Raw genomic sequence first — 72,089 nt, 5'->3', positions numbered from 1 at the left:
AACCCCAGAGCCTTGCGTCCATGGATACATGTTGACATCTCAGTACACAGTTTGTAAGTCACTTTGGAGAATGTGTGTTCTCTTTCTCTCCTTGATTCACCTGTACTGTCCAGCCATACACAAATGCCATCAAACACACGCATATAATGCGTTGGATGGCATTTATGTATGGCTGGACAGTACAGATATAGCTGCCACCAAAACAGTACTAATTCCACAAATGATGCACATGGGACATGGCACAAAGGTGATAACTCAGTTTGGAGACTATTGTGTGTGTGTGTGTGTGTTTCTGCAGGCCGACCTACCCGCCAGCTTCCTGGACCCTTGCTTCATCTGCCAGAGCCGGCCCAAGAACGGATGCATCGTGCACGGGCCCACCATCCACCTCATTTCCTGCTATCAATGCGCTCGCAAGCTGCAGAGGGGCAACAAACAGTGTCCAGTGTGCAGGGAGCCCATGGAGGCTGTGCTGCTCCTGATTGTCTCGTAGTGCCATGTTAGTGTTTGAATAAATATATACATATGTGTGAACCTTCTCCTATGTGTATGTTACTTCTTGTACATCACTTACCTTGTGTATTACTTACCTGCGTTGGCGTTCATAGTTTCAGGACATCCCAACAGGTAACAACGATGACGAGGGCTCCTGGTCCTTTTTTAAAATGTGGTTCCCGTTGATTTTCTTCTGCATTCCAACCTAGAGAACCAAAGATGTGATTAGATTCAACTTTATTGTCATTACACAAGTACAGGTACAAGGCAACCAAATGTAGTTTAGGTCTGGCCAGAAGTAAGTGCAGGTGTTGTGCAATAAAGTATGGACAGAAGCTATCCTTAAAAAAAAAAAAAAAGTGTCAAAGTGCAGTGGAAATTGATTGCATATTACAGTTAAAAGTACGGTGCTGAATGCAAACAGTTGGCACTGCATATGACAGTCGTCAGTGCAAAGGAGCACAATCCAGTTAAGGTGGCGCAGTGCAAGATTCGCAAGTAAACAGCTGTTACTGTAAACAGCTGTGACTGCAATAAACAGACAGTGGTTGCAAATTGACATTCCAGTAGTGCAAGTGACAAAGTGAAGGCAGACGTGTGTCGGCTGGGCGAGGGGAGTCCTGGAGGATGCTGCGAGCTCGATGCAGACAGCGTTTCCTCTGGATGTGCTCGATGGCAGGTAGTGGAGTCCCTACAAGAACGGAAAATTCATCACAAACCCCCACAGTCACACATCAGCTCCGGTTCCGGGCAGTCTCACTTCACAAACCTCCAATGTGGTTTACGTCATCACCTGCACCCTCTGCCACAAACACTACGTTGGAGAAACCGGGGCATCGATAGACACCAGGCTGAAACAACACCAGAACAACAAACCGCCTGGCACAGCTACAAACAACACTGGTCACACACTTCCAGGAGCACCCCCTCACTCACCTACACACTAAAAAACGTTGCAACAACACTTACCTTGATCTCCAAATATGTGGCACCTACCTTTCCCTGCAGACACGTGATTTACACACTCGTCCATCGCCACAGAGCACCTGCAAAAGAAAAGCAAACACACAATTTCACAACGCATCCATTTGCATTCCTGCCTTTTTCACTTGCCTTCCTATTTTTGTTGACCTGGTACGCTGCTGCCACTGCCAAGGACAAGAGCAGGCTGCAGCGTGTCATCCGCACTGCAGAGAAGGTGATTGGCTGCAATCTGCCTTCCCTCGAGAACCTGCACACATATCTCCCGTCTCTCAGTTTCCCGCACATGCACACGCGCACACACACACAAACACTGTCTAGACAGTACCCATTTATCGGTAACTTTGTATACGTTTATGCTGGTGCGCAGCGCGGGAAAGGGGAATCCACTTGTTTCTCACCTAACATATCAAAGGGTTACTGTTTTGAGCATCTCTCTCTGTGTGTGTGTGTGTGTGTGTGTGTGTGTGTGTCTCTGTGTGTCTGTGTGTGTCTGTGTGTGTCTGTGTGTGTGTCTGTGTGTGTCTGTGTGTGTCTGTGTGTGTCTGTGTGTGTGTGTGTGTGTGTGTGTGTGTTTAGCATTGATTTAGCAGCTCAAACAATGGTAACGATGTCCAAAAATGGCACTCACCTACACACTAAAAAACGTTGCAACACCACTTACCTTGATCTCCAAATATTTGGCACCCACCTACCTACCTACCTACCTGCAGACACTGTTAGTGTTTGAATAAATATATATATATATATATATATATATGTGTGTGTGTGTGAACCTTTTCCTATGTGTATGTTACTTCTTGTACATCACTTACCTTGTGTATTACTTACCTGCGTTGGCGTTCATAGTTTCAGGACATCCCAACAGGTAACAACGATGACGAGGGCTCCTGGTCCTTTTTTTCAATGTGGTTCCCGTTGATTTTCTCCTGCATTCCACCCTGGAGAACCAAAGATGAGATTAGATTCAACTTTATTGTCATTACACAAGTACAGGTACAAGGCAACCAAATGTAGTTTAGGTCTGGCCAGAAGTAAGTGCAGGTGTTGTGCAATAAAGTATGGACAGAAGCTATCCTTAAAAAAAAAAAAAAAGTGTCAAAGTGCAGTGGAAATTGATTGCATATTACAGTTAGAAGTACGGTGCTGAATGCAAACAGTTGGCACTGTATATGACAGTCGTCAGTGCAAAGGAGCACAACCCAGTTAAGGTGGCGCAGTGCAAGATTCGCAAGAAAACAGCTGTTACCTGCCTTTTTCACTTGCCTTCTTATTTTTGTTGACCTGGTACGCTGCTGCTGCTGCTGCTGCTGCCACTGCCAAGGACAAGAGCAGGCTGCAGCGTGTCATCCGCACTGCAGAGAAGGTGATTGGCTGCAATCTGCCTTCCCTCGAGAACCTGCACACATATCTCCCGTCTCTCAGTTTCCCGCACATGCACACGCGCACACACACACAAACACTGTCTAGACAGTACCCATTTATCGGTAACTTTGTATACGTTTATGCTGGTGCGCAGCGCGGGAAAGGGGAATCCACTTGTTTCTCACCTAACATATCAAAGGGTTACTGTTTTGAGCATCTCTCTGTGTGTGTGTGTGTCTGTGTGTGTCTGTGTGTGTCTGTGTCTGTGTGTGTCTGTGTGTGTGTGTGTGTGTGTGTGTGTGTGTGTCTGTCTGTCTGTCTGTCTGTCTGTCTGTCTGTCTGTCTGTCTGTCTGTCTGTCTGTCTGTCTGTCTGTCTGCTGTTCAGTAAAATATCTGCATTGCTCTAAACCCTACATAGGCCTACATGCACTAATGATGAGGGATAGTGTTTATACAATCGAGCCTTTATTCTATTGTGGGCCAATGGGCTCGCGATGTGTAAACGAGTGCCATTCAAAGGAGTGCCATGCTCGTGGGCTATCCCTTACCCCAAGCCCCAAGCCCCAAGCCCCAAGCCCCAAGCCCCAAGCCCCAAGCCCCAAGCCCCAAGCCCCAAGCCCCAAGCCCCAAGCCCCGTCCTCAAGCTCCCATGAAAGACCGCCATGTATATTCCACTTCAGAGGGGCTTTGGGAGTCTGACAAAGAGTGGCCGTACAGGTGTGCCCCTCGGGTATTATCACGGTGAGATGAACAGTGACCAGTGCAAAAACATCACGCCACGCCTAGCGCCTTGGCCTGTCCGAGGGGGGCCAATCGGGGGACAAACGCCCACACAACGCATGCCCACGGAAAGCTGGAGGCCTGCTGAATGCAGGGAGATCGCCCGCGCGCGCCTCTCAGACTCGTAGCAAGCACGAGGGCTTCACCAGACGCCCGAGGCCACAACCGTTGACCTAGTGCTCGACTTTGACTGTCGCAGTGGCTTTTTTTGTCCACAGGGTGGCGCAAAGTTTCAAAACCCTGTAACGTCCGTGCACTGTCTTGACATTTTCTGGGCGGTGTCAAAGTGCCTCGACCAATGGGCTAGCGGTATGTAAACGAGTGCCATGCAAATGAGTGCCATGCTCGTGGGCTCTCCCTTACCTACCTACCCTACCTACCTACCTACGTATGCCCACTACCCACAGGCTGGCTAGGAGGGCTAGGCTATCCCCCCAAACCCCAATGAAACCCCAATGAAACCCCACAGCTGACCGCACTGACGTCATTTGGAGCAGAAGCTTGGATTGATTGATTGATTGATTGATTGATGAATTTATGGATCGACGATTGCTTCTCTTTATCACTGATCGTTTTCTTTATCATTTTTTCTCACATGTTCACACATTAGGATAAAATGAAACGGGGGTTTTGGTCTGGCTCGCCACTTGCGAACGAAATCAATGACGACCACAGAGAGTGAACGACGCGTTCGTCTTCTTCATTTGAAGCAATGCATTTTGACCAGCCGGCCGGCCGTGCGGCGCCCCCTGCGGGACTGCAGCATATTTGTTGCAATAACACAAATCCGTAACTGGAGCGCTGGCTTTTGACTGGGGGAGACGCGCAGCACGGACTCTGGACTGTGGCGCGCTGTGGGCGCAACACGACAGCGTGCAATAGCCACTCGGCAATATGTGTATATACACTTTGCTCAACAAATCCACACTCTCACGAACAGCTAAACACGACTCACACACAAATGACTGCGGGCATTCTCCACTGTACACATTGTATGTGGGTGCATGAGCTGTGTTGCGCGCACAACGTCTTCCCATGCCGCCCTCGCCCCGCTACGGAGCTATGCACAATACATCGACTTTGCTCAGTAATGACAGCCTTTTATCAACAGCTAAACGCCAACAAAAAGACACACCCGTCACAACGGGGATGAGAAGCGCATTGCCGCAGCACAGCAATAACCCCACATTAATAACAGCAATAACCCCACATTAATAACGGTGGACCCCAAATGAATAGGGATGAACGGAGCAGCTGTCAGAAGCGGGCTGCAAAATTTACTCTGAAAATTTAGCCCGCCCACACGCCCATGCGCCCTCTGCTCCATTTATAGAGCTCAATTGGAGGGAGGGGTTTGGCGTTTGGGGGGCTCAAAAACGTCACGACGTCACTCTGCCAAGTCATGTGACTATTTTTACACTCAACCATCGTCGCCACACAGCACCTGCTGTATCAGAACGGACACGTTACTTCAGCCCGACCCATTGTCTACCTCTACGTTCTCACCCCAGGCCAACGCCAACAGCCAAACCCTGAGCCATAACCCCAAGCTCCCCAAACCACCGACCCAATTCTAACACCAACACTGCGGGAAGGTGATGGTGTGTACCACCCCGCCCACGCAAACTCTCTGGGTGACAACTATTTTCAAGGAAGGAAGGGACAAGGGAAAGTGAAAGAGTTTTTAATTTTTTTATTTTATTTTGACTTATGTGGCACAGCACAGTATACGCTCAACCATCAGCAATCACCTATAGGGCCCAAACCCAGCACTAACCCCAAGTCCTCTACCTGTCTAACCCTAACCCCCCGCGTGCTCCCCCTCGTCCCCGATCCTGAACGCAACAAACCCCACCCCTGGCCTAACCCCAAGTCCTCTACCTGTCTAACCCTAACCCCCCGCGTGCTCCCCCTCGTCCCCGATCCTGAACGCAACAAACCCCACCCCTGGCCTAACCCCAAGTCCTCTACCTGTCTAACCCTGTGTTCTCCCCTCCTCTGGCCTAACCCCAAGTCCTCTACCTGTCTAACCCTAACCCCCCGCGTGCTCCCCCTCGTCCCCGATCCTGAACGCAACAAACCCCACCCCTGGCCTAACCCCAAGTCCTCTACCTGTCTAACCCTAACCCCCCGCGTGCTCCCCCTCGTCCCCGATCCTGAACGCAACAAACCCCACCCCTGGCCTAACCCCAAGTCCTCTACCTGTCTAACCCTGTGTTCTCCCCTCCTCTGGCCTAACCCCAAGTCCTCTTCCCTCTCTAACCCTAAACCCCCGCGTGCTCCCCCTCGTCCGCGATCCTGAACGCAACAAACCCCACCCCTGGCCTAACCCCAAGTCCTCTACCTGTCTAACCCTGTGTCCTCCCCTCCTCTGGTTCTGCAGCAATGAAACACAAAGGTGCTTCTGATAGCAAACCTTTGTGGACCGGCAGCTGCGATTTATCAGACCCCGCTTCTCCAATTCCAGCCACAGCAGGATACCTCGGGTCTCACTCTTGCGCTTGGACACAAAGTTCAAGATGGCGAAGTCTTCCTCTGACGTGTTGCCAAAGCGCCGCGCACTCCTGCTCCACCCCGGCTTCTGTCCCGACTGGCCATCCCGTCTACAAGACATTGTCGGGGTTAGACCTGAGGACGCTAGGTTAAAGGATTGGAACAGAACACAAGCCATTAGTTTACAGGGGAATGCAAAATCCTTTTACAACAGTTATGACAACGCCTTGCAACAATATCTGCATTGCCCCAAACCCTATGTAGGCCTACATGCACGCTCATGATGCACCTGCAAAAAAAACACACAATCACCGTCTACACAGTACCCATTTATCTGTAACTTTGTATACGTTTATGCTGGTGCGCAGCGCGGGAAAGGGGAATACACTTGTTTCTCACCTAACATATCAAAGGGTTACTGTTTTGAGCATCTCTCTCTGTGTGTGTGTGTCTGTGTGTGTCTGTGTGTGTCTGTGTGTGTGTGTGTGTGTGTGTGTGTGTTTAGCATTGATTTAGCAGCTCAAACAATGGTAAAGATGTCCAAAAATGGCACTCACCTACACACTAAAAAACGTTGCAACAACACTTACCTTGATCTCCAAATATTTGGCACCCACCTACCTACCTACCTGCAGACACTGTTAGTGTTTGAATAAATATATATATATATATATATATATATATATATGTGTGTGTGTGTGTGAACCTTCTCCTATGTGTATGTTACTTCTTGTACATCACTTACCTTGTGTATTACTTACCTGCGTTGGCGTTCATAGTTTCAGGACATCCCAACAGGTAACAACGATGACGAGGGCTCCTGGTCCTTTTTTAAAATGTGGTTCCCGTTGATTTTCTTCTGCATTCCAACCTAGAGAACCAAAGATGTGATTAGATTCAACTTTATTGTCATTACACAAGTACAGGTACAAGGCAACCAAATGTAGTTTAGGTCTGGCCAGAAGTAAGTGCAGGTGTTGTGCAATAAAGTATGGACAGAAGCTATCCTTAAAAAAAAAAAAAAAGTGTCAAAGTGCAGTGGAAATTGATTGCATATTACAGTTAAAAGTACGGTGCTGAATGCAAACAGTTGGCACTGCATATGACAGTCGTCAGTGCAAAGGAGCACAATCCAGTTAAGGTGGCGCAGTGCAAGATTCGCAAGTAAACAGCTGTTACTGTAAACAGCTGTGACTGCAATAAACAGACAGTGGTTGCAAATTGACATTCCAGTAGTGCAAGTGACAAAGTGAAGGCAGACGTGTGTCGGCTGGGCGAGGGGAGTCCTGGAGGATGCTGCGAGCTCGATGCAGACAGCGTTTCCTCTGGATGTGCTCGATGGCAGGTAGTGGAGTCCCTACAAGAACGGAAAATTCATCACAAACCCCCACAGTCACACATCAGCTCCGGTTCCGGGCAGTCTCACTTCACAAACCTCCAATGTGGTTTACGTCATCACCTGCACCCTCTGCCACAAACACTACGTTGGAGAAACCGGGGCATCGATAGACACCAGGCTGAAACAACACCAGAACAACAAACCGCCTGGCACAGCTACAAACAACACTGGTCACACACTTCCAGGAGCACCCCCTCACTCACCTACACACTAAAAAACGTTGCAACAACACTTACCTTGATCTCCAAATATGTGGCACCTACCTTTCCCTGCAGACACGTGATTTACACACTCGTCCATCGCCACAGAGCACCTGCAAAAGAAAAGCAAACACACAATTTCACAACGCATCCATTTGCATTCCTGCCTTTTTCACTTGCCTTCCTATTTTTGTTGACCTGGTACGCTGCTGCCACTGCCAAGGACAAGAGCAGGCTGCAGCGTGTCATCCGCACTGCAGAGAAGGTGATTGGCTGCAATCTGCCTTCCCTCGAGAACCTGCACACATATCTCCCGTCTCTCAGTTTCCCGCACATGCACACGCGCACACACACACAAACACTGTCTAGACAGTACCCATTTATCGGTAACTTTGTATACGTTTATGCTGGTGCGCAGCGCGGGAAAGGGGAATCCACTTGTTTCTCACCTAACATATCAAAGGGTTACTGTTTTGAGCATCTCTCTCTCTCTGTGTGTGTGTGTGTGTGTGTGTGTCTCTGTGTGTCTGTGTGTGTCTGTGTGTGTCTGTGTGTGTGTCTGTGTGTGTCTGTGTGTGTCTGTGTGTGTCTGTGTGTGTGTGTGTGTGTGTGTGTGTGTTTAGCATTGATTTAGCAGCTCAAACAATGGTAACGATGTCCAAAAATGGCACTCACCTACACACTAAAAAACGTTGCAACACCACTTACCTTGATCTCCAAATATTTGGCACCCACCTACCTACCTACCTACCTGCAGACACTGTTAGTGTTTGAATAAATATATATATATATATATATATATGTGTGTGTGTGTGAACCTTTTCCTATGTGTATGTTACTTCTTGTACATCACTTACCTTGTGTATTACTTACCTGCGTTGGCGTTCATAGTTTCAGGACATCCCAACAGGTAACAACGATGACGAGGGCTCCTGGTCCTTTTTTTCAATGTGGTTCCCGTTGATTTTCTCCTGCATTCCACCCTGGAGAACCAAAGATGAGATTAGATTCAACTTTATTGTCATTACACAAGTACAGGTACAAGGCAACCAAATGTAGTTTAGGTCTGGCCAGAAGTAAGTGCAGGTGTTGTGCAATAAAGTATGGACAGAAGCTATCCTTAAAAAAAAAAAAAAGTGTCAAAGTGCAGTGGAAATTGATTGCATATTACAGTTAGAAGTACGGTGCTGAATGCAAACAGTTGGCACTGTATATGACAGTCGTCAGTGCAAAGGAGCACAACCCAGTTAAGGTGGCGCAGTGCAAGATTCGCAAGAAAACAGCTGTTACCTGCCTTTTTCACTTGCCTTCTTATTTTTGTTGACCTGGTACGCTGCTGCTGCTGCTGCTGCCACTGCCAAGGACAAGAGCAGGCTGCAGCGTGTCATCCGCACTGCAGAGAAGGTGATTGGCTGCAATCTGCCTTCCCTCGAGAACCTGCACACATATCTCCCGTCTCTCAGTTTCCCGCACATGCACACGCGCACACACACACAAACACTGTCTAGACAGTACCCATTTATCGGTAACTTTGTATACGTTTATGCTGGTGCGCAGCGCGGGAAAGGGGAATCCACTTGTTTCTCACCTAACATATCAAAGGGTTACTGTTTTGAGCATCTCTCTGTGTGTGTGTGTGTCTGTGTGTGTCTGTGTGTGTCTGTGTCTGTGTGTGTCTGTGTGTGTGTGTGTGTGTGTGTGTGTGTGTGTCTGTCTGTCTGTCTGTCTGTCTGTCTGTCTGTCTGTCTGTCTGTCTGTCTGTCTGTCTGTCTGTCTGTCTGCTGTTCAGTAAAATATCTGCATTGCTCTAAACCCTACATAGGCCTACATGCACTAATGATGAGGGATAGTGTTTATACAATCGAGCCTTTATTCTATTGTGGGCCAATGGGCTCGCGATGTGTAAACGAGTGCCATTCAAAGGAGTGCCATGCTCGTGGGCTATCCCTTACCCCAAGCCCCAAGCCCCAAGCCCCAAGCCCCAAGCCCCAAGCCCCAAGCCCCAAGCCCCAAGCCCCAAGCCCCAAGCCCCAAGCCCCGTCCTCAAGCTCCCATGAAAGACCGCCATGTATATTCCACTTCAGAGGGGCTTTGGGAGTCTGACAAAGAGTGGCCGTACAGGTGTGCCCCTCGGGTATTATCACGGTGAGATGAACAGTGACCAGTGCAAAAACATCACGCCACGCCTAGCGCCTTGGCCTGTCCGAGGGGGGCCAATCGGGGGACAAACGCCCACACAACGCATGCCCACGGAAAGCTGGAGGCCTGCTGAATGCAGGGAGATCGCCCGCGCGCGCCTCTCAGACTCGTAGCAAGCACGAGGGCTTCACCAGACGCCCGAGGCCACAACCGTTGACCTAGTGCTCGACTTTGACTGTCGCAGTGGCTTTTTTTGTCCACAGGGTGGCGCAAAGTTTCAAAACCCTGTAACGTCCGTGCACTGTCTTGACATTTTCTGGGCGGTGTCAAAGTGCCTCGACCAATGGGCTAGCGGTATGTAAACGAGTGCCATGCAAATGAGTGCCATGCTCGTGGGCTCTCCCTTACCTACCTACCCTACCTACCTACCTACCTACGTATGCCCACTACCCACAGGCTGGCTAGGAGGGCTAGGCTATCCCCCCAAACCCCAATGAAACCCCAATGAAACCCCACAGCTGACCGCACTGACGTCATTTGGAGCAGAAGCTTGGATTGATTGATTGATTGATTGATTGATGAATTTATGGATCGACGATTGCTTCTCTTTATCACTGATCGTTTTCTTTATCATTTTTTCTCACATGTTCACACATTAGGATAAAATGAAACGGGGGTTTTGGTCTGGCTCGCCACTTGCGAACGAAATCAATGACGACCACAGAGAGTGAACGACGCGTTCGTCTTCTTCATTTGAAGCAATGCATTTTGACCAGCCGGCCGGCCGTGCGGCGCCCCCTGCGGGACTGCAGCATATTTGTTGCAATAACACAAATCCGTAACTGGAGCGCTGGCTTTTGACTGGGGGAGACGCGCAGCACGGACTCTGGACTGTGGCGCGCTGTGGGCGCAACACGACAGCGTGCAATAGCCACTCGGCAATATGTGTATATACACTTTGCTCAACAAATCCACACTCTCACGAACAGCTAAACACGACTCACACACAAATGACTGCGGGCATTCTCCACTGTACACATTGTATGTGGGTGCATGAGCTGTGTTGCGCGCACAACGTCTTCCCATGCCGCCCTCGCCCCGCTACGGAGCTATGCACAATACATCGACTTTGCTCAGTAATGACAGCCTTTTATCAACAGCTAAACGCCAACAAAAAGACACACCCGTCACAACGGGGATGAGAAGCGCATTGCCGCAGCACAGCAATAACCCCACATTAATAACAGCAATAACCCCACATTAATAACGGTGGACCCCAAATGAATAGGGATGAACGGAGCAGCTGTCAGAAGCGGGCTGCAAAATTTACTCTGAAAATTTAGCCCGCCCACCCGCCCATGCGCCCTCTGCTCCATTTATAGAGCTCAATTGGAGGGAGGGGTTTGGCGTTTGGGGGGCTCAAAAACGTCACGACGTCACTCTGCCAAGTCATGTGACTATTTTTACACTCAACCATCGTCGCCACACAGCACCTGCTGTATCAGAACGGACACGTTACTTCAGCCCGACCCATTGTCTACCTCTACGTTCTCACCCCAGGCCAACGCCAACAGCCAAACCCTGAGCCATAACCCCAAGCTCCCCAAACCACCGACCCAATTCTAACACCAACACTGCGGGAAGGTGATGGTGTGTACCACCCCGCCCACGCAAACTCTCTGGGTGACAACTATTTTCAAGGAAGGAAGGGACAAGGGAAAGTGAAAGAGTTTTTAATTTTTTTATTTTATTTTGACTTATGTGGCACAGCACAGTATACGCTCAACCATCAGCAATCACCTATAGGGCCCAAACCCAGCACTAACCCCAAGTCCTCTACCTGTCTAACCCTAACCCCCCGCGTGCTCCCCCTCGTCCCCGATCCTGAACGCAACAAACCCCACCCCTGGCCTAACCCCAAGTCCTCTACCTGTCTAACCCTAACCCCCCGCGTGCTCCCCCTCGTCCCCGATCCTGAACGCAACAAACCCCACCCCTGGCCTAACCCCAAGTCCTCTACCTGTCTAACCCTGTGTTCTCCCCTCCTCTGGCCTAACCCCAAGTCCTCTACCTGTCTAACCCTAACCCCCCGCGTGCTCCCCCTCGTCCCCGATCCTGAACGCAACAAACCCCACCCCTGGCCTAACCCCAAGTCCTCTACCTGTCTAACCCTGTGTTCTCCCCTCCTCTGGCCTAACCCCAAGTCCTCTACCTGTCTAACCCTAACCCCCCGCGTGCTCCCCCTCGTCCCCGATCCTGAACGCAACAAACCCCACCCCTGGCCTAACCCCAAGTCCTCTACCTGTCTAACCCTAACCCCCCGCGTGCTCCCCCTCGTCCCCGATCCTGAACGCAACAAACCCCACCCCTGGCCTAACCCCAAGTCCTCTACCTGTCTAACCCTGTGTTCTCCCCTCCTCTGGCCTAACCCCAAGTCCTCTTCCCTCTCTAACCCTAAACCCCCGCGTGCTCCCCCTCGTCCGCGATCCTGAACGCAACAAACCCCACCCCTGGCCTAACCCCAAGTCCTCTACCTGTCTAACCCTGTGTCCTCCCCTCCTCTGGTTCTGCAGCAATGAAACACAAAGGTGCTTCTGATAGCAAACCTTTGTGGACCGGCAGCTGCGATTTATCAGACCCCGCTTCTCCAATTCCAGCCACAGCAGGATACCTCGGGTCTCACTCTTGCGCTTGGACACAAAGTTCAAGATGGCGAAGTCTTCCTCTGACGTGTTGCCAAAGCGCCGCGCACTCCTGCTCCACCCCGGCTTCTGTCCCGACTGGCCATCCCGTCTACAAGACATTGTCGGGGTTAGACCTGAGGACGCTAGGTTAAAGGATTGGAACAGAACACAAGCCATTAGTTTACAGGGGAATGCAAAATCCTTTTACAACAGTTATGACAACGCCTTGCAACAATATCTGCATTGCCCCAAACCCTATGTAGGCCTACATGCACGCTCATGATGCACCTGCAAAAAAAACACACAATCACCGTCTACACAGTACCCATTTATCTGTAACTTTGTATACGTTTATGCTGGTGCGCAGCGCGGGAAAGGGGAATACACTTGTTTCTCACCTAACATATCAAAGGGTTACTGTTTTGAGCATCTCTCTCTGTGTGTGTGTGTCTGTGTGTGTCTGTGTGTGTCTGTGTGTGTGTGTGTGTGTGTGTGTGTGTTTAGCATTGATTTAGCAGCTCAAACAATGGTAAAGATGTCCAAAAATGGCACTCACCTACACACTAAAAAACGTTGCAACAACACTTACCTTGATCTCCAAATATTTGGCACCCACCTACCTACCTACCTGCAGACACTGTTAGTGTTTGAATAAATATATATATATATATATATGTGTGTGTGTGTGTGAACCTTCTCCTATGTGTATGTTACTTCTTGTACATCACTTACCTTGTGTATTACTTACCTGCGTTGGCGTTCATAGTTTCAGGACATCCCAACAGGTAACAACGATGACGAGGGCTCCTGGTCCTTTTTTAAAATGTGGTTCCCGTTGATTTTCTTCTGCATTCCAACCTAGAGAACCAAAGATGTGATTAGATTCAACTTTATTGTCATTACACAAGTACAGGTACAAGGCAACCAAATGTAGTTTAGGTCTGGCCAGAAGTAAGTGCAGGTGTTGTGCAATAAAGTATGGACAGAAGCTATCCTTAAAAAAAAAAAAAAAGTGTCAAAGTGCAGTGGAAATTGATTGCATATTACAGTTAAAAGTACGGTGCTGAATGCAAACAGTTGGCACTGCATATGACAGTCGTCAGTGCAAAGGAGCACAATCCAGTTAAGGTGGCGCAGTGCAAGATTCGCAAGTAAACAGCTGTTACTGTAAACAGCTGTGACTGCAATAAACAGACAGTGGTTGCAAATTGACATTCCAGTAGTGCAAGTGACAAAGTGAAGGCAGACGTGTGTCGGCTGGGCGAGGGGAGTCCTGGAGGATGCTGCGAGCTCGATGCAGACAGCGTTTCCTCTGGATGTGCTCGATGGCAGGTAGTGGAGTCCCTACAAGAACGGAAAATTCATCACAAACCCCCACAGTCACACATCAGCTCCGGTTCCGGGCAGTCTCACTTCACAAACCTCCAATGTGGTTTACGTCATCACCTGCACCCTCTGCCACAAACACTACGTTGGAGAAACCGGGGCATCGATAGACACCAGGCTGAAACAACACCAGAACAACAAACCGCCTGGCACAGCTACAAACAACACTGGTCACACACTTCCAGGAGCACCCCCTCACTCACCTACACACTAAAAAACGTTGCAACAACACTTACCTTGATCTCCAAATATGTGGCACCTACCTTTCCCTGCAGACACGTGATTTACACACTCGTCCATCGCCACAGAGCACCTGCAAAAGAAAAGCAAACACACAATTTCACAACGCATCCATTTGCATTCCTGCCTTTTTCACTTGCCTTCCTATTTTTGTTGACCTGGTACGCTGCTGCCACTGCCAAGGACAAGAGCAGGCTGCAGCGTGTCATCCGCACTGCAGAGAAGGTGATTGGCTGCAATCTGCCTTCCCTCGAGAACCTGCACACATATCTCCCGTCTCTCAGTTTCCCGCACATGCACACGCGCACACACACACAAACACTGTCTAGACAGTACCCATTTATCGGTAACTTTGTATACGTTTATGCTGGTGCGCAGCGCGGGAAAGGGGAATCCACTTGTTTCTCACCTAACATATCAAAGGGTTACTGTTTTGAGCATCTCTCTGTGTGTGTGTGTGTCTGTGTGTGTCTGTGTCTGTGTGTGTCTGTGTGTGTGTGTGTGTGTGTGTGTGTGTGTGTGTGTGTGTCTGTCTGTCTGTCTGTCTGTCTGTCTGTCTGTCTGTCTGTCTGCTGTTCAGTAAAATATCTGCATTGCTCTAAACCCTACATAGGCCTACATGCACTAATGATGAGGGATAGTGTTTATACAATCGAGCCTTTATTCTATTGTGGGCCAATGGGCTCGCGATGTGTAAACGAGTGCCATTCAAAGGAGTGCCATGCTCGTGGGCTATCCCTTACCCCAAGCCCCAAGCCCCAAGCCCCAAGCCCCAAGCCCCAAGCCCCAAGCCCCAAGCCCCAAGCCCCAAGCCCCAAGCCCCAAGCCCCGTCCTCAAGCTCCCATGAAAGACCGCCATGTATATTCCACTTCAGAGGGGCTTTGGGAGTCTGACAAAGAGTGGCCGTACAGGTGTGCCCCTCGGGTATTATCACGGTGAGATGAACAGTGACCAGTGCAAAAACATCACGCCACGCCTAGCGCCTTGGCCTGTCCGAGGGGGGCCAATCGGGGGACAAACGCCCACACAACGCATGCCCACGGAAAGCTGGAGGCCTGCTGAATGCAGGGAGATCGCCCGCGCGCGCCTCTCAGACTCGTAGCAAGCACGAGGGCTTCACCAGACGCCCGAGGCCACAACCGTTGACCTAGTGCTCGACTTTGACTGTCGCAGTGGCTTTTTTTGTCCACAGGGTGGCGCAAAGTTTCAAAACCCTGTAACGTCCGTGCACTGTCTTGACATTTTCTGGGCGGTGTCAAAGTGCCTCGACCAATGGGCTAGCGGTATGTAAACGAGTGCCATGCAAATGAGTGCCATGCTCGTGGGCTCTCCCTTACCTACCTACCCTACCTACCTACCTACGTATGCCCACTACCCACAGGCTGGCTAGGAGGGCTAGGCTATCCCCCCAAACCCCAATGAAACCCCAATGAAACCCCACAGCTGACCGCACTGACGTCATTTGGAGCAGAAGCTTGGATTGATTGATTGATTGATTGATTGATTGATGAATTTATGGATCGACGATTGCTTCTCTTTATCACTGATCGTTTTCTTTATCATTTTTTCTCACATGTTCACACATTAGGATAAAATGAAACGGGGGTTTTGGTCTGGCTCGCCACTTGCGAACGAAATCAATGACGACCACAGAGAGTGAACGACGCGTTCGTCTTCTTCATTTGAAGCAATGCATTTTGACCAGCCGGCCGGCCGTGCGGCGCCCCCTGCGGGACTGCAGCATATTTGTTGCAATAACACAAATCCGTAACTGGAGCGCTGGCTTTTGACTGGGGGAGACGCGCAGCACGGACTCTGGACTGTGGCGCGCTGTGGGCGCAACACGACAGCGTGCAATAGCCACTCGGCAATATGTGTATATACACTTTGCTCAACAAATCCACACTCTCACGAACAGCTAAACACGACTCACACACAAATGACTGCGGGCATTCTCCACTGTACACATTGTATGTGGGTGCATGAGCTGTGTTGCGCGCACAACGTCTTCCCATGCCGCCCTCGCCCCGCTACGGAGCTATGCACAATACATCGACTTTGCTCAGTAATGACAGCCTTTTATCAACAGCTAAACGCCAACAAAAAGACACACCCGTCACAACGGGGATGAGAAGCGCATTGCCGCAGCACAGCAATAACCCCACATTAATAACAGCAATAACCCCACATTAATAACGGTGGACCCCAAATGAATAGGGATGAACGGAGCAGCTGTCAGAAGCGGGCTGCAAAATTTACTCTGAAAATTTAGCCCGCCCACCCGCCCATGCGCCCTCTGCTCCATTTATAGAGCTCAATTGGAGGGAGGGGTTTGGCGTTTGGGGGGCTCAAAAACGTCACGACGTCACTCTGCCAAGTCATGTGACTATTTTTACACTCAACCATCGTCGCCACACAGCACCTGCTGTATCAGAACGGACACGTTACTTCAGCCCGACCCATTGTCTACCTCTACGTTCTCACCCCAGGCCAACGCCAACAGCCAAACCCTGAGCCATAACCCCAAGCTCCCCAAACCACCGACCCAATTCTAACACCAACACTGCGGGAAGGTGATGGTGTGTACCACCCCGCCCACGCAAACTCTCTGGGTGACAACTATTTTCAAGGAAGGAAGGGACAAGGGAAAGTGAAAGAGTTTTTAATTTTTTTATTTTATTTTGACTTATGTGGCACAGCACAGTATACGCTCAACCATCAGCAATCACCTATAGGGCCCAAACCCAGCACTAACCCCAAGTCCTCTACCTGTCTAACCCTAACCCCCCGCGTGCTCCCCCTCGTCCCCGATCCTGAACGCAACAAACCCCACCCCTGGCCTAACCCCAAGTCCTCTACCTGTCTAACCCTAACCCCCCGCGTGCTCCCCCTCGTCCCCGATCCTGAACGCAACAAACCCCACCCCTGGCCTAACCCCAAGTCCTCTACCTGTCTAACCCTGTGTTCTCCCCTCCTCTGGCCTAACCCCAAGTCCTCTACCTGTCTAACCCTAACCCCCCGCGTGCTCCCCCTCGTCCCCGATCCTGAACGCAACAAACCCCACCCCTGGCCTAACCCCAAGTCCTCTACCTGTCTAACCCTAACCCCCCGCGTGCTCCCCCTCGTCCCCGATCCTGAACGCAACAAACCCCACCCCTGGCCTAACCCCAAGTCCTCTACCTGTCTAACCCTGTGTTCTCCCCTCCTCTGGCCTAACCCCAAGTCCTCTTCCCTCTCTAACCCTAAACCCCCGCGTGCTCCCCCTCGTCCGCGATCCTGAACGCAACAAACCCCACCCCTGGCCTAACCCCAAGTCCTCTACCTGTCTAACCCTGTGTCCTCCCCTCCTCTGGTTCTGCAGCAATGAAACACAAAGGTGCTTCTGATAGCAAACCTTTGTGGACCGGCAGCTGCGATTTATCAGACCCCGCTTCTCCAATTCCAGCCACAGCAGGATACCTCGGGTCTCACTCTTGCGCTTGGACACAAAGTTCAAGATGGCGAAGTCTTCCTCTGACGTGTTGCCAAAGCGCCGCGCACTCCTGCTCCACCCCGGCTTCTGTCCCGACTGGCCATCCCGTCTACAAGACATTGTCGGGGTTAGACCTGAGGACGCTAGGTTAAAGGATTGGAACAGAACACAAGCCATTAGTTTACAGGGGAATGCAAAATCCTTTTACAACAGTTATGACAACGCCTTGCAACAATATCTGCATTGCCCCAAACCCTATGTAGGCCTACATGCACGCTCATGATGCACCTGCAAAAAAAACACACAATCACCGTCTACACAGTACCCATTTATCTGTAACTTTGTATACGTTTATGCTGGTGCGCAGCGCGGGAAAGGGGAATACACTTGTTTCTCACCTAACATATAGAAAAAGGTTACTGTTTGTACTCTGGGTGGTTCACGACAGGTCTTCCAGCTGGGGCGAGGAAAAAATGGGGGAAGTCCTCTACTCCGGCTTGAGATGGCACTTGAGAACCACTGTGAACACATTAAAAAGGCATTATAAAAAAGGTTTTGTACACATTATACTCCCAAAGATGAAATCTCAATTGTTAGCGAACCTAATTCATGGTCCGGCAGCTACGATTTATCAGACCCTGCTTCTCCAATTACAGCCACACTAGGATAGAGGCTGGCTTTCCGACCTCTGGTTCAGAAGACTGGCCTGGTTCTGCAGCAATGAAACACAGGTACTTAGGGAGTCAGGTGGCTGAGCGGGTAGAGCATCGGCATAGTAATCTGAAGGTTGCCAGTTTAATTCCCGGCCGGTGTGCATGACGTTGTGTCCTTGGGCAAGACACTTCACCCTACTTGCCTCGGGGAGAATGTCCCTGTACTTACTGTAAGTCGCTCTGGATAAGAGCGTCTGCTAAATGACTAAATGTAAATGTACTTCTGATAGCGAACCTTCATGGACCAGCAGCTACGATTGATCAGACCCCGCTTCTCCAATTCCAGCCACAGCAGGATACCTCGGGTCTCACGCTTGCGCTTGCACACAAAGTTCAAGATGGCAGAGTCTTCCTCTGAGCACCGCACAATCCTGCTCCACCCCGGCTTCTGTCCGGACTGGCCATCCCGTCTAGAAGACATTGTCAGAGACCTGAGGACGCTAGGTAAATGGATTGGAACAGAACACAAACCATTAGTTTACAGGTGAATGCAAAATCTTTTTATAATAGTTATGACAACGCGCTGCAAGAATATCTGCATTGCTCTAAACCCTATGTAGGCCTACATGCACTAATGATGAGGGATAGTATTTATATATCAAGCCTTTTTTTCGAACACAACAAGCACTTCAACATGTGGACAGTGTTTCTCAACATGGGGGATAGTAATGGGGCGCCATTAGTTTACTTTACAATACAGAAAATACAGACGCATATTTTCTGTAGGCTACTCAGTGTATTTGTCATTGCATTTAAAGTAGTACAAAAACAAGTACTATTACGATATACGCTTAACATTACGGAGTTTAAACTAAAGGACGACAATTTAGCTAGGCTAGCTCTTTATAACTTTATCTTCCGTTCCCACATTTAGCTAGCTACAGTAACAGTTAAACCAACTGACTTTCATGAAGATTACATTTTATATTACATTTACTCATTTAGCAGACGCTCTTTTCCAGAGCGATATTAACATAAAACCGTCCTATATTTTCATACTGTCGTCAATCCAAAGTGAGGTTCTAATCGTCCACATGGCTACATTCACTTAAAGTATCCAAAGCGCACAATACTCCATGTACTCCGTTCAGTTATTTACACCAAGTGCCTCCACAATGGCCGTGCATCCAGGTTACTGCTCAGAACGTGACGTCGGTGAAAACCTTCTATTTGTAAATACATGCTTTTAGATGTATTCTAGCGGTTTTGTCACCGTGGCCTGGATTACTTACCATAACTAGCCGATATATATATAGAGCCGAAATTAGTAACTAAGATTGGGGCCAGGGGCTTCCTCGGCTAAGTACTATGTACTGCTATTTAATCATGTAAATACAAAAATATATATATATATCCCCCTGGCCCCCTATTTTTTGTATATATTGAGTCTGGAAACACACAACCTTATTAGGAGGACATTTGATAATGGTTTTAGATCAATATTTATTCTAGTGTCACCGTGACCTGGATTATTTACCGTAATCATCCATACATATAGAGCCGAAAAGTAATCTAAACTATGGGGGGTCAAGGGATAAATACAAATCATTTGTGATATATTCCTTGGCCCTTCACATATTGGAAACACACACAGACAGGCTGGAAACAAACACACACACATACACACACACAATCGACTAAACCTGTTATTAGGATGACATTTTGTAAGGCATATGGTCTCTTGCAGTAATAATGTCCTGTTGCAAATGAAGGCTTTTAGTGCAGCCATCATGCACATCATCATGTCATAAATCATGAATGCATTCACATTCAAATTTTCAGGATATCTCAAAAGGTGACAATAATTACAAGAGGTCCTGATTATTTTTAAATACACTTTATTAAAACGTACTACAGAACTGAAAGCGATAATTTAGGTGGGGCGAGGGAGGGTTGGGGAGGGTTTCTTGCACTGGTGTGACCAACTCTCCTCCTCTCCACCCTCCTCTTTTCCTCTTTAGCGACAGCCACACTTCTTGGCCACCATGTTGTCCTTTATGCTGATGGTGGCTCCGTTGTTGGCATCCAGCTCCACCACTGTCAGGGGGCCGTACTCCAGGGGCACACAGCAGGGGCTTCGTCCCAGCTCCAGCCCTCTCTGCACCTGCACACAAACAGGCTGGTCAGAGCTGCACTTCCACCTTGTTCCTACACTGAGTAGGGTGGAGGGTAAGGTATAATGAACATGGTGTAAGTGTAGTGTACAGTATGCAGGGTGTGCAGGATACCTGGCTGTTGAGCAGCATGACATGGTTGTTGCCGTTGACGCCCTGCAGGATGGGAAAGTGGCAGCTGCCCTCACAGTTTTTGATGTTGGCGTGCGGCGGGTCCCTGAAGAAGCTTTCTAGGGATACGGTCAGACTGTGCAGCTGGCAGACGGAGCTCCGCTCAGGGGATGCTCGCGCCACACGCAGGCCCCGCTTCACCTCCCGCTGCCCCTGAACCATGTGCAGGGCCTTCAGCAGGAGCAGGGCCCGATACTGTCTCTCTCTGGAGCAACCCCCACCTGGGGGTGGGGACACCCCCCGTTACTGACACACACACACTCACCAAAGACAGATCAAAGACAAATACAGATCTTTATGAGCATCTTAATCAAGAATGTGGACCTTTATGCAGTTCCTCTCCTGGCCTGGGGAGGGCGCTGAGCTCCTGCAGCCTCCACAGCCTGTCCATACCGCTGAATCCAAGCTCCTCCCGCCCCAGCCGGCCCACGGCCTCCGCCAGCCGAAGCCTCAGGGTCTCCAGCAAGACGGGGGTCAGGGAAAGCTCCCCACTTTGGCCCCCCAGCAGGGCCCCCCCCTGCCCCCCCAGCACTGGCCTCCTCTGGGGGAAGGAGAACAGTGTGGGGCCAGAGGAGTTGATGAGGCAGAGGAGGAGTGCCTCACTGGAGGAGGGGCCCAGGGGGAGGGGGGGCAGGGAGTTCAGGGATGCCAGGGGGAAGGGGGCGGAGTTCTGGAGGGGCACTTGTGGGAGCACCTCAGACAGGAAGCTCTGGAGCTCACACAGGAAGCCGCATGGCTCCGGTGTCTCTCTGGGGAACACAGATGAACAACTCTGAACTCAGGAGGAATCATCAAGTCATGGTTTGGCAATTCTGCAATTCTGTGACATAATACAATTTGGATGTCGCTTTGGACAACATAATCTGCTATAAAAATGTAAATTTAATGATGAGCTGGCTTAGAAAGTGATTTAATTGTGAAACAATGAAACTTCACCTCTTTCCTGTCGCTCTATCCAATGATAACAGTAGCAGAGGGGTTGATGTTTCTCCACCAATCAGAATACTTTGTAGCTCAGACAACTTTTTCCCTGCAGAGAGAGAAGGGGTTAGAGAGGTTTAACTAGCCAAAAAAGTGGATCTGAACTTCAGATGAAGTATAGCTGAACATTGGTTCATGCCTGATTCTGTTTCCGGTGTCTTCAATGTGACAGAAACTCTCCATTTGTGGCCCCCTGAAGGCTGTCCAGTCAGAACCAGGTACTGGGTCTTCGATGACAGACACAGCGTCTGGGAGACACAGAAACATTTAAAGTCAAGACCACAATTTCCCTGGCCTGGGGGCGGGGCCTAGGAGATGGGTGGAGCCTCACTTGTGTAGGAGGTTGAAGGGCAGGGCTGGTGAAGGAGACCTCCATGTCTGAGGTTGTCATGGGAACACTGAAAGCCAGGGCAAGGACAGGATGCAGCTTCAGGAGCGGAGAGAGGGGGAGGTGAAAGTTCAACACCAGCCGTCCTCGTCCTCCTCCTCCCTTCTCCTCCAACAGCTCTGTGTGAATAAACAAAATTAAAACATGTTATTAAGATGCATGATGTGCTGAATATGAACCGAGTGAGGCCGGGTGTGTCTCCGTGGTGACCTGTTTCAGGGTGCATGACACGCAGTCTGTCTCCAGCACCAACCAGCCGTGCCAGGGCAGCGACAGGGCTCCCCTCCGACCCCGGGCACACTCCAAACCGGACCAGAGCCTCCTGGCCCCCCTGCCCCCCTCGGGGGGGCCAGCCCTCCCTTAAGGCTGAGAGCATGTGTTCCAGGGGGCCTCGTCTGGGGGCTCCAGGGTGGAGTGAGGAGGGGGCTTTATGATGGTCTGAACCTTCAACTGCAAGGGATGTGCTGACCAGAACCAGCTGCAGGGCCAGAACTAGGCAGCGGTTCAGGGTCAGCCCCCTCCAGGGACTGGCAACCTCACTCAGACTCTGGAGAGACAGGAGACGCTTGTACGACACTGGGGGAGAGAGGAGAACGGGGAGGATGGAGAGAAAGAGAGGAATCTCACTGGACTGATATTCCATTGTATGGCTGTGAAATGCAGGAGAGTGTTGTACAAGTGTTTTACTTATATGTCCTTGCCGGCTCCAAGTGTGGGCTGGGTCGTGTCCTGCAAGATAACACAGAAAGAGTCTAATTTAAGGTCTCAGAATCAGTAGCTCTTCCTGCCAATGCTGCAAAACGCGAGCCGTCTGTGTACATTAATGAACATTAACATGTAAATGCACCCAATTATAGCAAAAAAGCTAGTAGCTACTTTAACGCCCAGAATCAGATTTGTACCCAGGTTTTTTTGTGTCAGATACTTTTGTTTGTTTGTTCACACACCTAAATAGCCCTTTAAATAAAATAAAAAAATCCACCCCCACCCCCCTTTATACATCAAAACAACCTTTTGACTGACTATGGAATATATGCAAACCCACTTTGATGACATTAGGAGCACTAAGTCTACCCTATCATTCAAGTGGGGAGGGGAACCATAATATCTTTACATTTTATAACATTTTATAACCCTATAACATTCAAAACAAATGTATGTACATTTAGATATTTCTTGTATGTATCATACAGCTAAAACAGCCTGGGGTGAAAATGACCCCAAAGAACATCAATGTTACAAAATGGGTAGAAGACACTTAAAAACATATAATCATGTTAAGTCAAATCAAAAAGTCATTCAATAAGAAGCAACAATAATTATGTTAAACATGACCCCAAGAAAAGAGTGAACTACCTTTCTGGATCTTGCCTTCTCTTTGCATTGCATGAGCACCATGTAACATGTATGTGAGAATAATGTAGGCTTTAATAGGATTGAAAGATTATAGCCTTTGTTCTGAAGTGGAGTCCACCAGTACACGCCACCAGTTCTTCGAAGAATGTTCCTTGAACACATTTTTTTTAAATTAGAGTTACAACTAGGGATGCATTTGGGAACTAATGTTCTTGAACCGATCCTCAATGTCCTGTCATAAATGATGTGTGTGTGCACTGTGTTTAACTATTGTAATCACATTGTCAATAGGCCTTGGAACGAGTAAGCAGTCTCAATCACGTCAATGTAATAAAGATGAGCAGACCAAATACAATGTTGTGTGTGTTTAACATTATTGCATTATGTAACTATTAAAATAGGATACATGTAAGACAAACAATTGTACATTTTGCCATGGGTATTACATGTTTTATTTCTTGAATAAGGCTAATATGTGTACTGTCCAGCTGTCTTCAACCCTGTGTATTCCTAACTTGTTTTTTTGTAATGTTATTTATTTATTTGTACGCCACCAGGCTCCTGTATGGTCATTGACATAGTCACTGATCTGCATTTTGCACTTTTGTATTGTACTCCACCTAGGTTAGAATGGGTTATAGGGTTGAAATAGGTTTTATGTTGCATTTAGGGCTAGTATAGTGTATTATTTATTGTTATCTGTAATTTAGGACATTTTTGTATTAGGGTTAGTATAGTCGATTATTTATGTAGATAGATGTAGATTATGTTCTGTGTACTTATATGTTATGTTATGCCAGGTGCTTGCGTTGTCTTGTCTTAAGAATTTCAGTGCCCAGTCTGACCTTGTGTTGTTCTGAAAGCTATTGCTACTTATACAATAAAAGACTTGAAACTTGAAACACTATGCAATTTATGCTCATACCCATCACATTGACTAGAGGCTCTGCCCTTACTATTTGTGCTCTTACACTGCTATCTAGTGGGCACTTTACCGAACTGGGCAAAAACACTGGATACATTGTATACATTCATTCATTTAGAAGACGCTTTTATCCAAAGCGACTTCCAAGAGAGAGCCTTACAAAGTGCATAGGTCACTGATAATAACAAAAAGAGAGCCCCAAAACATTGCGAGTAGCCCAAAACATGAAGCACATATTGTAAACAACATTATTACTTAGTGATTTGCAAAACCACTGTGTGTAGTATTTCGCCAATAGTGTGAAGCTGAGAATGTGCTTATAGTTGTGAAGATCTGGTCTGCTGTTTTGCTCATTGAGGATTCGGACACTGTGGCGCGCTATGGCGAGCAGTGGCGCACTGAGGCGCGCGGTCTCTTCCAACACAACCATGCGCAAGAGCAACTCAACAATACTTTGCCAACACATTACGTGACTTAGGTCTTCTTCCTCCAGCCTCGTTGTATGTCTCGTATTGTGGGTGTGAATGTATATATATGTAACCTCTGTAACCCCACTGCACATATCTGATCACTACTTTATCAAATTCTCTGTCTCTCTCCCTCCAACTCCTCCTACCTCCCCTCCCCTCGTAACTTTCCGGCGCAACCTCCGCTCCCTATCCCCCTCCCATTTCTCCTCTGTTGTAACATCCTCCATCCCTCCCATTGACGAGTTCTCGTCCTACCCCACTAACACTGCCACCGACACCCTGTTAACCACGTTAACTGCATCACTTGACTCTCTCTGTCCCCTGTCAACCAGGCCTGCACGATCTTCTCCCTCCTGCCCGTGGCTTACGGATGTTATTCGTGAAAAGCGGTCCACCCTTCGAGCAGCCGAGAGGAGATGGCGCAAGTCCAAAGACGGTCTGGACCTTGATAAGTATCACTCCCTCCTTAAATCCTTCTCTTCTCACATAACTGGTGCTAAAACCCTCTACTTTCTTAACAAAATTAACTCTGCTTCTAACCCCCACAAACTTTTCTCTACCTTCTCCACCCTTCTTAACCCACCTCCCCCACCCGCCCCCTCCACTCTGACAGCAGACGACTTCTCCTCCTTCTTTGAGGAAAAAGTCTCCGACATTAGCAGTCGGTTCCCTAAACCCACCTTTCCTACCCCCTCACCTTTCACGACTGACCCAACTAAATGTCTAAACTCTTTCTCTCCCCTGTCCGAGTCAGAGCTCTCTGACCTCATTCTCTCTCATCGCCCCACCTCCTGCCCCCTTGATCCTGTCCCCTCCCCTCTCTTTCAAACTATCTCCCCCTCTATCATAACTTTTCTGCTCCATGTCCTAAACTCCTCTCTTACCTCTGGCACCTTCCCATCTGCCTTCAAACAGGCCAGAGTTGTTCCTCTACTCAAAAAACCCTCCCTTAACCCTGCCGTCCTCCAGAACTACAGACCGGTATCACTGCTACCCTTCTTTTCTAAAACAATTGAACGTGCTGTATCTAACCAACTGTCTAACTTTCTCTCTCAGAACAACCTGCTTGACCCCAACCAATCGGGCTTCAAGACCGGCCACTCCACAGAGACTGCCCTCCTTTCAGTCACCACTGCCCTCCAGTCTGCCAGAGCGGCTTCGAGGTCATCCGTCATCATTCTGCTGGACCTTTCTGCAGCGTTTGACACGGTTAACCACCAGATCCTGCTCTACAGACTTGGAGAGATGGGCATCACTGGCACTGCACTCCAGTGGATCTCATCCTACCTCTCGGGAAGATCCTACCAGGTCTCCTGGGGAGGCAAACTGTCAGACCCCCGCCAGCTCTCCACCGGTGTCCCACAGGGCTCCGTCCTTGGACCCCTCCTCTTCTCTCTGTACACCACCTCACTTGGACCAATCATCACCTCCCATGGCTTCTCCTACCACTGCTACGCTGACGACACCCAGCTGTACCTGTCGTTCCCCCCGACCGATCCGGGGATCTCTGCTAGGATTGAGGCCTGCCTCGCAGACATCTCCGCCTGGATGACCGAGCACCACCTCCAGCTGAACCTCGCCAAAACAGAACTTCTCATCATCCCGGCTAAACCCTCCATCTCCCACGACCTGTCAATCACCCTGGGATCTGCGACGGTGACCTCCTCATCCTCTGCCAGGAACCTTGGGGTTACAATGGATGACGAGCTCTCCTTCACGGCCCACATCGCCGCAGTCTCCCGGTCTTGTAGATTCACCCTCTACAACATCCGAAAGATCAGGAGATACCTGTCTGAGCACTCCACCCAGCTGCTAGTCCAAGCACTGGTCCTCTCCAAGTTGGACTACTGCAACTCGCTGCTCGCTGGTCTCCCAGCATGTGCAACCCGCCCTCTTCAGAGGATTCAGAATGCAGCGGCCCGCCTGGTCTACAATCTACCCAGACGCTCCCATGTTACCCCGCTCCTCATCTCCCTCCACTGGCTACCCATCAACGCCCGTATCAGATTCAAGACCCTGGTACTGACCTTCCGAGCAGTGAACGGGACTGCACCCATCTACATCAAGTCTCTCCTGCAACCTTACACCCCCACCCGTCACCTACGGTCTTCTTCAGACAACCGCCTGGTGGTCCCACCGCTCAAGACTGCCCGGTCCCAACACAAGCTCTTCTCCTGCCTGGCGCCCCAATGGTGGAACCAGCTCCCCACCTCCATCAGGGACACTGACTGTCTCCCCACCTTCAAGAAAAGGCTCAAGACGCACTTGTTCCGGGAGTACAACGGCACTTAAGAATGCTTGGCTGGATTTGTTAGTTTCCTCCAGGATCACTACGACTCTTATTGAGTGACTTGTTGCTATTGTAGGTTAGATATAACGAAGTTAAGTCTTGTACTTGCTGTGTAATATTTTACTGTTGATTGTTCTTTTACAGGTACAGTCCTGCACTTTTATGGTTCATGTTGTTTTATTTGTAACTTGTATAACTACATGCTCTTATGGGTCTTCCCTTTTGGCACTTGTTTAGCTTTTTCACAATGTATGCTTCATGTTTTGGCTGCTTGCAATGTTTGGGACTATCTCGTTGTTATGTTCAGTGACCTATGCTCTTTTGTAAAGCTCTCTCTTGGAAGTCGCTTTGGATAAAAGCGTCTGCTAAATGAATAAATGTAAATGTAAATGTAAAGCCACACGCCATGAAATGAACCCCTATGAATTGACTCCCCTCTGGCCACTTTTATTGGAGGAGGTCATTTGGTCATGGCTGTAAATATGTCCTTGTGTTTGTTATGTTGATATTATTTGTATTGTTTTTGTTGTTATCAAGTATTGTCTATATCTGTTTATGGGTTTTATTCTTGTTGAAACTGAGGCAGGAGATATATTCATTGGTTGGGAAATTACTGCTTAAGTGCCTGAGGGCTATTGCACGAAACCAGGATAAGGGATTAAGTCGGGATATTCAAGTTATCCTGGATGAATTTAGCTTTGAGTTGGTTGCACGAAAGCAGGATGAATTAAACCCAGCCAAGTAACCATGGAGATTTATTCTTTGCAGCTCCTGCTCCCGAGCAGGCTAACAGCCAGGCTAAGATTAATTCTGGAGTCTCGTGTTAAATCAGCTGCCGCTCTGATCCGAAATAAACGTTTTTAACAGGTATTCCGCTGTCGTCTGAATGTGTTCTTATGTATTTTTTATTAACATGCATTACTTAAATGCTTAAACCCTACTATTGCAGTTGTTTAGAAATGGTTGATGAAGTTGCGCTTTTTCAGTTATCCTGGATTTCTTTATTCTACTTTTGTACAATAGCCCCCTGGATTGTTTGTATTTGATCTGAATAAAAAAAAAGGCGAAGTAAACACTAAAGTCACATGTGTTCCGGAGCCCTAGGTGACAGATTCCGATCTCACCAAAATAGGTGTGGCCTATAGCGTAAGATTTAGGAATATGCGTTAATGTAAAAATTACGTTTATCTTGACCACAGATGCAAAAACGTTAACTGGTCAGTAGGCTAAATTTCCGACCATTTGAATTCCTTGCCGTTGCACTCTAGCCTAGTAGGCCTATATTTTTTTACTGAAAAGAAAAAAATGACGGAACAACTTAGGGCACGTATTGAAGAATTAAAAAAACAGGCAGAGATGGAACTTGACACAATATCACGGCGACTTCTTAGACTTCGTGAGCGGTTTGGCTCCGACTTCCAGAGCAATATAATCGATGGGCCTGAAGCAGGTAGGTTAATAAGATTGAGAAATATAAAATATTATACTTGTTATTCGTTTTGATTGGTATGTTCCTGAATTAATAATAACTGGATTGGGGCCTGCAGGGACGTAGGTAATCATTCCTATAATGTTTACAGTTTTTTACAATCGCTATCACAGTTTTTTCAATACCTTTAACAATTTTTCGAAACTCTTAACGCACCAACACACCTACCACACACAATTGGCAAAACGGTTAATTTCATGCTCAAAATCACACATTGTAAACTAAACTCAAAACACTAATTGTCATAACACAAAAATATACTAAAAATGACACCATGTCTACCAAACACTAACACCCGTTCTCTTTTCACAGTAACATTCAGTCAATCATAGCACAATGTCATAAAAAACACTAACATCAGATGGAATACAGAAACTGCATTTCTCTGAGGCCACCACACATTGTAACTCCTCTCCCTCTCCCTTGCCCTTGTCCCACTCCTCTCCCTTGTCCTGGTACTTCATCTCCTTTGTGCAGGTATTACTGTACTGTATTCTTACTTTCTTCTTGTTTCTCTATATTGTTTTTTTTCCACACAAGATCAGCACAAAGAGCTCCACTTTGCAGTATATATACCATATAGTCATACGATTGAAAGAACCTCAACACCATAGTGTTTCCTAGTTGGGAATCAACTGTAATTTATAGCATTTGCATAACTTCAACCAGCTTTTTCTCAGTAGCAATGGATTAAAATACAGGGGATATATTTGTGTTTCAATTCACAATATGAACAGCTGTTTACTTTGACTTTAGCCAATAATTTAGGTTTTGAACATAGTGTTATCTGTTCTGACATACAGTGTTAAAGCATTGGTAAATTGGTCCGTAAAAATCGATTGTGTTGGTCTTGGTGGAGCTTGTGTGTAAAAGAAGTTCAAGCATTTAAAATGTGTGTTTACTCTATGCATTGTGTGTCAAAGCAACAAGAAATGTGTTAATTGTATAGCCAGCACAGGCGGATGTTCTGCTAACTGTGTCAAGAGTTTAGAAAACTTGTTAAAGGTATTGAAAAAACTGTCATAGCGATTGAAAAAAACTGTAAATAGCCTAATTCACATAGCCTACAGATTGACAAGGTTTTCTATTTGACCAACTATACGACTACTGTTTTCGAAAGTAGGCCTACATATAAGCCATAGCCTACTAATAATGTGTAATATCACGTGTGTATTATTAAACATGCCTATACTGTTACTTCCATCCACACAGCAATGCCTACCCATGATGCAGACATGCAGGTAACTAACTAGTTTTTTTTTCTTCTATTGATTGTAGTATTTGATGAGTCGTCAACGCATTTAATTCAATGAAGGAACGTGTTTACTTGCAGGGTGAAAATTCTGTTCTGGCTAGAGTGGATACGGAAAACATGAGGTATTTTTTCAGTCATGTTAACTTGGCTTTGAATTAGTAATTGTTTCCAGTGATCACAATTTAATTTACAAAATTGGAAACTATGTATCGACAAGAATAGATCAGATCTGACATTGAAAGCTATTGCTGCTTGTTGGAGAAATTAACAATGTAATGTTTTGACTACATGACTGTAGGCTTTTTTATCACCCAGGGAATGGTGAGAATGTGTTAAGACTAGAAGATGTTGGGAGTTTGTTTGTTTTAATGAGATGCAGACCATCTGCTTGACATACCTTTGTGAAGTAGCTTTTATGACATCAGGAGATCCTCTTGTTGTGTTTCACTTACGCGCAGGACGACAACGGATGCTGACCATTTGACATACACCACGACAGCTAAAGAAAACACCAGCAACCTTGCGCACCGGCGCAGTCAGTTTAACGGAGTTAAAGAATTTCTCTCTGACGAGGACGTACACATCTCTGTTCATCCAACCCGGCTGACGGCATACGAACAAGATACCTTTCTGGAGTACAGATTTGACATTGATGGTGTGGTGCTAGAGCTCCAGGACATGGCGGCTATCAAAATGCCATTAAACTATGTCTCTTTTGATAAACCGACAAAGTACAACTTGAAGCCAGCATTTCATCTGCTAAAAAAGCACGTCAGCAACAACCATGTCTACTCTGATAAGGGTTTTGCATGTCTCATGCACTGCAAAGGGATTAAACTGGCTGAATCCCAGGTAATTCACAGTAATCATTTAATTATTTGTCTTTCTTGTGCTCAATGGTGCATTCTCTCTCGCCCATTTTTTTTTTTACTTGTATGTTTGTGTGTGGTAGTTTTAAAAGCTATTACGCCCATTAGGAACTGTATGTTATTTAGCAACAGCTGAAATTGCAGGCCGGGTGACTTCATGTTCATGTTTCATGTTCTGAACACCTCACAGGGATGGAGCTTGACCGTCGCTTTGATACCCGCTGAAAGAGATGGACGTGACTGGATGAAGTTTCAGCAGAACATGGACACCGAAACACTGAAGTACTTTGTTGAAGTGCATACACAACTTACCATGTTGTTAGAAAACCTTTCATTAGACGACATGTCGCGACCCACAGTGCGGAAAAACACAATGTACGACCTGTCCAGGGTCAATGTCCTTGAACCGGACCAGGGATTTTACTTGACATTGATAGACAATGCTCTAGCCAACACAGGGAAGAACAATTCATTGAGGACCATTGTGATTTTGACCAAGTTTGGACAGAAACAAAGGTCTGACCTGAATCTTTGCCAGCTGTGTGAAGTCGCCAGGGTGAAAAGTGTTAGCATCCACACTGCTTGTGACATCCTGTCCAAGTGTGGAGATCATCATCATTTTTGGTCAAAGTACGCACTACAAAAGCTTGTAGGATTAAAGGGCAGTGTGTTCGCTGCCCTGTCCATGAGGGAAACTGTGAACTTTCAGAGCAATCTGGATGGTAAAAAAATGGACATCAGCAAGCGCCTCCAACAAATTGTAGTTTCTCCAGAACAACTGACATTCATACAGCTCTACGCAGATACTCCGCACAACAGAACACGTACATACTACTCTCATCCTGTTTCGGGGGAGATTGTTTGCTGCGGGCTTATGCACCACATGACCGCGAGGGCCATGTCAAACCGCAGCAGGGACTATTTACTTCACATGAGAGAGCACACCAGAAAGTTACAAACGCGTGTTGCCGCCAGGGTCGAAGTTGTCACGCTATGTGCAGCAAACCAGATGTGCCGTGCACTCAGTGGGAGAGACTTTTTTGATGTTCCAAAGCTGCGCGCCCTTATTGAACAGGAGCCTATGCTACTGCCTTTTGAGGAGTGTGGAGTGCCAGGAGGCAACACCTTCACCAGTTTACTGCGGGAACTGCCAACTCACCTCTGTGACACGCTACAGGCAGCCCTTGACGCAGGCCGAGGCACTGGCCGATTCACAGAGTCCTGGACTGCTTTCCAGGCCGAGATTGCTTTGGAAGTCTTCTTTTGGGGAAGGCCCTCCAGCAAGTATGACTTGGTTCTTGCTGCTAACCTGGGGCCGGCCACTGACAAGGAAAGAAGCTTAACCTGGGAAAGGGGAATCTTGGGCTTAGCTCCCGTCAACTCTGCCACTTTGGAAGACACTCCCCCTCCACTTTTGTATTGGACCAAAGATGAAAAGCAGAAGGCCCGAATTCAAAGAGTATTTGCGTTCGCGGATTACGTGGAGGCAGCTTTCCCCGTCATAGGCAAACGCCTGTTAAGAGTCGTCCTTTCAGATCTGCTGGAAAACAACAACTTGTCCCTTGAAGCATTCACCAAAAACGAACCACCCAGTTTCGGCCGTTGCACTGGCACACTCAGCACTGGTCAGCTAGTGGAACAGCTGTTAAAAGTCAAAATGTTTGCATTTCCATACACGTATGGAAGGGCGGCCGCTCTCCTGGAGGCAGCTGGTAAGCCAGTAAGAGACATCTTAGATTCCGCTTTGACTTCCCTGGCTATCACTTTTTTCCCTGCCATCAAACTGCACGACGAGACGCGCAATGTAAAGGTGAGTTGGAACAAACGGGACTACTGGAACGTGCTCGCCCCCCTGCAGAACCCGACGCCGCAAGCCAGAGCAGCTCTTTTCGAAGCAGACGTTGTGGTCGAACTGATTTCCAGAGGGCTGACCTTTGAAAAGAATTTGGCCGCCGCCAAAGAGAACGGAATGCCATGGATGCTAGCCGTGCTGGAGCGTCTGGATGGAGAGAGACGGAATCTGAGTAGGCCACAACTGGTTACTGTCTGCACTTTCCTCAGTTGTGTAGCCTTGCTGCAGCAGGGTGTTTACGTGGACTACAACAGCTTGTCCAGGCTCGAAATGGCGCTCCCCGTCACACAAGCCAGGCTCAGACTTTTGCAGATACAAAGCAAAACCATTTTACCGGGTGTAAGTAAACTGAGGATATATCGCCTAGACCACGAAATACCCTTTAAAATAACACCTCTGCAAGTGGGGCTAAGCCAGGTAAAGCCTGATGCCTGGCACGAACAACCACAACAACATCAACAGGAAGAAGACTTTGAAGACCTGCTGCGCGATGACAATCAGCAACAACAGACAGTAACCCACACGCCCAGTCTGGCCTTACCAGCTGGGTATAAAATGCGTTGGTCTTCCCAAGAACTTGACCTTGCACACCAAGCAATTCAGGCACATGGAGGAAGTGCATCAATAGCAGCATACAAGCTCTACGTCGACCTTTGCATCAATGCCAGAACACCCACACGCACTCATGATGCCTTTAAAAAGAAAGCAATCACTTTTCGGACATTCTGATGAGGCAATAGACAATATTTCAAATTGCTTCCTTAAAACTCTTTAAAATGGGTCATGTTGTGTGTACATCCTGTGAATTGTGTTTTTTTTTTTGTTGAGGTGAATATGGACATGTTATTGTCTTAAAAAGCTTGGGCTGAAAATGTGGACATTTGACCCTACAGTTACAGTCCATTCAGGCTGTTTCAAAACTGTTAAACTAAAGTCTAATCTAATCGAATATACTTGTGTTGTGATCACTGTGTGAAGATTTTGGAAAAAGTGACATAAATGTTGAGAAATGTGTCCTAGCGTGTGTCCTTGTGTTGTTCTGTGTACATGACAAATAAAAGCTCAGCATAGATGTAAATTATGTTCTGTGTACTTATATGTTATGTTATGCCAGGTGCTTGCGTTGTCTTGTCTTAAGAATTTCAGTGCCCAGTCTAACCTTGTGTTGATCTGTGTACCTGACAAAAAGACTGACTAAAATACTTGAACATAGCGACAGTAAAAAAAAAACTGTCATTGTGCATGCTATGTGAGGATCCTATGTGCAGGAGAGGAGGACATGGACAAGGAGCTGGGGTTAGGGCTAGCATGACAGGAGACATATCTCAGGACAGGAGCTGGGGACGGAATCGAGAATAATCTCCATATTAAATGTTTGTATTATTGTTAATTTTTATTAAAAGTTACATACAATGAAATTATTATAAGGGAAAAGCACCACCTCTGCACAGGGTCTATTCATACACGTTGATATAATCCGCAATGCTAGCCGGTTTTGTTTCTAGTGACGGGGTGTTCACGGAAGGGAGTTTATAGGTGCGCTCGACTTTATGCAGTGCCGGCATCGCCTGCAGCCCGGCTGACTTGAAGCAGCCAATGGCATTCTCAGCTTCAAGGCAGTTGGCTGCAGCTGGCTGTCGGCGCCGCCGGTGCTGCATGAAGTCGAACGCGCCTATTGTTTGGGACCGGACGAACCGGAACTTGAAAGATGGCGCGGTCCATTTAGCGCTCTCGCTTGCCTCACTGAGCACTTTTCCGGTATCCACTATAAGTCTATGGGAGGAACTGACCAATCAAAGAGTTCACCTCCAAAAAGTGGTTTATATTATCTTAAAAAATAAAAGCCCACGACGAACAGATACCCCCGCTTTGACATGGAAGTTACTCTGAAATGAACACGCCATTTCGTCCTCGAGCAAATTACATGCACTAATGATGAGGGATAGTGTTTATACAATCGAGCCTTTATTCTATTGAGGGCCAATGGGCTCGCAATGTGTAAACGAGTGCCATTCAAAGGAGTGCCATGCTCGTGGGCTATCCCTTACCCCAAGCCCCAAGCCCCAAGCCCCAAGCCCCAAGCCCCAAGCCCCAAGCCCCAAGCCCCGTCCTCAAGCTCCCATGAAAGACCGCCATGTATATTCCACTTCAGAGGGGCTTTGGGAGTCTGACAAAGAGTGGCCGTACAGGTGTGCCCCTCGGGTATTATCACGGTGAGATGAACAGTGACCAGTGCAAAATCATCACGCCACGCCTAGCGCCTTGGCCTGTCCGAGGGGGGCCAATCGGGGGACAAACGCCCACACAACGCATGCCCACGGAAAGCTGGAGGCCTGCTGAATGCAGGGAGATCGCCCGCGCGCGCCTCTCAGACTCGTAGCAAGCACGAGGGCTTCACCAGACGCCCGAGGCCACAACCGTTGACCTAGTGCTCGACTTTGACTGTCGCAGTGGCTTTTTTTGTCCACAGGGTGGCGCAAAGTTTCAAAACCCTGTAACGTCCGTGCACTGTCTTGACATTTTCTGGGCGGTGTCAAAGTGCCTCGACCAATGGGCTAGCGGTATGTAAACGAGTGCCATGCAAATGAGTGCCATGCTCGTGGGCTCTCCCTTACCTAACCCTAACCCTAACCCTAACCCTAACCCTAACCCTAACCCATAACCCCAAGCTCCCCAAACCACCGACCCAATTCTAACACCAACACTGCGGGAAGGTGATGGTGTGTACCACCCCGCCCACGCAAACTCTCTGGGTGACAACTATTTTCAAGGAAGGAAGGGACAAGGGAAAGTGAAAGAGTTTTTAATTTTTTTATTTTATTTTGACTTATGTGGCACAGCACAGTATACGCTCAACCATCAGCAATCACCTATAGGGCCCAAACCCAGCACTAACCCCAAGTCCTCTACCTGTCTAACCCTAACCCCCCGCGTGCTCCCCCTCGTCCCCGATCCTGAACGCAACAAACCCCACCCCTGGCCTAACCCCAAGTCCTCTACCTGTCTAACCCTAACCCCCCGCGTGCTCCCCCTCGTCCCCGATCCTGAACGCAACAAACCCCACCCCTGGCCTAACCCCAAGTCCTCTACCTGTCTAACCCTGTGTTCTCCCCTCCTCTGGCCTAACCCCAAGTCCTCTACCTGTCTAACCCTAACCCCCCGCGTGCTCCCCCTCGTCCCCGATCCTGAACGCAACAAACCCCACCCCTGGCCTAACCCCAAGTCCTCTACCTGTCTAACCCTAAACCCCCGCGTGCTCCCCCTCGTCCCCGATCCTGAACGCAACAAACCCCACCCCTGGCCTAACCCCAAGTCCTCTACCTGTCTAACCCTGTGTTCTCCCCTCCTCTGGCCTAACCCCAAGTCCTCTTCCCTCTCTAACCCTAAACCCCCGCGTGCTCCCCCTCGTCCGCGATCCTGAACGCAACAAACCCCACCCCTGGCCTAACCCCAAGTCCTCTACCTGTCTAACCCTGTGTCCTCCCCTCCTCTGGTTCTGCAGCAATGAAACACAAAGGTGCTTCTGATAGCAAACCTTTGTGGACCGGCAGCTGCGATTTATCAGACCCCGCTTCTCCAATTCCAGCCACAGCAGGATACCTCGGGTCTCACTCTTGCGCTTGGACACAAAGTTCAAGATGGCGAAGTCTTCCTCTGACGTGTTGCCAAAGCGCCGCGCACTCCTGCTCCACCCCGGCTTCTGTCCCGACTGGCCATCCCGTCTACAAGACATTGTCGGGGTTAGACCTGAGGACGCTAGGTTAAAGGATTGGAACAGAACACAAGCCATTAGTTTACAGGGGAATGCAAAATCCTTTTACAACAGTTATGACAACGCCTTGCAACAATATCTGCATTGCCCCAAACCCTATGTAGGCCTACATGCACGCTCATGATGCACCTGCAAAAAAAACACACAATCACCGTCTACACAGTACCCATTTATCTGTAACTTTGTATACGTTTATGCTGGTGCGCAGCGCGGGAAAGGGGAATACACTTGTTTCTCACCTAACATATCAAAGGGTTACTGTTTTGAGCATCTCTCTCTGTGTGTGTGTGTCTGTGTGTGTCTGTGTGTGTCTGTGTGTGTGTGTGTGTGTGTGTGTGTGTTTAGCATTGATTTAGCAGCTCAAACAATGGTAAAGATGTCCAAAAATGGCACTCACCTACACACTAAAAAACGTTGCAACAACACTTACCTTGATCTCCAAATATTTGGCACCCACCTACCTACCTACCTGCAGACACTGTTAGTGTTTGAATAAATATATATATATATATATATGTGTGTGTGTGTGTGAACCTTCTCCTATGTGTATGTTACTTCTTGTACATCACTTACCTTGTGTATTACTTACCTGCGTTGGCGTTCATAGTTTCAGGACATCCCAACAGGTAACAACGATGACGAGGGCTCCTGGTCCTTTTTTAAAATGTGGTTCCCGTTGATTTTCTTCTGCATTCCAACCTAGAGAACCAAAGATGTGATTAGATTCAACTTTATTGTCATTACACAAGTACAGGTACAAGGCAACCAAATGTAGTTTAGGTCTGGCCAGAAGTAAGTGCAGGTGTTGTGCAATAAAGTATGGACAGAAGCTATCCTTAAAAAAAAAAAAAAAGTGTCAAAGTGCAGTGGAAATTGATTGCATATTACAGTTAAAAGTACGGTGCTGAATGCAAACAGTTGGCACTGCATATGACAGTCGTCAGTGCAAAGGAGCACAATCCAGTTAAGGTGGCGCAGTGCAAGATTCGCAAGTAAACAGCTGTTACTGTAAACAGCTGTGACTGCAATAAACAGACAGTGGTTGCAAATTGACATTCCAGTAGTGCAAGTGACAAAGTGAAGGCAGACGTGTGTCGGCTGGGCGAGGGGAGTCCTGGAGGATGCTGCGAGCTCGATGCAGACAGCGTTTCCTCTGGATGTGCTCGATGGCAGGTAGTGGAGTCCCTACAAGAACGGAAAATTCATCACAAACCCCCACAGTCACACATCAGCTCCGGTTCCGGGCAGTCTCACTTCACAAACCTCCAATGTGGTTTACGTCATCACCTGCACCCTCTGCCACAAACACTACGTTGGAGAAACCGGGGCATCGATAGACACCAGGCTGAAACAACACCAGAACAACAAACCGCCTGGCACAGCTACAAACAACACTGGTCACACACTTCCAGGAGCACCCCCTCACTCACCTACACACTAAAAAACGTTGCAACAACACTTACCTTGATCTCCAAATATGTGGCACCTACCTTTCCCTGCAGACACGTGATTTACACACTCGTCCATCGCCACAGAGCACCTGCAAAAGAAAAGCAAACACACAATTTCACAACGCATCCATTTGCATTCCTGCCTTTTTCACTTGCCTTCCTATTTTTGTTGACCTGGTACGCTGCTGCCACTGCCAAGGACAAGAGCAGGCTGCAGCGTGTCATCCGCACTGCAGAGAAGGTGATTGGCTGCAATCTGCCTTCCCTCGAGAACCTGCACACATATCTCCCGTCTCTCAGTTTCCCGCACATGCACACGCGCACACACACACAAACACTGTCTAGACAGTACCCATTTATCGGTAACTTTGTATACGTTTATGCTGGTGCGCAGCGCGGGAAAGGGGAATCCACTTGTTTCTCACCTAACATATCAAAGGGTTACTGTTTTGAGCATCTCTCTCTCTCTGTGTGTGTGTGTGTGTGTGTGTGTCTCTGTGTGTCTGTGTGTGTCTGTGTGTGTCTGTGTGTGTGTCTGTGTGTGTCTGTGTGTGTCTGTGTGTGTCTGTGTGTGTGTGTGTGTGTGTGTGTGTGTTTAGCATTGATTTAGCAGCTCAAACAATGGTAACGATGTCCAAAAATGGCACTCACCTACACACTAAAAAACGTTGCAACACCACTTACCTTGATCTCCAAATATTTGGCACCCACCTACCTACCTACCTACCTGCAGACACTGTTAGTGTTTGAATAAATATATATATATATATATATATATATGTGTGTGTGTGTGAACCTTTTCCTATGTGTATGTTACTTCTTGTACATCACTTACCTTGTGTATTACTTACCTGCGTTGGCGTTCATAGTTTCAGGACATCCCAACAGGTAACAACGATGACGAGGGCTCCTGGTCCTTTTTTTCAATGTGGTTCCCGTTGATTTTCTCCTGCATTCCACCCTGGAGAACCAAAGATGAGATTAGATTCAACTTTATTGTCATTACACAAGTACAGGTACAAGGCAACCAAATGTAGTTTAGGTCTGGCCAGAAGTAAGTGCAGGTGTTGTGCAATAAAGTATGGACAGAAGCTATCCTTAAAAAAAAAAAAAAAGTGTCAAAGTGCAGTGGAAATTGATTGCATATTACAGTTAGAAGTACGGTGCTGAATGCAAACAGTTGGCACTGTATATGACAGTCGTCAGTGCAAAGGAGCACAACCCAGTTAAGGTGGCGCAGTGCAAGATTCGCAAGAAAACAGCTGTTACCTGCCTTTTTCACTTGCCTTCTTATTTTTGTTGACCTGGTACGCTGCTGCTGCTGCTGCTGCTGCCACTGCCAAGGACAAGAGCAGGCTGCAGCGTGTCATCCGCACTGCAGAGAAGGTGATTGGCTGCAATCTGCCTTCCCTCGAGAACCTGCACACATATCTCCCGTCTCTCAGTTTCCCGCACATGCACACGCGCACACACACACAAACACTGTCTAGACAGTACCCATTTATCGGTAACTTTGTATACGTTTATGCTGGTGCGCAGCGCGGGAAAGGGGAATCCACTTGTTTCTCACCTAACATATCAAAGGGTTACTGTTTTGAGCATCTCTCTGTGTGTGTGTGTGTCTGTGTGTGTCTGTGTGTGTCTGTGTCTGTGTGTGTCTGTGTGTGTGTGTGTGTGTGTGTGTGTGTCTGTCTGTCTGTCTGTCTGTCTGTCTGTCTGTCTGTCTGTCTGTCTGTCTGTCTGTCTGTCTGTCTGTCTGTCTGTCTGTCTGTCTGCTGTTCAGTAAAATATCTGCATTGCTCTAAACCCTACATAGGCCTACATGCACTAATGATGAGGGATAGTGTTTATACAATCGAGCCTTTATTCTATTGTGGGCCAATGGGCTCGCGATGTGTAAACGAGTGCCATTCAAAGGAGTGCCATGCTCGTGGGCTATCCCTTACCCCAAGCCCCAAGCCCCAAGCCCCAAGCCCCAAGCCCCAAGCCCCAAGCCCCAAGCCCCAAGCCCCAAGCCCCAAGCCCCGTCCTCAAGCTCCCATGAAAGACCGCCATGTATATTCCACTTCAGAGGGGCTTTGGGAGTCTGACAAAGAGTGGCCGTACAGGTGTGCCCCTCGGGTATTATCACGGTGAGATGAACAGTGACCAGTGCAAAAACATCACGCCACGCCTAGCGCCTTGGCCTGTCCGAGGGGGGCCAATCGGGGGACAAACGCCCACACAACGCATGCCCACGGAAAGCTGGAGGCCTGCTGAATGCAGGGAGATCGCCCGCGCGCGCCTCTCAGACTCGTAGCAAGCACGAGGGCTTCACCAGACGCCCGAGGCCACAACCGTTGACCTAGTGCTCGACTTTGACTGTCGCAGTGGCTTTTTTTGTCCACAGGGTGGCGCAAAGTTTCAAAACCCTGTAACGTCCGTGCACTGTCTTGACATTTTCTGGGCGGTGTCAAAGTGCCTCGACCAATGGGCTAGCGGTATGTAAACGAGTGCCATGCAAATGAGTGCCATGCTCGTGGGCTCTCCCTTACCTACCTACCCTACCTACCTACCTACGTATGCCCACTACCCACAGGCTGGCTAGGAGGGCTAGGCTATCCCCCCAAACCCCAATGAAACCCCAATGAAACCCCACAGCTGACCGCACTGACGTCATTTGGAGCAGAAGCTTGGATTGATTGATTGATTGATTGATTGATTGATGAATTTATGGATCGACGATTGCTTCTCTTTATCACTGATCGTTTTCTTTATCATTTTTTCTCACATGTTCACACATTAGGATAAAATGAAACGGGGGTTTTGGTCTGGCTCGCCACTTGCGAACGAAATCAATGACGACCACAGAGAGTGAACGACGCGTTCGTCTTCTTCATTTGAAGCAATGCATTTTGACCAGCCGGCCGGCCGTGCGGCGCCCCCTGCGGGACTGCAGCATATTTGTTGCAATAACACAAATCCGTAACTGGAGCGCTGGCTTTTGACTGGGGGAGACGCGCAGCACGGACTCTGGACTGTGGCGCGCTGTGGGCGCAACACGACAGCGTGCAATAGCCACTCGGCAATATGTGTATATACACTTTGCTCAACAAATCCACACTCTCACGAACAGCTAAACACGACTCACACACAAATGACTGCGGGCATTCTCCACTGTACACATTGTATGTGGGTGCATGAGCTGTGTTGCGCGCACAACGTCTTCCCATGCCGCCCTCGCCCCGCTACGGAGCTATGCACAATACATCGACTTTGCTCAGTAATGACAGCCTTTTATCAACAGCTAAACGCCAACAAAAAGACACACCCGTCACAACGGGGATGAGAAGCGCATTGCCGCAGCACAGGAATAACCCCACATTAATAACAGCAATAACCCCACATTAATAACGGTGGACCCCAAATGAATAGGGATGAACGGAGCCGCTGTCAGAAGCGGGCTGCAAAATTTACTCTGAAAATTTAGCCCGCCCACCCGCCCATGCGCCCTCTGCTCCATTTATAGAGCTCAATTGGAGGGAGGGGTTTGGCGTTTGGGGGGCTCAAAAACGTCACGACGTCACTCTGCCAAGTCATGTGACTATTTTTACACTCAACCATCGTCGCCACACAGCACCTGCTGTATCAGAACGGACACGTTACTTCAGCCCGACCCATTGTCTACCTCTACGTTCTCACCCCAGGCCAACGCCAACAGCCAAACCCTGAGCCATAACCCCAAGCTCCCCAAACCACCGACCCAATTCTAACACCAACACTGCGGGAAGGTGATGGTGTGTACCACCCCGCCCACGCAAACTCTCTGGGTGACAACTATTTTCAAGGAAGGAAGGGACAAGGGAAAGTGAAAGAGTTTTTAATTTTTTTATTTTATTTTGACTTATGTGGCACAGCACAGTATACGCTCAACCATCAGCAATCACCTATAGGGCCCAAACCCAGCACTAACCCCAAATCCTCTACCTGTCTAACCCTAACCCCCCGCGTGCTCCCCCTCGTCCCCGATCCTGAACGCAACAAACCCCACCCCTGGCCTAACCCCAAGTCCTCTACCTGTCTAACCCTAACCCCCCGCGTGCTCCCCCTCGTCCCCGATCCTGAACGCAACAAACCCCACCCCTGGCCTAACCCCAAGTCCTCTACCTGTCTAACCCTGTGTTCTCCCCTCCTCTGGCCTAACCCCAAGTCCTCTACCTGTCTAACCCTAACCCCCCGCGTGCTCCCCCTCGTCCCCGATCCTGAACGCAACAAACCCCACCCCTGGCCTAACCCCAAGTCCTCTACCTGTCTAACCCTGTGTCCTCCCCTCCTCTGGCCTAACCCCAAGTCCTCTACCTGTCTAACCCTAAACCCCCGCGTGCTCCCCCTCGTCCCCGATCCTGAACGCAACAAACCCCACCCCTGGCCTAACCCCAAGTCCTCTACCTGTCTAACCCTGTGTTCTCCCCTCCTCTGGCCTAACCCCAAGTCCTCTTCCCTCTCTAACCCTAAACCCCCGCGTGCTCCCCCTCGTCCGCGATCCTGAACGCAACAAACCCCACCCCTGGCCTAACCCCAAGTCCTCTACCTGTCTAACCCTGTGTCCTCCCCTCCTCTGGTTCTGCAGCAATGAAACACAAAGGTGCTTCTGATAGCAAACCTTTGTGGACCGGCAGCTGCGATTTATCAGACCCCGCTTCTCCAATTCCAGCCACAGCAGGATACCTCGGGTCTCACTCTTGCGCTTGGACACAAAGTTCAAGATGGCGAAGTCTTCCTCTGACGTGTTGCCAAAGCGCCGCGCACTCCTGCTCCACCCCGGCTTCTGTCCCGACTGGCCATCCCGTCTACAAGACATTGTCGGGGTTAGACCTGAGGACGCTAGGTTAAAGGATTGGAACAGAACACAAGCCATTAGTTTACAGGGGAATGCAAAATCCTTTTACAACAGTTATGACAACACAATTTATGCTCATACCCATCACATTGACTAGAGGCTCTGCCCTTACTATTTGTGCTCTTACACTGCCATCTAGTGGGCACTTTACCGAACTGGGCAAAAAACACTTGATCCATTGTATACATTCATTCATTTAGAAGACGCCTTTATCCAAAGCGACTTCCAAGAGAGAGCGTTACAAAGTGCATAGGTCACTGATAATAACAACAAGAGAGCCCCAAAACATTGCGAGTAGCCCAAAACATGAAGCACATATTGTAAACAACATTATGACTTAGTGATTTGCAAAACCACTGTGTGTAGTATTTCGCCAATAGTGTGAAGCTGAGAATGTGCTTATAGTTGTGAAGATCTGGTCTGCTGTTTTGCTCATTGAGGATTCGGACGCTGTGGCGCGCTATGGCGAGCAGTGGCGCACTGAGGCGCGCGGTCTCTTCCGACACAACCATGCGCAAGAGCATCTCAACGACACTTTGCCAACACATTACGTGACTTAGGTCTTCCTCCAGCCTCGCCAGTTTTTAAAAGACCACTCATGTCACATATGTCCGTTGTGCTTGAATGCAATCCAATGAGCTCTGACTTTGACTCTGACGTAACAGAGCGCGTGCTTTTACATCGGGGAGTTGTGCCACTGGGTGGCTTTGGCACAATCTAAACATCCAAACACAACCCATGTGTTTATATGTTACAGGAAACACAACCCATGTGTTTATATGTTACAGGAAACACAACGCATGTGTTTGGATGATTCCGGTTTTGTATTCATTCCAATGTCACCGTGACCCGGATAACGTACCATAACCAGCCATATATATCGAGCCCAAACAGTTTGACATTGTGGCCGGGGGGGGGCAGTTGTATGTCTCGTATCGTGGGTGTGAATGTATATATATGTAAAGCCACAATCCATGAAATGAACCCCTATGAATTGACTCCCCCCTGGCCACTTTTATTGGAGGAGGTCATTTGGTCATGGCTGTAAATATGGTAGAGGAGACCCGATATCCAGACACTAATGAATGACGAACGGAGCAGCTGTCAAAAGGCTGCTCCAAAATGTACTCTGAAAAAGAGCGCTGGCTAGTACTTGTGAATGGAATCAATAACGATGTGTTCTTCTCAATCGAGATAGCCCAGATGGAATGACAAACTTGTAACCCATTCAAATTTAAATTGGCCCATCAAGCAGCTTCGTGCAGTCAAGGCTCCAGTATATGGGTGAATTCAGGTGGGCTATATTGGGACATCGGGTCATTTGGGACAGCATAAGGAAAAGGCATTTCACTTTTGCCTTGGACTGCAGCATATTTGTTGCAATAACACGAATCCGTAACACGAGCGCTGGCTATTACGCGCGGGAGAGAAGCGTTGTCATTTGGTTATTGTCTCGCGAACCACTTATCAATGTGCAATCAATATGTTCTTGTCAATCGAGATAGCCCAGATGGAATGACAAACTCGCACCCATCGGCCGTGGGAGGGAATTGTAACCCATTCAAATTTAAATTGGCCCATCAAGCAGCTTCGTGCAGTCAAGGCTCCAGTATATGGGTGAATTCAGGTGGGCTATATTGGGACATCGGGTCATTTGGGACAGCATAAGGAAAAGGCATTTCACTTTTGCCTTGGACTGCAGCATATTTGTTGCAATAACACGAATCCGTAACACGAGCGCTGGCTATTACGCGCGGGAGAGAAGCGTTGTCATTTGGTTATTGTCTCGCGAACCACTTATGAATGCGCAATCAATAACGATGTGTTCTTCTCACTCGTCTAGCAGGGCCTATAACCCATTCAAATTTGAATTGGCCCATCAAGCTTCAGTATAGGCTACATTAATCTACACCCATGAGTCTGTGTCCCAAATGTGTTACCAGACATACTGTCCCAAATTACCAAACAAGTTGCTGAAAATTCGTTTTTTTGTCAGCTCCACTAAAATAGTGAGCCATGCATTTCTAAAATATTATGAAGACTTATTTTTTACACTTAAATAATGTGGATACCTTGAGGAATTCAGAAATGTCTCATTTATTGGGTTATGTTTGGAACTTGAAGAAAATCTTAAACTCAGCAGATTGAATTACAAAAGAAAATCTCCCAATATAGCCTGTATACCTGAATTCACCCTAGAGGATGTGTGAAGTAGAAAAAACACAAAGTGTGTAGAACGATAACTTTTATTTTTCACTGAAACATTCCCAGAGAAGATTAGAAAAATATATTCAGAAAATAAACAACTATAAACAACTTTAAACATATGATTTGAACAAGCCATGGCCCTCTTCTGACTTCCAAACTCAGTTCAAAGCCATTCCAAATCCAGTCCTTCCCCAGAAAAAGATGTTTTCTTTATTCCGTAGTCGTACATCAGTTCCTCGTTGACCTTTATGTCTCTTGCCGCAAAGAACAGGATGGTGTTTGTAGAGGTGCCCCCCGACTCGACCTTAAAATGTCTCGGTTTGAGATTCGCTTGTTTGGCAGAGTGGTTGATCAGCCTACCAAAAATGGTCATGTCAGGGTGACATAGGCAGCTGTTGGCGCGTGCATCGATACACTTTCCAACGCCTTTGTCCTTGAAGAAGAAAAGGTATCCCATTTCACCAGAAGGAGTGCTGCGTTGAATGGACTCGCCCTCGTCTTTTGAATGCCAAAGTCAATTCCTTACAGACCAAAACCCAGAATGAGTCAAGAAAACACTGTCTCAAAAACAATAGCATCCTTTATATAAACAACTCAAAACAACACCAACAGAACAGAAGATAAAAATAATTTGGATGGAAACCATTGCTATGGACGCGCCAGGTCTTCCATATAGGACTGCCTCAGCTTTTCCAGCAACGCTCGCTTGGCCACTGTCTTCAGGTGTGTCCTGATTTTGTCCATGACGTAGCCCAAAAAGGTTTGGCTGCAATTGGGCGGCGCCCAGGGCTGATCAGGCCAAACTCCGTGGACGGCGCCCAGGCAGATGACTTGCACGGCCTTGTGCTCCAAATCGACGGCATCTGAAAAAACAAGAGTCAGAGAGAACAGAGGTATCAGATGTCTGTGCCTTTGTCGAGTGTTACAAACTATACGGATATTCCCCCGTTACTCACTCACCTGTTATTTTAAAGTGGTCCAGCGACATAAGGAGGTGCGCCAGCTGGAGTTCGGTGAGCAACTCTCCTTTGTCGACCACGGGCGGCCTGTAGTCCAAAACCCGAACCCTGGTGGCTGGGTCCAAGTCCTCGTAGGAGAGGACCACGCGACGCTTCTTGGGCTCGGCGGCACCCTCCGTTAGTCCGTCCTGGGGAGACGAGGGTCGCTTGCGCTGGGGACTTCCGTGCCTGGAGTCTGTCTGCGACGCTGGGGCACCGTGCATTGGTCCGTCCTGGGGAGACGAGGGTCGCTTGGGCTGGGGACTTCCATGCCTGGAGTCTCTCTGCGGCACCGCGGGTGGCGAGTGGCGAGGGCTTGGCGTCCGGTCGACGGGGTCCGCCACCTGGACAGGGCTGGGAGCGCCCCGCTGGGCCATGGCATCCTCTGCCCGCCTGGCCCTTCGAAGGCGCACGGCCGTCACCTCCAGTTCCGCTGCCGACAGTCTGCTTTCCAGGGTGGCCAAATGCTCCAGCATCCTGGCTTCCACCTGGTCACAGCAGGCCTTTGTCTCCGACGCCATTCTGCGCTGTGCCTGCACCAGGCCGTCTTCGAGCCGCGCGCACTCGGCCTTCAGCTCCCCGACCCTCTGGCTCACGGCACTTTGGAGAGCCTCCATTTGCATTTCGATGCTCATCTGCCAAAAACACAGACAGGTGACAAAGGGAGTTATATGCAGAGAAAAGCAGTGTGTGTGGGGGGGGGGGGGGTGCGTGCGTGCGTGCGTGCGTGCGTGCGTGCGTGCGTGCGTTCGTTCCCTACACGACTAGGCCATGTCCCCAAAGCGGATAGGCCATTTTGAGAGGCCTATAGCCAGATAAAACATTTGTACACGTTTAGCAATGTACACGGTTGGGCCATAAAGTGCCAGATTCGTTTAGTATTCATTAAGTCGGTTTGGTGAAGGAGGCTATGCCCATCCGTGTGTATATAGTTAGCCTATAGTAGATTAAGAATACGTCGACCAAAACTGGCTAAGGCAACATTGGGCGCTTTGCTCGGGACGAACAAACGTTTTATTAAGCCCCTATACACGGCAAAGTTGAAACTCGTCACCACATGAACTAAGCGCATAGCACGATGATAGGAGACCGACACAACACGGACCACCGAGTCACACACTGCTAGAAAGGCATTGAAACACTTACTTTTGTAATCGACAGCAGTTTACACTTCTTCTCCGCAGTTTAACCTCGTCGCTCCTGTCGGTCAATTGGTAAGGAACAGAAGACAAATGCCCATCTATGACTCTTGTGTTATGGCCTGCTTCTTATAGGTCTAAAAGCTAACAAGGGCCTGTCTTACTGACCAATTGGAGTTCGATCCGCTTCTACGTTGTTGTGCTGTTACCAGGTAGATTTTAACATTCATGTTTCAATTGAAACAAGTCTATACGTTGTGTTCAGAAATTGTATTATTAAATTTACATGTATTCATTTAGCCGACGCTTTTATCCACAGCGACTTCCAAGAGAGAGCTTTACAAAGTTCATAGGTCACTGATAATAACAACAAGATCTGAATATATCAACAACAACAAAAAATATATATATATGAAAAATCAACTGAACAGCCGGCAGTGCAGCGGCCCCTGCCGGACTGCAGCATATTTGTTGCAATAGCACGAATCCGTAACAGATCCTCTCATTTAGAAAATACTTTTTTTTTTCTTTTTTTTTGCCGGAAGTGCTTGTCAACCTTTTATTCTTATTGAATTGAACATGTTTCAACATGTTTGCCAATTGACGTCGTGACGTCTTTCCATTTCCATTAGAAGCGCCATTTCGGATGACGGCGAGTGAGGCCGCGCACACTCAGGTAATTTCTCCAGGTTCAATAACAACAGATCTATGTACTTTGTGTCATTTTTGCAAGTTCATTTGTGACATTTGTAAAGTAGGGTTTCATTCTAGCTATATTTCATGTTAACTATTAATATGGTGTTTGCTAAAGGCTAACCACACGACGCGTGTAAGCTTTGCCAAAACTGTACTGCGCATTGCTGTAATTCAGACGCCATTGTTGAACTGTAGTAGCCAATATCAATTTGTAGCTAGTGAACACCAACCCTTACGTAGCCTACCATAACCATACCAATATTCTGGTTATCAGTCGTGCAGAGGTCTTGAAGGCTGGTCCTCAGGGTTGAAGACCTCTGAGTTAATGTATTAATCTGTGTCAGCTCAAAGAATGGTAATGATGTCCAAAAATGGCACTCACCCTACACACTAAAAAACGTTGCAACAACACTTACCTTGATCTCCAAATATTTGGCACCTACCTACCTGCAGACACGTGGAATTACACACTCATCCATCGCCACAGAGCACCTGCAAAAAAACAAACAAACACATGAACCATAACAATATGCTGGTTATCAATCGTGCAGAGGTCTTGAAGGCTGGTCCTCAGGGTTGAAGTTAATGTTAATGTATTAATCTCTGAGTTAATGTATTAATCTGTGTCTTTGCTCCAGATAGGCATACGTACGTCAACATGACCGGTTCGAGACACCAAGCTCCGCTCAAAGTAAGCACACAAACCTCTGCATTTCTACCCTCTCCACAATGAAATACCAAAGCATGATGTAATGTTTTCTCTTTCTTTTCGTTTTTCTTCTCAGGTGAGACCCACAGCCGCACTTGGCTCCCTTCTGAGGCACGCGGGTGCAAATAAGAATGTGTACACCAGGAAGGAGGTAGATTTAGTTTATTTTTCCATTTGGCACAAGTAGAGGTACAGGTGTTAGAATGCTTTAGTTGTCCCTGCTCCTCTTTGATAGTTTCCCAGCAGCGTGTCCAAACAAATGACAAACATTTGGTCCTCACTCCAGCCTCTGCGCTGCAGTCTAGGGCAGTGGTTCTCATCCCTGGTCCTCGGGACCCCCTGCCCTGCATGTTTTAGACGTTTCCCTCCTCAAACACACCTGATTCAAATGAATGGCTCGTTAACAGGCCCATTTATTTGAATCAGGTGTGTTGGAGCAGGGAAACATCTCAAACATGCAGGGCAGGGGGTCCCGAGGACCAGCGTTGAGAACCACTGGTTTAGGGCAACAGGGTTCAGGCCGGCTCTGACCATTTATGTCCCCGCAGGTGATCTTCTACCTTGGCCGGTACATCTTTCAGAACAAGCTGTACGACCAGAAGCAGCAGCACATTGTCAACCTAGGCAGTGATCCTCTGGGGGCCGCGCTGGGGATCGACACGTTCTCTGTGAAGGAGCCACTGTAAGGAACACACATTGCTCTCACACCAACACACAGACGTACACACACACGCGCACGCACACGTCTCAAGGGATTTCCATGGAGAGGAAGCAGCTGCCTAATGCCCCTTGGGAAGTGTGTGTGATTTATTTTGAAATGTGTGTAGACCATGTGCAGACAGCCAGCATCTGTATTGTAACCCCAGGTATGTGTGTGTGTGTGTGTGTGTCCAAGACGTTTCCTCTCCAGGCTGAGCCAAAAACTCATTCCCGTGTTAAACCCAGGTAAGCAGTATAGGATGACATTCACTGGAATGCAGTGCCAGAGATGCCCATCTCAGAAAGTGTATCGAGCAGGATCTGGTGGTTGACCGTGTCGAATGCTGCAGATAGGTACAGCAAAATGGTCACAGATGACCTTGAAGCAGCTCTGGCAGACTGGAGGGAATAGTGACTGACAGGAGGTGGGGCGAGGAGAAAGGATGAGGTCACGAGGTCAGAGATCTCTGCCTCGGACAGAGGAGAGAAAGAGTTTAGACGTGTAGTTGGGTCAGTCCTAGAGGAGGGAGTGTGAGTAGGAAAGAGGGGTTCATGGAACTGACTGCTAACATCAAATACTTTCTTTTCAACAAAGGAGGGGAATCCACCGGCTATTGGGGAGGAAAGAGGCCAGGTTCGGCCAAAGAGGAAGAGGAGGAACGTTGCGTCCACGGCACCACTGTGAGTCCTGCCCTTTTAACCCCAGAGCCTTGCGTCCATGGATACATGTTGACATCTCAGTACACAGTTTGTAAGTCACTTTGGAGAATGTGTGTTCTCTTTCTCTCCTTGATTCACCTGTACTGTCCAGCCATACACAAATGCCATCAAACACACGCATATAATGCGTTGGATGGCATTTATGTATGGCTGGACAGTACAGATATAGCTGCCACCAAAACAGTACTAATTCCACAAATGATGCACATGGGACATGGCACAAAGGTGATAACTCAGTTTGGAGACTATTGTGTGTGTGTGTGTGTGTGTTTCTGCAGGCCGACCTACCCGCCAGCTTCCTGGACCCTTGCTTCATCTGCCAGAGCCGGCCCAAGAACGGATGCATCGTGCACGGGCCCACCATCCACCTCATTTCCTGCTATCAATGCGCTCGCAAGCTGCAGAGGGGCAACAAACAGTGTCCAGTGTGCAGGGAGCCCATGGAGGCTGTGCTGCTCCTGATTGTCTCGTAGTGCCATGTTAGTGTTTGAATAAATATATACATATGTGTGAACCTTCTCCTATGTGTATGTTACTTCTTGTACATCACTTACCTTGTGTATTACTTACCTGCGTTGGCGTTCATAGTTTCAGGACATCCCAACAGGTAACAACGATGACGAGGGCTCCTGGTCCTTTTTTAAAATGTGGTTCCCGTTGATTTTCTTCTGCATTCCAACCTAGAGAACCAAAGATGTGATTAGATTCAACTTTATTGTCATTACACAAGTACAGGTACAAGGCAACCAAATGTAGTTTAGGTCTGGCCAGAAGTAAGTGCAGGTGTTGTGCAATAAAGTATGGACAGAAGCTATCCTTAAAAAAAAAAAAAAAGTGTCAAAGTGCAGTGGAAATTGATTGCATATTACAGTTAAAAGTACGGTGCTGAATGCAAACAGTTGGCACTGCATATGACAGTCGTCAGTGCAAAGGAGCACAATCCAGTTAAGGTGGCGCAGTGCAAGATTCGCAAGTAAACAGCTGTTACTGTAAACAGCTGTGACTGCAATAAACAGACAGTGGTTGCAAATTGACATTCCAGTAGTGCAAGTGACAAAGTGAAGGCAGACGTGTGTCGGCTGGGCGAGGGGAGTCCTGGAGGATGCTGCGAGCTCGATGCAGACAGCGTTTCCTCTGGATGTGCTCGATGGCAGGTAGTGGAGTCCCTACAAGAACGGAAAATTCATCACAAACCCCCACAGTCACACATCAGCTCCGGTTCCGGGCAGTCTCACTTCACAAACCTCCAATGTGGTTTACGTCATCACCTGCACCCTCTGCCACAAACACTACGTTGGAGAAACCGGGGCATCGATAGACACCAGGCTGAAACAACACCAGAACAACAAACCGCCTGGCACAGCTACAAACAACACTGGTCACACACTTCCAGGAGCACCCCCTCACTCACCTACACACTAAAAAACGTTGCAACAACACTTACCTTGATCTCCAAATATGTGGCACCTACCTTTCCCTGCAGACACGTGATTTACACACTCGTCCATCGCCACAGAGCACCTGCAAAAGAAAAGCAAACACACAATTTCACAACGCATCCATTTGCATTCCTGCCTTTTTCACTTGCCTTCCTATTTTTGTTGACCTGGTACGCTGCTGCCACTGCCAAGGACAAGAGCAGGCTGCAGCGTGTCATCCGCACTGCAGAGAAGGTGATTGGCTGCAATCTGCCTTCCCTCGAGAACCTGCACACATATCTCCCGTCTCTCAGTTTCCCGCACATGCACACGCGCACACACACACAAACACTGTCTAGACAGTACCCATTTATCGGTAACTTTGTATACGTTTATGCTGGTGCGCAGCGCGGGAAAGGGGAATCCACTTGTTTCTCACCTAACATATCAAAGGGTTACTGTTTTGAGCATCTCTCTCTCTCTGTGTGTGTGTGTGTGTGTGTGTGTCTCTGTGTGTCTGTGTGTGTCTGTGTGTGTCTGTGTGTGTGTCTGTGTGTGTCTGTGTGTGTCTGTGTGTGTCTGTGTGTGTGTGTGTGTGTGTGTGTGTGTTTAGCATTGATTTAGCAGCTCAAACAATGGTAACGATGTCCAAAAATGGCACTCACCTACACACTAAAAAACGTTGCAACACCACTTACCTTGATCTCCAAATATTTGGCACCCACCTACCTACCTACCTACCTGCAGACACTGTTAGTGTTTGAATAAATATATATATATATATATATATATATGTGTGTGTGTGTGAACCTTTTCCTATGTGTATGTTACTTCTTGTACATCACTTACCTTGTGTATTACTTACCTGCGTTGGCGTTCATAGTTTCAGGACATCCCAACAGGTAACAACGATGACGAGGGCTCCTGGTCCTTTTTTTCAATGTGGTTCCCGTTGATTTTCTCCTGCATTCCACCCTGGAGAACCAAAGATGAGATTAGATTCAACTTTATTGTCATTACACAAGTACAGGTACAAGGCAACCAAATGTAGTTTAGGTCTGGCCAGAAGTAAGTGCAGGTGTTGTGCAATAAAGTATGGACAGAAGCTATCCTTAAAAAAAAAAAAAAGTGTCAAAGTGCAGTGGAAATTGATTGCATATTACAGTTAGAAGTACGGTGCTGAATGCAAACAGTTGGCACTGTATATGACAGTCGTCAGTGCAAAGGAGCACAACCCAGTTAAGGTGGCGCAGTGCAAGATTCGCAAGAAAACAGCTGTTACCTGCCTTTTTCACTTGCCTTCTTATTTTTGTTGACCTGGTACGCTGCTGCTGCTGCTGCTGCTGCCACTGCCAAGGACAAGAGCAGGCTGCAGCGTGTCATCCGCACTGCAGAGAAGGTGATTGGCTGCAATCTGCCTTCCCTCGAGAACCTGCACACATATCTCCCGTCTCTCAGTTTCCCGCACATGCACACGCGCACACACACACAAACACTGTCTAGACAGTACCCATTTATCGGTAACTTTGTATACGTTTATGCTGGTGCGCAGCGCGGGAAAGGGGAATCCACTTGTTTCTCACCTAACATATCAAAGGGTTACTGTTTTGAGCATCTCTCTGTGTGTGTGTGTGTCTGTGTGTGTCTGTGTGTGTCTGTGTCTGTGTGTGTCTGTGTGTGTGTGTGTGTGTGTGTGTGTGTGTCTGTCTGTCTGTCTGTCTGTCTGTCTGTCTGTCTGTCTGTCTGTCTGTCTGTCTGTCTGTCTGTCTGTCTGTCTGTCTGTCTGTCTGTCTGTCTGCTGTTCAGTAAAATATCTGCATTGCTCTAAACCCTACATAGGCCTACATGCACTAATGATGAGGGATAGTGTTTATACAATCGAGCCTTTATTCTATTGTGGGCCAATGGGCTCGCGATGTGTAAACGAGTGCCATTCAAAGGAGTGCCATGCTCGTGGGCTATCCCTTACCCCAAGCCCCAAGCCCCAAGCCCCAAGCCCCAAGCCCCAAGCCCCAAGCCCCAAGCCCCAAGCCCCAAGCCCCAAGCCCCGTCCTCAAGCTCCCATGAAAGACCGCCATGTATATTCCACTTCAGAGGGGCTTTGGGAGTCTGACAAAGAGTGGCCGTACAGGTGTGCCCCTCGGGTATTATCACGGTGAGATGAACAGTGACCAGTGCAAAAACATCACGCCACGCCTAGCGCCTTGGCCTGTCCGAGGGGGGCCAATCGGGGGACAAACGCCCACACAACGCATGCCCACGGAAAGCTGGAGGCCTGCTGAATGCAGGGAGATCGCCCGCGCGCGCCTCTCAGACTCGTAGCAAGCACGAGGGCTTCACCAGACGCCCGAGGCCACAACCGTTGACCTAGTGCTCGACTTTGACTGTCGCAGTGGCTTTTTTTGTCCACAGGGTGGCGCAAAGTTTCAAAACCCTGTAACGTCCGTGCACTGTCTTGACATTTTCTGGGCGGTGTCAAAGTGCCTCGACCAATGGGCTAGCGGTATGTAAACGAGTGCCATGCAAATGAGTGCCATGCTCGTGGGCTCTCCCTTACCTACCTACCCTACCTACCTACCTACGTATGCCCACTACCCACAGGCTGGCTAGGAGGGCTAGGCTATCCCCCCAAACCCCAATGAAACCCCAATGAAACCCCACAGCTGACCGCACTGACGTCATTTGGAGCAGAAGCTTGGATTGATTGATTGATTGATTGATTGATGAATTTATGGATCGACGATTGCTTCTCTTTATCACTGATCGTTTTCTTTATCATTTTTTCTCACATGTTCACACATTAGGATAAAATGAAACGGGGGTTTTGGTCTGGCTCGCCACTTGCGAACGAAATCAATGACGACCACAGAGAGTGAACGACGCGTTCGTCTTCTTCATTTGAAGCAATGCATTTTGACCAGCCGGCCGGCCGTGCGGCGCCCCCTGCGGGACTGCAGCATATTTGTTGCAATAACACAAATCCGTAACTGGAGCGCTGGCTTTTGACTGGGGGAGACGCGCAGCACGGACTCTGGACTGTGGCGCGCTGTGGGCGCAACACGACAGCGTGCAATAGCCACTCGGCAATATGTGTATATACACTTTGCTCAACAAATCCACACTCTCACGAACAGCTAAACACGACTCACACACAAATGACTGCGGGCATTCTCCACTGTACACATTGTATGTGGGTGCATGAGCTGTGTTGCGCGCACAACGTCTTCCCATGCCGCCCTCGCCCCGCTACGGAGCTATGCACAATACATCGACTTTGCTCAGTAATGACAGCCTTTTATCAACAGCTAAACGCCAACAAAAAGACACACCCGTCACAACGGGGATGAGAAGCGCATTGCCGCAGCACAGCAATAACCCCACATTAATAACAGCAATAACCCCACATTAATAACGGTGGACCCCAAATGAATAGGGATGAACGGAGCAGCTGTCAGAAGCGGGCTGCAAAATTTACTCTGAAAATTTAGCCCGCCCACCCGCCCATGCGCCCTCTGCTCCATTTATAGAGCTCAATTGGAGGGAGGGGTTTGGCGTTTGGGGGGCTCAAAAACGTCACGACGTCACTCTGCCAAGTCATGTGACTATTTTTACACTCAACCATCGTCGCCACACAGCACCTGCTGTATCAGAACGGACACGTTACTTCAGCCCGACCCATTGTCTACCTCTACGTTCTCACCCCAGGCCAACGCCAACAGCCAAACCCTGAGCCATAACCCCAAGCTCCCCAAACCACCGACCCAATTCTAACACCAACACTGCGGGAAGGTGATGGTGTGTACCACCCCGCCCACGCAAACTCTCTGGGTGACAACTATTTTCAAGGAAGGAAGGGACAAGGGAAAGTGAAAGAGTTTTTAATTTTTTTATTTTATTTTGACTTATGTGGCACAGCACAGTATACGCTCAACCATCAGCAATCACCTATAGGGCCCAAACCCAGCACTAACCCCAAGTCCTCTACCTGTCTAACCCTAACCCCCCGCGTGCTCCCCCTCGTCCCCGATCCTGAACGCAACAAACCCCACCCCTGGCCTAACCCCAAGTCCTCTACCTGTCTAACCCTAACCCCCCGCGTGCTCCCCCTCGTCCCCGATCCTGAACGCAACAAACCCCACCCCTGGCCTAACCCCAAGTCCTCTACCTGTCTAACCCTGTGTTCTCCCCTCCTCTGGCCTAACCCCAAGTCCTCTACCTGTCTAACCCTAACCCCCCGCGTGCTCCCCCTCGTCCCCGATCCTGAACGCAACAAACCCCACCCCTGGCCTAACCCCAAGTCCTCTACCTGTCTAACCCTAACCCCCCGCGTGCTCCCCCTCGTCCCCGATCCTGAACGCAACAAACCCCACCCCTGGCCTAACCCCAAGTCCTCTACCTGTCTAACCCTGTGTTCTCCCCTCCTCTGGCCTAACCCCAAGTCCTCTTCCCTCTCTAACCCTAAACCCCCGCGTGCTCCCCCTCGTCCGCGATCCTGAACGCAACAAACCCCACCCCTGGCCTAACCCCAAGTCCTCTACCTGTCTAACCCTGTGTCCTCCCCTCCTCTGGTTCTGCAGCAATGAAACACAAAGGTGCTTCTGATAGCAAACCTTTGTGGACCGGCAGCTGCGATTTATCAGACCCCGCTTCTCCAATTCCAGCCACAGCAGGATACCTCGGGTCTCACTCTTGCGCTTGGACACAAAGTTCAAGATGGCGAAGTCTTCCTCTGACGTGTTGCCAAAGCGCCGCGCACTCCTGCTCCACCCCGGCTTCTGTCCCGACTGGCCATCCCGTCTACAAGACATTGTCGGGGTTAGACCTGAGGACGCTAGGTTAAAGGATTGGAACAGAACACAAGCCATTAGTTTACAGGGGAATGCAAAATCCTTTTACAACAGTTATGACAACGCCTTGCAACAATATCTGCATTGCCCCAAACCCTATGTAGGCCTACATGCACGCTCATGATGCACCTGCAAAAAAAACACACAATCACCGTCTACACAGTACCCATTTATCTGTAACTTTGTATACGTTTATGCTGGTGCGCAGCGCGGGAAAGGGGAATACACTTGTTTCTCACCTAACATATCAAAGGGTTACTGTTTTGAGCATCTCTCTCTGTGTGTGTGTGTCTGTGTGTGTCTGTGTGTGTCTGTGTGTGTGTGTGTGTGTGTGTGTGTGTTTAGCATTGATTTAGCAGCTCAAACAATGGTAAAGATGTCCAAAAATGGCACTCACCTACACACTAAAAAACGTTGCAACAACACTTACCTTGATCTCCAAATATTTGGCACCCACCTACCTACCTACCTGCAGACACTGTTAGTGTTTGAATAAATATATATATATATATATATATATATATATGTGTGTGTGTGTGTGAACCTTCTCCTATGTGTATGTTACTTCTTGTACATCACTTACCTTGTGTATTACTTACCTGCGTTGGCGTTCATAGTTTCAGGACATCCCAACAGGTAACAACGATGACGAGGGCTCCTGGTCCTTTTTTAAAATGTGGTTCCCGTTGATTTTCTTCTGCATTCCAACCTAGAGAACCAAAGATGTGATTAGATTCAACTTTATTGTCATTACACAAGTACAGGTACAAGGCAACCAAATGTAGTTTAGGTCTGGCCAGAAGTAAGTGCAGGTGTTGTGCAATAAAGTATGGACAGAAGCTATCCTTAAAAAAAAAAAAAAGTGTCAAAGTGCAGTGGAAATTGATTGCATATTACAGTTAAAAGTACGGTGCTGAATGCAAACAGTTGGCACTGCATATGACAGTCGTCAGTGCTAAGGAGCACAATCCAGTTAAGGTGGCGCAGTGCAAGATTCGCAAGTAAACAGCTGTTACTGTAAACAGCTGTGACTGCAATAAACAGACAGTGGTTGCAAATTGACATTCCAGTAGTGCAAGTGACAAAGTGAAGGCAGACGTGTGTCGGCTGGGCGAGGGGAGTCCTGGAGGATGCTGCGAGCTCGATGCAGACAGCGTTTCCTCTGGATGTGCTCGATGGCAGGTAGTGGAGTCCCTACAAGAACGGAAAATTAATCACAAACCCCCACAGTCACACATCAGCTCCGGTTCCGGGCAGTCTCACTTCACAAACCTCCAATGTGGTTTACGTCATCACCTGCACCCTCTGCCACAAACACTACGTTGGAGAAACCGGGGCATCGATAGACACCAGGCTGAAACAACACCAGAACAACAAACCGCCTGGCACAGCTACAAACAACACTGGTCACACACTTCCAGGAGCACCCCCTCACTCACCTACACACTAAAAAACGTTGCAACAACACTTACCTTGATCTCCAAATATGTGGCACCTACCTTTCCCTGCAGACACGTGATTTACACACTCGTCCATCGCCACAGAGCACCTGCAAAAGAAAAGCAAACACACAATTTCACAACGCATCCATTTGCATTCCTGCCTTTTTCACTTGCCTTCCTATTTTTGTTGACCTGGTACGCTGCTGCCACTGCCAAGGACAAGAGCAGGCTGCAGCGTGTCATCCGCACTGCAGAGAAGGTGATTGGCTGCAATCTGCCTTCCCTCGAGAACCTGCACACATATCTCCCGTCTCTCAGTTTCCCGCACATGCACACGCGCACACACACACAAACACTGTCTAGACAGTACCCATTTATCGGTAACTTTGTATACGTTTATGCTGGTGCGCAGCGCGGGAAAGGGGAATCCACTTGTTTCTCACCTAACATATCAAAGGGTTACTGTTTTGAGCATCTCTCTCTGTGTGTGTGTGTGTGTGTGTGTGTGTGTGTGTGTGTCTCTGTGTGTCTGTGTGTGTCTGTGTGTGTCTGTGTGTGTGTCTGTGTGTGTCTGTGTGTGTCTGTGTGTGTCTGTGTGTGTGTGTGTGTGTGTGTGTGTGTTTAGCATTGATTTAGCAGCTCAAACAATGGTAACGATGTCCAAAAATGGCACTCACCTACACACTAAAAAACGTTGCAACACCACTTACCTTGATCTCCAAATATTTGGCACCCACCTACCTACCTACCTACCTGCAGACACTGTTAGTGTTTGAATAAATATATATATATATATATATATATATGTGTGTGTGTGTGAACCTTTTCCTATGTGTATGTTACTTCTTGTACATCACTTACCTTGTGTATTACTTACCTGCGTTGGCGTTCATAGTTTCAGGACATCCCAACAGGTAACAACGATGACGAGGGCTCCTGGTCCTTTTTTTCAATGTGGTTCCCGTTGATTTTCTCCTGCATTCCACCCTGGAGAACCAAAGATGAGATTAGATTCAACTTTATTGTCATTACACAAGTACAGGTACAAGGCAACCAAATGTAGTTTAGGTCTGGCCAGAAGTAAGTGCAGGTGTTGTGCAATAAAGTATGGACAGAAGCTATCCTTAAAAAAAAAAAAAAAAGTGTCAAAGTGCAGTGGAAATTGATTGCATATTACAGTTAGAAGTACGGTGCTGAATGCAAACAGTTGGCACTGTATATGACAGTCGTCAGTGCAAAGGAGCACAACCCAGTTAAGGTGGCGCAGTGCAAGATTCGCAAGAAAACAGCTGTTACCTGCCTTTTTCACTTGCCTTCTTATTTTTGTTGACCTGGTACGCTGCTGCTGCTGCTGCTGCTGCCACTGCCAAGGACAAGAGCAGGCTGCAGCGTGTCATCCGCACTGCAGAGAAGGTGATTGGCTGCAATCTGCCTTCCCTCGAGAACCTGCACACATATCTCCCGTCTCTCAGTTTCCCGCACATGCACACGCGCACACACACACAAACACTGTCTAGACAGTACCCATTTATCGGTAACTTTGTATACGTTTATGCTGGTGCGCAGCGCGGGAAAGGGGAATCCACTTGTTTCTCACCTAACATATCAAAGGGTTACTGTTTTGAGCATCTCTCTGTGTGTGTGTGTGTCTGTGTGTGTCTGTGTGTGTCTGTGTCTGTGTGTGTCTGTGTGTGTGTGTGTGTGTGTGTGTGTGTGTGTCTGTCTGTCTGTCTGTCTGTCTGTCTGTCTGTCTGTCTGTCTGTCTGTCTGTCTGTCTGTCTGTCTGTCTGTCTGTCTGTCTGTCTGCTGTTCAGTAAAATATCTGCATTGCTCTAAACCCTACATAGGCCTACATGCACTAATGATGAGGGATAGTGTTTATACAATCGAGCCTTTATTCTATTGTGGGCCAATGGGCTCGCGATGTGTAAACGAGTGCCATTCAAAGGAGTGCCATGCTCGTGGGCTATCCCTTACCCCAAGCCCCAAGCCCCAAGCCCCAAGCCCCAAGCCCCAAGCCCCAAGCCCCAAGCCCCAAGCCCCAAGCCCCAAGCCCCGTCCTCAAGCTCCCATGAAAGACCGCCATGTATATTCCACTTCAGAGGGGCTTTGGGAGTCTGACAAAGAGTGGCCGTACAGGTGTGCCCCTCGGGTATTATCACGGTGAGATGAACAGTGACCAGTGCAAAAACATCACGCCACGCCTAGCGCCTTGGCCTGTCCGAGGGGGGCCAATCGGGGGACAAACGCCCACACAACGCATGCCCACGGAAAGCTGGAGGCCTGCTGAATGCAGGGAGATCGCCCGCGCGCGCCTCTCAGACTCGTAGCAAGCACGAGGGCTTCACCAGACGCCCGAGGCCACAACCGTTGACCTAGTGCTCGACTTTGACTGTCGCAGTGGCTTTTTTTGTCCACAGGGTGGCGCAAAGTTTCAAAACCCTGTAACGTCCGTGCACTGTCTTGACATTTTCTGGGCGGTGTCAAAGTGCCTCGACCAATGGGCTAGCGGTATGTAAACGAGTGCCATGCAAATGAGTGCCATGCTCGTGGGCTCTCCCTTACCTACCTACCCTACCTACCTACCTACCTACGTATGCCCACTACCCACAGGCTGGCTAGGAGGGCTAGGCTATCCCCCCAAACCCCAATGAAACCCCAATGAAACCCCACAGCTGACCGCACTGACGTCATTTGGAGCAGAAGCTTGGATTGATTGATTGATTGATTGATTGATGAATTTATGGATCGACGATTGCTTCTCTTTATCACTGATCGTTTTCTTTATCATTTTTTCTCACATGTTCACACATTAGGATAAAATGAAACGGGGGTTTTGGTCTGGCTCGCCACTTGCGAACGAAATCAATGACGACCACAGAGAGTGAACGACGCGTTCGTCTTCTTCATTTGAAGCAATGCATTTTGACCAGCCGGCCGGCCGTGCGGCGCCCCCTGCGGGACTGCAGCATATTTGTTGCAATAACACAAATCCGTAACTGGAGCGCTGGCTTTTGACTGGGGGAGACGCGCAGCACGGACTCTGGACTGTGGCGCGCTGTGGGCGCAACACGACAGCGTGCAATAGCCACTCGGCAATATGTGTATATACACTTTGCTCAACAAATCCACACTCTCACGAACAGCTAAACACGACTCACACACAAATGACTGCGGGCATTCTCCACTGTACACATTGTATGTGGGTGCATGAGCTGTGTTGCGCGCACAACGTCTTCCCATGCCGCCCTCGCCCCGCTACGGAGCTATGCACAATACATCGACTTTGCTCAGTAATGACAGCCTTTTATCAACAGCTAAACGCCAACAAAAAGACACACCCGTCACAACGGGGATGAGAAGCGCATTGCCGCAGCACAGCAATAACCCCACATTAATAACAGCAATAACCCCACATTAATAACGGTGGACCCCAAATGAATAGGGATGAACGGAGCAGCTGTCAGAAGCGGGCTGCAAAATTTACTCTGAAAATTTAGCCCGCCCACCCGCCCATGCGCCCTCTGCTCCATTTATAGAGCTCAATTGGAGGGAGGGGTTTGGCGTTTGGGGGGCTCAAAAACGTCACGACGTCACTCTGCCAAGTCATGTGACTATTTTTACACTCAACCATCGTCGCCACACAGCACCTGCTGTATCAGAACGGACACGTTACTTCAGCCCGACCCATTGTCTACCTCTACGTTCTCACCCCAGGCCAACGCCAACAGCCAAACCCTGAGCCATAACCCCAAGCTCCCCAAACCACCGACCCAATTCTAACACCAACACTGCGGGAAGGTGATGGTGTGTACCACCCCGCCCACGCAAACTCTCTGGGTGACAACTATTTTCAAGGAAGGAAGGGACAAGGGAAAGTGAAAGAGTTTTTAATTTTTTTATTTTATTTTGACTTATGTGGCACAGCACAGTATACGCTCAACCATCAGCAATCACCTATAGGGCCCAAACCCAGCACTAACCCCAAGTCCTCTACCTGTCTAACCCTAACCCCCCGCGTGCTCCCCCTCGTCCCCGATCCTGAACGCAACAAACCCCACCCCTGGCCTAACCCCAAGTCCTCTACCTGTCTAACCCTAACCCCCCGCGTGCTCCCCCTCGTCCCCGATCCTGAACGCAACAAACCCCACCCCTGGCCTAACCCCAAGTCCTCTACCTGTCTAACCCTGTGTTCTCCCCTCCTCTGGCCTAACCCCAAGTCCTCTACCTGTCTAACCCTAACCCCCCGCGTGCTCCCCCTCGTCCCCGATCCTGAACGCAACAAACCCCACCCCTGGCCTAACCCCAAGTCCTCTACCTGTCTAACCCTAACCCCCCGCGTGCTCCCCCTCGTCCCCGATCCTGAACGCAACAAACCCCACCCCTGGCCTAACCCCAAGTCCTCTACCTGTCTAACCCTGTGTTCTCCCCTCCTCTGGCCTAACCCCAAGTCCTCTTCCCTCTCTAACCCTAAACCCCCGCGTGCTCCCCCTCGTCCGCGATCCTGAACGCAACAAACCCCACCCCTGGCCTAACCCCAAGTCCTCTACCTGTCTAACCCTGTGTCCTCCCCTCCTCTGGTTCTGCAGCAATGAAACACAAAGGTGCTTCTGATAGCAAACCTTTGTGGACCGGCAGCTGCGATTTATCAGACCCCGCTTCTCCAATTCCAGCCACAGCAGGATACCTCGGGTCTCACTCTTGCGCTTGGACACAAAGTTCAAGATGGCGAAGTCTTCCTCTGACGTGTTGCCAAAGCGCCGCGCACTCCTGCTCCACCCCGGCTTCTGTCCCGACTGGCCATCCCGTCTACAAGACATTGTCGGGGTTAGACCTGAGGACGCTAGGTTAAAGGATTGGAACAGAACACAAGCCATTAGTTTACAGGGGAATGCAAAATCCTTTTACAACAGTTATGACAACGCCTTGCAACAATATCTGCATTGCCCCAAACCCTATGTAGGCCTACATGCACGCTCATGATGCACCTGCAAAAAAAACACACAATCACCGTCTACACAGTACCCATTTATCTGTAACTTTGTATACGTTTATGCTGGTGCGCAGCGCGGGAAAGGGGAATACACTTGTTTCTCACCTAACATATCAAAGGGTTACTGTTTTGAGCATCTCTCTCTGTGTGTGTGTGTCTGTGTGTGTCTGTGTGTGTCTGTGTGTGTGTGTGTGTGTGTGTGTGTGTTTAGCATTGATTTAGCAGCTCAAACAATGGTAAAGATGTCCAAAAATGGCACTCACCTACACACTAAAAAACGTTGCAACAACACTTACCTTGATCTCCAAATATTTGGCACCCACCTACCTACCTACCTGCAGACACTGTTAGTGTTTGAATAAATATATATATATATATATATATATATATATGTGTGTGTGTGTGTGAACCTTCTCCTATGTGTATGTTACTTCTTGTACATCACTTACCTTGTGTATTACTTACCTGCGTTGGCGTTCATAGTTTCAGGACATCCCAACAGGTAACAACGATGACGAGGGCTCCTGGTCCTTTTTTAAAATGTGGTTCCCGTTGATTTTCTTCTGCATTCCAACCTAGAGAACCAAAGATGTGATTAGATTCAACTTTATTGTCATTACACAAGTACAGGTACAAGGCAACCAAATGTAGTTTAGGTCTGGCCAGAAGTAAGTGCAGGTGTTGTGCAATAAAGTATGGACAGAAGCTATCCTTAAAAAAAAAAAAAAGTGTCAAAGTGCAGTGGAAATTGATTGCATATTACAGTTAAAAGTACGGTGCTGAATGCAAACAGTTGGCACTGCATATGACAGTCGTCAGTGCTAAGGAGCACAATCCAGTTAAGGTGGCGCAGTGCAAGATTCGCAAGTAAACAGCTGTTACTGTAAACAGCTGTGACTGCAATAAACAGACAGTGGTTGCAAATTGACATTCCAGTAGTGCAAGTGACAAAGTGAAGGCAGACGTGTGTCGGCTGGGCGAGGGGAGTCCTGGAGGATGCTGCGAGCTCGATGCAGACAGCGTTTCCTCTGGATGTGCTCGATGGCAGGTAGTGGAGTCCCTACAAGAACGGAAAATTAATCACAAACCCCCACAGTCACACATCAGCTCCGGTTCCGGGCAGTCTCACTTCACAAACCTCCAATGTGGTTTACGTCATCACCTGCACCCTCTGCCACAAACACTACGTTGGAGAAACCGGGGCATCGATAGACACCAGGCTGAAACAACACCAGAACAACAAACCGCCTGGCACAGCTACAAACAACACTGGTCACACACTTCCAGGAGCACCCCCTCACTCACCTACACACTAAAAAACGTTGCAACAACACTTACCTTGATCTCCAAATATGTGGCACCTACCTTTCCCTGCAGACACGTGATTTACACACTCGTCCATCGCCACAGAGCACCTGCAAAAGAAAAGCAAACACACAATTTCACAACGCATCCATTTGCATTCCTGCCTTTTTCACTTGCCTTCCTATTTTTGTTGACCTGGTACGCTGCTGCCACTGCCAAGGACAAGAGCAGGCTGCAGCGTGTCATCCGCACTGCAGAGAAGGTGATTGGCTGCAATCTGCCTTCCCTCGAGAACCTGCACACATATCTCCCGTCTCTCAGTTTCCCGCACATGCACACGCGCACACACACACAAACACTGTCTAGACAGTACCCATTTATCGGTAACTTTGTATACGTTTATGCTGGTGCGCAGCGCGGGAAAGGGGAATCCACTTGTTTCTCACCTAACATATCAAAGGGTTACTGTTTTGAGCATCTCTCTCTCTCTGTGTGTGTGTGTGTGTGTGTGTGTCTCTGTGTGTCTGTGTGTGTCTGTGTGTGTCTGTGTGTGTGTCTGTGTGTGTCTGTGTGTGTCTGTGTGTGTCTGTGTGTGTGTGTGTGTGTGTGTGTGTGTTTAGCATTGATTTAGCAGCTCAAACAATGGTAACGATGTCCAAAAATGGCACTCACCTACACACTAAAAAACGTTGCAACACCACTTACCTTGATCTCCAAATATTTGGCACCCACCTACCTACCTACCTACCTGCAGACACTGTTAGTGTTTGAATAAATATATATATATATATATATATATGTGTGTGTGTGTGAACCTTTTCCTATGTGTATGTTACTTCTTGTACATCACTTACCTTGTGTATTACTTACCTGCGTTGGCGTTCATAGTTTCAGGACATCCCAACAGGTAACAACGATGACGAGGGCTCCTGGTCCTTTTTTTCAATGTGGTTCCCGTTGATTTTCTCCTGCATTCCACCCTGGAGAACCAAAGATGAGATTAGATTCAACTTTATTGTCATTACACAAGTACAGGTACAAGGCAACCAAATGTAGTTTAGGTCTGGCCAGAAGTAAGTGCAGGTGTTGTGCAATAAAGTATGGACAGAAGCTATCCTTAAAAAAAAAAAAAAGTGTCAAAGTGCAGTGGAAATTGATTGCATATTACAGTTAGAAGTACGGTGCTGAATGCAAACAGTTGGCACTGTATATGACAGTCGTCAGTGCAAAGGAGCACAACCCAGTTAAGGTGGCGCAGTGCAAGATTCGCAAGAAAACAGCTGTTACCTGCCTTTTTCACTTGCCTTCTTATTTTTGTTGACCTGGTACGCTGCTGCTGCTGCTGCTGCCACTGCCAAGGACAAGAGCAGGCTGCAGCGTGTCATCCGCACTGCAGAGAAGGTGATTGGCTGCAATCTGCCTTCCCTCGAGAACCTGCACACATATCTCCCGTCTCTCAGTTTCCCGCACATGCACACGCGCACACACACACAAACACTGTCTAGACAGTACCCATTTATCGGTAACTTTGTATACGTTTATGCTGGTGCGCAGCGCGGGAAAGGGGAATCCACTTGTTTCTCACCTAACATATCAAAGGGTTACTGTTTTGAGCATCTCTCTGTGTGTGTGTGTGTCTGTGTGTGTCTGTGTGTGTCTGTGTCTGTGTGTGTCTGTGTGTGTGTGTGTGTGTGTGTGTGTGTGTGTCTGTCTGTCTGTCTGTCTGTCTGTCTGTCTGTCTGTCTGTCTGTCTGTCTGTCTGCTGTTCAGTAAAATATCTGCATTGCTCTAAACCCTACATAGGCCTACATGCACTAATGATGAGGGATAGTGTTTATACAATCGAGCCTTTATTCTATTGTGGGCCAATGGGCTCGCGATGTGTAAACGAGTGCCATTCAAAGGAGTGCCATGCTCGTGGGCTATCCCTTACCCCAAGCCCCAAGCCCCAAGCCCCAAGCCCCAAGCCCCAAGCCCCAAGCCCCAAGCCCCAAGCCCCAAGCCCCAAGCCCCAAGCCCCGTCCTCAAGCTCCCATGAAAGACCGCCATGTATATTCCACTTCAGAGGGGCTTTGGGAGTCTGACAAAGAGTGGCCGTACAGGTGTGCCCCTCGGGTATTATCACGGTGAGATGAACAGTGACCAGTGCAAAAACATCACGCCACGCCTAGCGCCTTGGCCTGTCCGAGGGGGGCCAATCGGGGGACAAACGCCCACACAACGCATGCCCACGGAAAGCTGGAGGCCTGCTGAATGCAGGGAGATCGCCCGCGCGCGCCTCTCAGACTCGTAGCAAGCACGAGGGCTTCACCAGACGCCCGAGGCCACAACCGTTGACCTAGTGCTCGACTTTGACTGTCGCAGTGGCTTTTTTTGTCCACAGGGTGGCGCAAAGTTTCAAAACCCTGTAACGTCCGTGCACTGTCTTGACATTTTCTGGGCGGTGTCAAAGTGCCTCGACCAATGGGCTAGCGGTATGTAAACGAGTGCCATGCAAATGAGTGCCATGCTCGTGGGCTCTCCCTTACCTACCTACCCTACCTACCTACCTACCTACGTATGCCCACTACCCACAGGCTGGCTAGGAGGGCTAGGCTATCCCCCCAAACCCCAATGAAACCCCAATGAAACCCCACAGCTGACCGCACTGACGTCATTTGGAGCAGAAGCTTGGATTGATTGATTGATTGATTGATTGATGAATTTATGGATCGACGATTGCTTCTCTTTATCACTGATCGTTTTCTTTATCATTTTTTCTCACATGTTCACACATTAGGATAAAATGAAACGGGGGTTTTGGTCTGGCTCGCCACTTGCGAACGAAATCAATGACGACCACAGAGAGTGAACGACGCGTTCGTCTTCTTCATTTGAAGCAATGCATTTTGACCAGCCGGCCGGCCGTGCGGCGCCCCCTGCGGGACTGCAGCATATTTGTTGCAATAACACAAATCCGTAACTGGAGCGCTGGCTTTTGACTGGGGGAGACGCGCAGCACGGACTCTGGACTGTGGCGCGCTGTGGGCGCAACACGACAGCGTGCAATAGCCACTCGGCAATATGTGTATATACACTTTGCTCAACAAATCCACACTCTCACGAACAGCTAAACACGACTCACACACAAATGACTGCGGGCATTCTCCACTGTACACATTGTATGTGGGTGCATGAGCTGTGTTGCGCGCACAACGTCTTCCCATGCCGCCCTCGCCCCGCTACGGAGCTATGCACAATACATCGACTTTGCTCAGTAATGACAGCCTTTTATCAACAGCTAAACGCCAACAAAAAGACACACCCGTCACAACGGGGATGAGAAGCGCATTGCCGCAGCACAGGAATAACCCCACATTAATAACAGCAATAACCCCACATTAATAACGGTGGACCCCAAATGAATAGGGATGAACGGAGCCGCTGTCAGAAGCGGGCTGCAAAATTTACTCTGAAAATTTAGCCCGCCCACCCGCCCATGCGCCCTCTGCTCCATTTATAGAGCTCAATTGGAGGGAGGGGTTTGGCGTTTGGGGGGCTCAAAAACGTCACGACGTCACTCTGCCAAGTCATGTGACTATTTTTACACTCAACCATCGTCGCCACACAGCACCTGCTGTATCAGAACGGACACGTTACTTCAGCCCGACCCATTGTCTACCTCTACGTTCTCACCCCAGGCCAACGCCAACAGCCAAACCCTGAGCCATAACCCCAAGCTCCCCAAACCACCGACCCAATTCTAACACCAACACTGCGGGAAGGTGATGGTGTGTACCACCCCGCCCACGCAAACTCTCTGGGTGACAACTATTTTCAAGGAAGGAAGGGACAAGGGAAAGTGAAAGAGTTTTTAATTTTTTTATTTTATTTTGACTTATGTGGCACAGCACAGTATACGCTCAACCATCAGCAATCACCTATAGGGCCCAAACCCAGCACTAACCCCAAGTCCTCTACCTGTCTAACCCTAACCCCCCGCGTGCTCCCCCTCGTCCCCGATCCTGAACGCAACAAACCCCACCCCTGGCCTAACCCCAAGTCCTCTACCTGTCTAACCCTAACCCCCCGCGTGCTCCCCCTCGTCCCCGATCCTGAACGCAACAAACCCCACCCCTGGCCTAACCCCAAGTCCTCTACCTGTCTAACCCTGTGTTCTCCCCTCCTCTGGCCTAACCCCAAGTCCTCTACCTGTCTAACCCTAACCCCCCGCGTGCTCCCCCTCGTCCCCGATCCTGAACGCAACAAACCCCACCCCTGGCCTAACCCCAAGTCCTCTACCTGTCTAACCCTAAACCCCCGCGTGCTCCCCCTCGTCCCCGATCCTGAACGCAACAAACCCCACCCCTGGCCTAACCCCAAGTCCTCTACCTGTCTAACCCTGTGTTCTCCCCTCCTCTGGCCTAACCCCAAGTCCTCTTCCCTCTCTAACCCTAAACCCCCGCGTGCTCCCCCTCGTCCGCGATCCTGAACGCAACAAACCCCACCCCTGGCCTAACCCCAAGTCCTCTACCTGTCTAACCCTGTGTCCTCCCCTCCTCTGGTTCTGCAGCAATGAAACACAAAGGTGCTTCTGATAGCAAACCTTTGTGGACCGGCAGCTGCGATTTATCAGACCCCGCTTCTCCAATTCCAGCCACAGCAGGATACCTCGGGTCTCACTCTTGCGCTTGGACACAAAGTTCAAGATGGCGAAGTCTTCCTCTGACGTGTTGCCAAAGCGCCGCGCACTCCTGCTCCACCCCGGCTTCTGTCCCGACTGGCCATCCCGTCTACAAGACATTGTCGGGGTTAGACCTGAGGACGCTAGGTTAAAGGATTGGAACAGAACACAAGCCATTAGTTTACAGGGGAATGCAAAATCCTTTTACAACAGTTATGACAACGCCTTGCAACAATATCTGCATTGCCCCAAACCCTATGTAGGCCTACATGCACGCTCATGATGCACCTGCAAAAAAAACACACAATCACCGTCTACACAGTACCCATTTATCTGTAACTTTGTATACGTTTATGCTGGTGCGCAGCGCGGGAAAGGGGAATACACTTGTTTCTCACCTAACATATCAAAGGGTTACTGTTTTGAGCATCTCTCTCTGTGTGTGTGTGTCTGTGTGTGTCTGTGTGTGTCTGTGTGTGTGTGTGTGTGTGTGTGTGTGTTTAGCATTGATTTAGCAGCTCAAACAATGGTAAAGATGTCCAAAAATGGCACTCACCTACACACTAAAAAACGTTGCAACAACACTTACCTTGATCTCCAAATATTTGGCACCCACCTACCTACCTACCTGCAGACACTGTTAGTGTTTGAATAAATATATATATATATATATATATATATATATGTGTGTGTGTGTGTGAACCTTCTCCTATGTGTATGTTACTTCTTGTACATCACTTACCTTGTGTATTACTTACCTGCGTTGGCGTTCATAGTTTCAGGACATCCCAACAGGTAACAACGATGACGAGGGCTCCTGGTCCTTTTTTAAAATGTGGTTCCCGTTGATTTTCTTCTGCATTCCAACCTAGAGAACCAAAGATGTGATTAGATTCAACTTTATTGTCATTACACAAGTACAGGTACAAGGCAACCAAATGTAGTTTAGGTCTGGCCAGAAGTAAGTGCAGGTGTTGTGCAATAAAGTATGGACAGAAGCTATCCTTAAAAAAAAAAAAAAAGTGTCAAAGTGCAGTGGAAATTGATTGCATATTACAGTTAAAAGTACGGTGCTGAATGCAAACAGTTGGCACTGCATATGACAGTCGTCAGTGCTAAGGAGCACAATCCAGTTAAGGTGGCGCAGTGCAAGATTCGCAAGTAAACAGCTGTTACTGTAAACAGCTGTGACTGCAATAAACAGACAGTGGTTGCAAATTGACATTCCAGTAGTGCAAGTGACAAAGTGAAGGCAGACGTGTGTCGGCTGGGCGAGGGGAGTCCTGGAGGATGCTGCGAGCTCGATGCAGACAGCGTTTCCTCTGGATGTGCTCGATGGCAGGTAGTGGAGTCCCTACAAGAACGGAAAATTAATCACAAACCCCCACAGTCACACATCAGCTCCGGTTCCGGGCAGTCTCACTTCACAAACCTCCAATGTGGTTTACGTCATCACCTGCACCCTCTGCCACAAACACTACGTTGGAGAAACCGGGGCATCGATAGACACCAGGCTGAAACAACACCAGAACAACAAACCGCCTGGCACAGCTACAAACAACACTGGTCACACACTTCCAGGAGCACCCCCTCACTCACCTACACACTAAAAAACGTTGCAACAACACTTACCTTGATCTCCAAATATGTGGCACCTACCTTTCCCTGCAGACACGTGATTTACACACTCGTCCATCGCCACAGAGCACCTGCAAAAGAAAAGCAAACACACAATTTCACAACGCATCCATTTGCATTCCTGCCTTTTTCACTTGCCTTCCTATTTTTGTTGACCTGGTACGCTGCTGCCACTGCCAAGGACAAGAGCAGGCTGCAGCGTGTCATCCGCACTGCAGAGAAGGTGATTGGCTGCAATCTGCCTTCCCTCGAGAACCTGCACACATATCTCCCGTCTCTCAGTTTCCCGCACATGCACACGCGCACACACACACAAACACTGTCTAGACAGTACCCATTTATCGGTAACTTTGTATACGTTTATGCTGGTGCGCAGCGCGGGAAAGGGGAATCCACTTGTTTCTCACCTAACATATCAAAGGGTTACTGTTTTGAGCATCTCTCTCTCTCTGTGTGTGTGTGTGTGTGTGTGTGTCTCTGTGTGTCTGTGTGTGTCTGTGTGTGTCTGTGTGTGTGTCTGTGTGTGTCTGTGTGTGTCTGTGTGTGTCTGTGTGTGTGTGTGTGTGTGTGTGTGTGTTTAGCATTGATTTAGCAGCTCAAACAATGGTAACGATGTCCAAAAATGGCACTCACCTACACACTAAAAAACGTTGCAACACCACTTACCTTGATCTCCAAATATTTGGCACCCACCTACCTACCTACCTACCTGCAGACACTGTTAGTGTTTGAATAAATATATATATATATATATATATATGTGTGTGTGTGTGAACCTTTTCCTATGTGTATGTTACTTCTTGTACATCACTTACCTTGTGTATTACTTACCTGCGTTGGCGTTCATAGTTTCAGGACATCCCAACAGGTAACAACGATGACGAGGGCTCCTGGTCCTTTTTTTCAATGTGGTTCCCGTTGATTTTCTCCTGCATTCCACCCTGGAGAACCAAAGATGAGATTAGATTCAACTTTATTGTCATTACACAAGTACAGGTACAAGGCAACCAAATGTAGTTTAGGTCTGGCCAGAAGTAAGTGCAGGTGTTGTGCAATAAAGTATGGACAGAAGCTATCCTTAAAAAAAAAAAAAAAGTGTCAAAGTGCAGTGGAAATTGATTGCATATTACAGTTAGAAGTACGGTGCTGAATGCAAACAGTTGGCACTGTATATGACAGTCGTCAGTGCAAAGGAGCACAACCCAGTTAAGGTGGCGCAGTGCAAGATTCGCAAGAAAACAGCTGTTACCTGCCTTTTTCACTTGCCTTCTTATTTTTGTTGACCTGGTACGCTGCTGCTGCTGCTGCTGCCACTGCCAAGGACAAGAGCAGGCTGCAGCGTGTCATCCGCACTGCAGAGAAGGTGATTGGCTGCAATCTGCCTTCCCTCGAGAACCTGCACACATATCTCCCGTCTCTCAGTTTCCCGCACATGCACACGCGCACACACACACAAACACTGTCTAGACAGTACCCATTTATCGGTAACTTTGTATACGTTTATGCTGGTGCGCAGCGCGGGAAAGGGGAATCCACTTGTTTCTCACCTAACATATCAAAGGGTTACTGTTTTGAGCATCTCTCTGTGTGTGTGTGTGTCTGTGTGTGTCTGTGTGTGTCTGTGTCTGTGTGTGTCTGTGTGTGTGTGTGTGTGTGTGTGTGTGTGTGTCTGTCTGTCTGTCTGTCTGTCTGTCTGTCTGTCTGTCTGTCTGTCTGTCTGTCTGTCTGCTGTTCAGTAAAATATCTGCATTGCTCTAAACCCTACATAGGCCTACATGCACTAATGATGAGGGATAGTGTTTATACAATCGAGCCTTTATTCTATTGTGGGCCAATGGGCTCGCGATGTGTAAACGAGTGCCATTCAAAGGAGTGCCATGCTCGTGGGCTATCCCTTACCCCAAGCCCCAAGCCCCAAGCCCCAAGCCCCAAGCCCCAAGCCCCAAGCCCCAAGCCCCAAGCCCCAAGCCCCAAGCCCCAAGCCCCAAGCCCCGTCCTCAAGC

General features: G+C 48.6%; 2 protein-coding genes and 1 long non-coding RNA gene across 3 annotated transcripts; 1 reads left to right on the top strand and 2 right to left on the bottom strand.

Moving 5' to 3' along the window:
* Window positions 1–17,775: 17,775 nt before the first annotated feature.
* LOC146281772 (uncharacterized) lies at window positions 17,776–19,469 on the bottom strand. Its single transcript, XR_014762498.1, has 3 exons — window positions 18,585–19,469; window positions 18,239–18,348; window positions 17,776–18,155 (listed from the first exon to the last, which is right to left on the bottom strand). It is a non-coding gene; the product is annotated as an uncharacterized LOC146281772 (long non-coding RNA).
* Window positions 19,470–20,200: 731 nt separating this feature from the next.
* Window positions 20,201–23,387, bottom strand: LOC146281771 (anti-Muellerian hormone-like). Its single transcript, XM_084702053.1, has 7 exons — window positions 23,360–23,387; window positions 22,214–22,579; window positions 21,947–22,104; window positions 21,721–21,863; window positions 20,959–21,383; window positions 20,578–20,855; window positions 20,201–20,453 (listed from the first exon to the last, which is right to left on the bottom strand). Exons 1-7 carry the CDS (start codon window positions 23,385–23,387, stop codon window positions 20,307–20,309), a joined length of 1,545 nt encoding a protein of 514 aa, XP_084558179.1. The 3' UTR covers window positions 20,201–20,306.
* A 7,613-nt stretch (window positions 23,388–31,000) lies between these two features.
* Window positions 31,001–33,284, top strand: LOC146281770 (uncharacterized). Its single transcript, XM_084701976.1, has one exon. It carries the CDS (start codon window positions 31,001–31,003, stop codon window positions 33,236–33,238), a length of 2,238 nt encoding a protein of 745 aa, XP_084558102.1. The 3' UTR covers window positions 33,239–33,284.
* Window positions 33,285–72,089: the final 38,805 nt, after the last annotated feature.

The sequence above is a fragment of the Hypomesus nipponensis genome, chromosome 7, assembly GCF_054491055.1.
Source record: "Hypomesus nipponensis isolate SF chromosome 7, ASM5449105v1, whole genome shotgun sequence".
Classification (NCBI taxonomy): Eukaryota; Metazoa; Chordata; class Actinopteri; order Osmeriformes; family Osmeridae; genus Hypomesus; species Hypomesus nipponensis.
Note: the sequence above shows the minus strand (reverse complement) of the source record. Positions and strands in the feature narration are given on the sequence as shown.

Bases quoted from the DNA above. Each gene is read 5' to 3' on its own strand.
- LOC146281771 (XM_084702053.1), bottom strand. From the start codon at position 23,387: ATGCAAAGAGAAGGCAAGATCCAGAAAG. The intron at 22,580-23,359 runs GTAGTTCACTCT...TCTCTCCCCCAG, and splicing joins AGAAGGCAAGATCCAGAAAG to TGTCGTACAAGCGTCTCCTG. The intron at 21,384-21,720 runs GTTCAGATCCAC...TGTGTTCCCCAG, and splicing joins TCAGCTATACTTCATCTGAA to AGAGACACCGGAGCCATGCG.
- LOC146281770 (XM_084701976.1), top strand. From the start codon at position 31,001: ATGTCGCGACCCACAGTGCGGAAAAACACAATGTACGACCTGTCCAGG.